Source organism: Nyctibius grandis, chromosome Z, assembly GCF_013368605.1.
Source record: "Nyctibius grandis isolate bNycGra1 chromosome Z, bNycGra1.pri, whole genome shotgun sequence".
Classification (NCBI taxonomy): Eukaryota; Metazoa; Chordata; class Aves; order Nyctibiiformes; family Nyctibiidae; genus Nyctibius; species Nyctibius grandis.
The window spans coordinates 31,316,223-31,387,084 of record NC_090695.1 but is presented as its reverse complement, the minus strand read 5'-3'; the positions used below and the strand labels follow the sequence as shown (position 1 = coordinate 31,387,084).

Genomic DNA, 70,862 nt, shown 5'->3' with positions numbered 1-70,862 from the left:
AAGTTATATCTTGCAGGTGCTGCATTCTTTCTTATTTTTCAGCTTCCCCATATCTTATTTTTCTCATAGCCAAGGTCCTCAACTTCCCCCATATCTTGTTGGTCTCATAGCTAAGGCCCTTGTTCTGTATTACGATTGGCTAGTTCATCACCACCCCATTACCACCCCCTGGACATGCCTGGACATAGCTCGTTCAGTACCTCGTTCCCACCATTGTCCTGTGGGAACCCCACAATACACATCATACAAAATATGGTGTGGAATTTAAATCTGTTTTGGCTTGCAAGAAAGCCCATAAAGGTAGCAGGAATCCCAAATAAGGAATTTATAATAGATAATATATATAAATATATATAATAGATGAAGAAGCCTTTCTTTGTTTTCAGGATCTGAAAATAAAGACCCTGAAAAAATGAAGTTTGAAAATACGAGCAGGCAGGGAGGAGATGTCCCTACATTTCCGTGGGCTGTGCCAAGACACAACAGCAAACTAGGAAGAAAGCTCAGGACAGGGATAAATAAAGACCAATTCACTCTGCCCTTGCTTAAGGGAGAGAGAAGGTGGGCGTGTCTGGCCGTCCCAGGAGCTCTCTTTGCTGAAGGTGCAGCAAAGATCTGCAGAGAGCTCTGCAGGACTGCAAAGTGGCCTTTAGATGAGGGGCTAAAATGTCACGTTTCCCCTTGCTTCCCCACCCACCTTTCAGAAGGTGGTTGATTCATGAGTCTGTGGCTTCCTGACATGACATTCTGGTGACAGAACCTGCTCAAGGTGCTGCTGCTGCCCCCCACATTCTCCCATCCCACACGTATGCCACACGGAGATGCTGCAGTTTCTAAGTGGCCCAGCAAACAGAGACTATTCCTTTACTTTGGGATGGATGAATCATTGCGCCAGGCGGGACTGTTTACTCACAGGGTCTCTACACCTCAGCACTGCCTGTGGGACCCTTCTTGCCCTAAGTGCTGCAGCTCTGTCCTGGCTTTTCATTCCCTCAGTCCTGCCCCTCTGCAGCCCAGCTGGACTGCCAGCACCAGGGAGCCTGCTAGGAAGGTCACGTGTGCGTGTACAGCAGGTTCTCTCATGTTCTTCCTTATATTCCAGAGTGTCCCAGGGTATGGAGGCATTTTAGGGCCAGATGAAGAGGGAAGTGATACAGCCATGAGAAAAGTGAGGGTCTTTGCAGGCCCCGCTTCTCCTTCGAACTGTGATCAACCCTGGGGACGCTTCATAAGACAATTAGAGTTTGTCTGATGCAGCATTAACACCAAAGAGAAGTATTCGCGCTGTCTAATTTTAGACATCTAATGTATGTGCTCTGACTAGTCTTCTGAAGAGCTCTGTCTCTCCCTTCATTAAGTCTGTTGGGAGCTCAGGCATCCAGGCTCCCTTATTCTGCATCATCTCCCACTGTTACAAGCCGAAAGTGGCCCGAAATATTGAGACCACACAGTTGCACAAGCCACAGTTCCACTTTCCTGATCTCAGGTGCCAGAAGCTGCTAGCTGGTGCATGACGAAGAACACCCTCAGCATTTCTCCTCCTGATGCACCAGCCCCTGCTGTGCACAGGGAAGGACCAGGGCTGAGGAGGTCTCCCCATCAGTGAGCACTGCTGAGCGTTTGCGCCCACATGTTCTCTGTGGTGCTCACCTGGATAGACCCCTTCCCCATGAACAGCCACACCTGAGCTTCCTGTGTCTTCCAAGGGAATGGCACAGGGACCTGTGAGGCTAGGACTGCTATAATGAAGGCACACAGAACACAATAAAAAGCGTAGCAAACCCATATTTTTAGTCTTTTCGAAGAATGAGTGATATTTTTGTGAAGTGCTTATCTCCTGCTTCATTCTCGAATAGCACGTATTGCATCCTGTATTGCATCTGCAAAGCGCTTCAAATCTTATCCTTCAGTGATATTGCGTTTTATGAAGCCTGTGAAAATGATGAGACACACCAGAGGCTGAGGACTGTTTGCTTGGTGGAATACAGGAGCAAATTATTAATGCTAACACACAGAGGATCTTTGTGTGATTGATCTCTCCATGTATCTGGTTTAGAAGATGGCAAAGAAGATGAAAAAGGAGTCTACGTTACAGACAGCCATGGGGGAATGAAAAGAAAGGAAAAATGTCTTCATAGTCTGTGAGTTGGTTTTTTATTAGTGCATTAAAGAAGTTTTAGGAGTATGCTATTTGCTAGTCACAATAAAAATGTTAACAGTAACCAACAGGTAGTTCAAGTCCAAATTTTACTGCTCCCAAGACCAATAAAATAAAGGTTTACAAAACCTAAAGATAACTGAATGTGTTACCAAAAGATAATTTTTACCTTGGATTTTGTAAAAATCAATACATGATACCAAACCTGATTTATAAGAATGATATATCTGATTCATCTTATTTTTTCTGAACTGAATAAAGACAAACACTGAGCAAACATGAGAAATAAGGAAAAATATATGAACTTGAAAAAATACTACTGAAATTCAAGAATCAAATTCTAGATCTGCCAATGCAAAAATGGTTAACTGAATTTGCTATGAAAATATCTGTCTGTCACTTGCTGGGGACCGGGGATCCTCATTTGTACAGACACGCGGTGGCATTCCTGAGACGCCTGAGCACATGCTACTTTCCACACCTGGCCATGCATGCTAAAGGAGTGGTGCATCCGTTGTACCATGTGGATGCAAGGAATTGGTGTGGTGTGGGCAGCTGTCCGTCAGAGACTACGACCCTTTGTCCACCACCCACCCTGCTCAGCATGGCACAGAGCTTGTCAGTGATTCTAGCCACTGAAAAAAAAAAAATCACCTTCTTTGAGTGTTTTTTTGTTAACCCTGTGCTCAACCACATTCAGTGTACGTTCCTGAAAATGCTATCCTGTGGAAAGAGATCTGAATCTTGTGCTCTTACAAGGACAGTCCCTCTTTCCCCTGCAAAAGCTTGCCTGATCTTAGCTCCCCTCAGCCCTTGCAGAATGACTTGACTTCTATCCGATTTAAAGATCAAATTCTGATATTTTTCTTTAGCTACATTGATCCTGAATATATTAAGATGGTATTATGGAAATTGAATTTTGATCTTGTTCTCCTTCACTCAGATTTAGAGTATGTTCCCTGCTGTTCTAAATTTCTACATGACAATTTTCACCCATGGAGAATGTGTTTCTTAGGTTCCGAACCAGAATCAGACCCATCCTGAGCAATCTTGCCTTTTGTTTCTGTTCTTAGCAGAAACCTCTCACTCCCCTCCTGGGACCTTCCCTCTCCTACACATGGGACATTTAAGGCTCCAGGTTTTTTCCAGCGTGACTGCAGAATTGTTCTGTTTACTTAGAGCGAAGTAAATCAAGACATAAACAGAATCAGGCATTCGGTTTCTGATTTGGTTTCATCCTGAAAGCAGAATTTGAATGGAAATCAGCCATTGCAGTAAATCCAGCTAGCTTTCTCAGCATACTCTCTGCCTAGGCTAGCAGTTGGAAGAGCCAGATGTATTGCTCTGAGTAGTTCCTAGCACACACACGAACTGGAATATACTCAGAATAGCACAGAGCTTTTCAGTGAACTCAATCCCCGTGAAAAGCAGACATCCAGACTGGCCAAGCAGAGATGTATCATAAGCCTGCATGTACATTCCTCTTGCACACAAAATCAAAACACAGGCTGTTGGTTGGGAGTATACATGATTTAGGAGATGAAGCCTGTATAACAACTCTGAAATTTTAGCACTTTATGTTTTAGCAGTTTAAACTTTTGTTCATCTTAGACTTAAAGACAAAAATAATAAAAAGGGATAATTTCATAAGTGATCTAACAATTTTCCATTAGAAAGCAATTAATTCAGGAGCCAAAGAAAACCTGGATTTATTGTTGTTATTTCTGCAGAAGAAAATAGGTTTCTAATATCCATAATTTTTATTCTATTGAAATGTGGAGAAAAACAATGATTACAAGAAAAACAATTGGTGATGGTTTTTGCAATGCTCTAGCAGCACACTAAATCCAAAAATACTCAGTAAATCCAAAATACTTTGGTGGACTTCACAGGATTCATGCTGATGTAAGAGATTAAGATCATCTTCACAGTTATATAAGTCAGGCTGGAATCAGTGTTGCCATGCATTATAAAAATCTTAGTCCACATCATAACTTTACATGTGGAAAATTAACAAAAGCAGTATTGCAGTTGAGCGCGAGAGTTATGTCACTTACTAGCTGCACCCCATTGACAGCTATTTACAGTATTGTCTCGAGAGTGCTGATTCACTCCCACAGTCTGAACTGTGGCGTTAAAGTTAGTAAGAAAAAGAACCGAGAAGAAACCCACTCCTTATGTTATTGCTATTTGTTAACCATCTGATTTGCAGCCACTTGGGCGTGAACTGTGTGGATATAACCTCTGTGGATGAGATGGCTGCCAAGCAGAGAGCGTACAATCTCTCCTCCCCTTTTCATGCTCACTGCCTGGTGAATGTAGGTTGCTGCATTATGCAAGCTAACAACCTTTGCAATGTAGGTGGTTTCAGATAAATTGAAGAAAGGCAAACAGCATGTCTGAGAAGAGAACAACAGGCTTGTCTTATAGCATCCCTGTGCTGAGGGATGACTCAGGAGCTCATTTGGGTTTCTTTTCTCTTTCCCCAGCTTATTAACCTACTCATTGTCAGACACCTTAAGACAAACTGAAAAGGACAATGCTGTAAGTAGACTGACTGTTCAGCTGGCACCTACTGGAGCTCGCTGCAATTTCTGTCCGGGGCATGTGTCTGGTTCACTTTACCGCTGTGTTGTTGGGTTTCACTCCTAAACAGAAAAGCAATACAGGCAGAGTATGCCAGGGCCTGGGGAGCAGCCTGTGCAGCTGAGGGTGGAAGATAGAGAACTTCTGCAGCCGAAGAATTTTATTTTCTCTTGATCTGACACTTAAGTCTTATTGAAAAATACTATCAACCACAAGAAAGGGAATTACAGTCAGACGTTGTTGTTTAGGACTGATAGTGTTTTAGACTAAAAAAGTCTCTCAAAGGGACAGTGCAGTGAGGAGGAAACCATACAGCACTACTAACAATGCTTTAGTGGGCTAATCTGTCCCTGTGAAAAGGGACCAGTTGTGATACACATTAGTGAGAAAGGAAGAACCACTCCAATGAAGTTAGGAGACTTGAAACAGCATAAAGTGATGGGACTTAACAGCAAATTTATGAAGGATTTCTTCTTGGAAGGAGACAGCAAGAGGCAACACACAGTATGCAGATGGTCACTGGGAACAGTGCTTCTAGCTGCAGTCCATTTCCAATGCTCTGCCTCCAACAGCAAGAGAAAATGTCCAGCATTTCAAGTGTGTAGTTGACAGGAGACAAAAAAACCTGCAGAAAATTCAACACACAGTTATGCAAGCCTAACAGCCCAGAGGTAATACCTGTTCTGTAACTGCAGTCTTCAGTTCTGCGTCAGTCACTGAGCGCACACACACACACACACACAGAGACAGCTTCTCCAGAAATATTCAGGAACCATGCAATACTGTTTACTGAGTAATAACTTCTTAGAAGGGATATTCTGGCCTTATGCACATACAGAATGACCACCAGCAGTGTTGTATCAGGGAATGTTTTTGGTATATGAACTGAAGTGAGCAGCCCTGATGAGCAAAAGGGAAAGGTACAGCTGAAGAAATCCCAGTGGCAAGACTTCTAGTGTAGTCTGAGGTTTTTTCCTGTAAATGGGGGCTTTTCCTGTGCTTTAAGTTATAACCAAATGCTTTTCTACAAAATAGCAGTCTAAGCAAAAGTGTTTTGTTAAAATAAAAAAAAACAAGGACCAAAACCAAAACCCGTTTAAACTTTCTGAAGAACAGAGGAAATCTAACATACCTAAGAGCTGTGCTTTTCTTTTCCCCTAATTATTCTTGGCTAGATGTCTTAACACTCAGTTTTTATTTATTGATAATTGCTTTGAACTCCTGTGAGCTCATATGTCAATCCATATGCTCTGTCACATGCAGTCTATTAGTTTACGTTGTCTGACTACTGGCTGTAGCCTTTAATACCTAACACAATTAACTCCAGTTATGGGGAAGTCTTACAGCAGTCAGTAGGAGCATCAAATGAATGAGGACTGCAGGAGTACAGTGTTTGCTCTGTCTTGTATTTCCCAAGTGTCAAGGTACAAAACAACCCCAAAATTACAAGAAAATCCAAACCCAAATCCAAAATAAAGAAACAAACACCCTCAAACCTCAGCCTAAACACAAGTAGAGGAATTCTTTCTCTTTCTCTTTCTCTTTCTCTTTCTCTTTCTCTTTCTCTTTCTCTTTCTCTTTCTCTTTCTCTTTCTCTTTCTCTTTCTCTTTCTCTTTCTCTTTCTCTTTCTCTTTCTCTTTCTCTTTCTCTTTCTCTTTCTCTTTCTCTCTCTTTCTCTTTCTCTTTCTCTTTCTCTTTCTCTTTCTCTTTCTCTTTCTCTTTCTCTTCTCTCTCTTTCTTTTCTTTCTTTCTTTCTTTCTTTCTTTCTTTCTTTCTTTCTTTCTTTCTTTCTTTCTTTCTTTCTCTAAAGCACAGAGAGTTTAAAAGAGCCTTAGAGACACAATTTATCATCATTCACACAGGTGTGGAGTACTGATTTCCCAAGATTTTTCTTGTGTCTACAGCCTAGCAGCTATAAATCAAAGGTGCACTACTTGGTCGCAGCGGTGGTGGGTTTTCCCTATCTTTATTTTGCTCCCAGAAAGGGCCTTTTTTAAATGCCAACAGGACTTGAACTGTAGCACAATTGCTGAATACTTTGGAAAAATATCACAAACTAAAGGACAAAAGTGTATCTCAAAAATCGTTACTACTATTTACTTCATATAAGACAAAGACTACATTAGCTAGGCTAAGTAACTAAAATAATTAAAATGAAAATCACTGCAATTGCATACTGATTACAAAAATTAGATAAATTCATATCCATTTCAAATTTGTCTTGAAATATACTGCCAGGCTTCCAGAAGAAATACTGTCATATTATCAGAGCTAACAAGGTAAGAAACATCACTGCACAGGGAAGAATATGCAAACCTGCCTTTTCCAGATATTTTCTGAAGAGTGACACATTTTACTACATTAGGTGCCCAGCCTAAGCCTGTAAATTCCAAGTGTTACAGTACACTTAGTGGACACTAGAGTACACGAACACTCTTAATCAAGTAATATCACCAAGAAAGACCAGAACAAATGCTGCATTAATTTCCCAGTCTAAGCAGGGTAAAACTACAGCCTTTACTGCTGTCAAATGGCCAGCTTTGAGAAACCACCAAAATACTTGTTGGATACTTTGGCAACTTTCCACATGTTAGAGATCTTCAAATGTGACACCAAATTCAAACATACTGACCAAAGCCAAATTCTTGTCGACCTCTAACCTGAATAGGGCTCACAATCCTGCTCACATAACTTTATGTATGTTAAAAGTTGAAAACACATCCTCTTAATCATACCATCTTATTTTAAAACAGCTTTTGAGGGTGTTGTTTTAATAAAGGTAGTTGTGATGATTACATACAGGGTACAGGAAAAGCCTCTCTTTAAATGACTGCAGCCAGTGTCATCTACCAGAAATTAGTTTGGCCCAGGATGAGTTATAAAGGCCGCTTTAAACTATGATAAGGTGTTTATTGCCACAAAATCTCTTCTTTTTAATACAAATTCCCACTTTTCTCTCCCCAAAACAATTGACAAATGTGGTTGGTCCAACAGTTATAGTCCGCAAATGTTCATAGTTCATTAAAGTGGTGATTAGATATTACCTGACTTAACAGAAAAAAGTATGTTGATGCCAGAGTAGTAAATATAGCTGTACAAGCACATAAGTTGTGGGAATATTCTGATCATACTATGATCATGAAAAACAGGTAGTAGTGTAAAACCTTTGGAATATTTTCTAATATTCTAATATTTTCTAATCTGAGAAACTAAATGAAATACATATAGTATGACTGCAATAATTAAAAAAAACCCCTGGAGATATGTTGTTGTGTAACAATGTATGCAGGCTTAATGCGTAGCAATACAACAAATCACAATACGTAACCGAATATTGGTAACTAGACCCACATTCTCTACGTGCTGCAGCGCGGAAGTGGAGTCCTTTAGACTCAGCTCTGCTTGCCTCTCATCCCATTAGCATTCTGCCAGCTTGTTCCCGACAAGTAAATGTGCAATGCAGAAAATAAACCAGGAAAGCACAGCAGAGAGTGACTTATGGAAAACAATTAGGTGTCCTTCAGTTTTTTTGTTTCTAAGTGAGAAGTGTATTATTTTTACTCCATTAAAATGCCACAGGTATAGTGTAGACCGGAAAGAAGATATTAATCTTATTTTTTCACAGACCATTCAGGTGTATATGGTTATTGTCCTAAAGCAATCAAGGAAACCAGTAAATGTCTCTGTTTTGCCTCTGGTCTCATTTTCTCAGGATGAAGTGGAATACTATTGCTGCTGCAGTTACCTCTGTGCTCTCTCCTTATCTATCTGTGCTGGATGGAGGCTCAAATTATTTTTAGCACACTGAACTTGTCTATTTCATTCCTATTTTGAACACATAGGAAAGCATCCCTGCTGTCATTGGAAAGAGCCTGTGAAATGCAACTTATTCCCTACTGGAGTTCAAAAAAAAAAGAAAAAAAAAGGAATCAAGGCCTTAACATTACATATGTCAATCTGGTTGAAGATCTAGTCTGATCATACAGACTGGTACCAGAGGAATCTTTTGGGTCCTCAGTGCTTACCCTAACCATTACCACAAGAATGTTTTTTTCCTGGCCGTTCCTTACAACAGACTGTGTACTGGACCTGGGAAGCACTTACACTTGAAGCTGTTCACTTATCTGCATTAAGGTTGGCACTGTACCTTTCTGAATTTGTACCAGTGGCTTCATTTTGGTAACAGCACAGTAAGAAAAGGCAAAAAAAAAAAAAAAAAGGCTAACTTTTCTTCCATAATGTTCTGAAAAACAGATGAACTTGTCACATAAAACTTGGGTAAATATCATAGATAGTGTCATCTGTTGTAACTTAGTTTACATGACTCTATATACCAATGATTTCAGCCATGCTTTTATTTCTCCACAGTTAGTAATTGCACAGGCAATGATCTTGCAAGGTATTTTTCTGGCATGAAAATCACAGTTTCAGTGCCTCTTCCTCCTCGGGTTGTGATTTTCTGGCAGCAGTTGGGAGAAATTGGCAGAAGAGCAAGTCAAGTACTACAGCGGCTGCACACCGGGAAGCACCTCAACCTGGCCTTGGATGGGGCAACTAAGTAAGTCCTGAGCACTTGGGTGGTGGAAAGGCTGCTGACAATGGGACCTGAGGTAGGATCAGCAAAGACCTTACATCTCCTGCTTTCCTTGCTGAAGCAGGGGGCTCTCACAGTCTCCTTCAATTAGAATAGCAAAGTCTTATAACCTGGTGAAGATGCCACATGGATGTTTGTGGCCAGCTTCTTAGCTTTGCAGTACTCAAGAAAGGGAAACCTGCTATTTGAAGAAGTACGGGACATCTGTGACAATTAAGTCCTTCGTAGAGGACTACACAGATTATCACGTACTCTCAGCGACTTGCATAAGAACGACCCTAACTTGGTCAGTATAGTTTTTCAACTAAACTTCTACAATGTATTCCCGATGGAGAGAAACAAAATGATACGTTGATACATAATGGCAGTCTTCAGGGTCTCATTAACCTGGCACGCCTGTAAAATAAATAGATAAAACAAACTTTAAGAGCCTGGAAGCTGCTACCATCTTTAAGATCTTGAAAAGGGATTTCAAAACAAAATCAATTTTTTGAGCTATTAGACTGACCCCACAGGACAATACATTAATCGGGTGGCTTCCCGTGCCTCTTTGCTTTCCTTGTGCTTGGTATGCACTAGAGGTCTGTTTGATTAGGGCCTTCATTCGCAAGGAAGTACCAAGGAATTCATTTACAGTATATACCCTAAGTACATTGCATTCTTTTGCTTTTAAAATTCACCCTCCTATTAAGTGTTCGCCCATTCCAGGAAACACTGGTGGTGGTGTAAGTTCAGAGATCACTCGTGGCACCTGCACTGCTCTGTAAGCTACTGATGTCCATTATCAAAGCTTTCAGTTTCTGAATATTAAAATAAAAGCTTCTCCAGCCAAATCATTGCTAGATGTCTTCTGGAAATAGCACCAGGAACTGCATGAAGGAATACAGGTGCCAAAGACCTATTCATATGTTGGCTTGTAGCTTATCAATTCTCATTATTGTACAATGAAAGAAATAATTATCATTATGAGATAGTGTACCAACTTGTCCTCCCATTATCGCTGGATTTACAGAAATAACTCAATTTACTTCAACAGCATTCCTCTAGCTATTGCTTTCAGAGCAAAGTCTGGATACACTGTTTATAGGAGAGGGCATTTGAAATGTTTTTTTGTTTTATGTCTTCCATAGAACTCAACCCCGAATTGCTAGTCGATGAGCAGCCCCAACTTTGGTACCACATTACAAGGCTAACTGAAAATGCAGCCCCAGTGACAGTGTGAAGGTGTTTACTGGCATGAATATTAGAATGAAAAAAAAATAGTGGAAAAAAAAAGAGCATCTAATCACTATAAGTGGACTTCAGATGATAGATAATGTTGGGGGAAAACATACAAGCAAACAAAAACACAGTGGAGCACAATGGACTAAACTTATCCCAAGTGCAACTTCAGCCAGCTGGCCAGTATCTGGTTGTCAAAATATGTTTAATGGGGAAAGAAAGAAACAAAATAAAGTATAAAAGCTGTCCTCGAACATAGCACATTGGTTTTGTTTGGATAAATCAGGACGCTTTCTATAATGCAATTCTTTAAGATAAATTACTTGTTACTGCAACTCCAGTATCAAACTATGATCCTTACCTTTCATCTCCTTTTTTATTTCACAGCTTTCTATAAATATCTAATGTGCTATATTCTTGTGATCACAGTAGAGAGGGGTTTTAGGAATTTTTGTATCTGTATCACCATGGAAACAAGATACGTGTATACATCTGTGATTGCTCCTTCTCTACAGTAAAAGCTTGCATTATCTCTGCGAGCTTATGGCTAATTGTTCTGTGTAAGATATGGGTGTCTTATTCCTACCCACTACTTCTGAAATTAATTTGTTTTAATGTAGTTGCACATAGCAAGCTGTAAAGTAGGTTTTATGAAGCCAATAATGCAGATATAATACTTGAGGAATTCCTTTTGGTTTGGATATATTTGTTTTTCCAAACGTTTTGTTTGAGAGAAAATGAGATTGCTATCTGCTGTTTCCTTATTTTTTTGCAGGAAAGCAAAGGGTTGTTGACTTCCTCTCCCCTCCCTTCCTTCCTTCTTTCTGAAGGTACTGTACTCATCTGAAAAAAAGAGAACAAAATGATTGTTCCTGTTCTCTTTCTTAAGTCATTTGAAACACTGTCCCTGATAGTTTTCTAAGTTTACTGCAACCTCTGCACAGGGAGAGGGAGAGAGAGGGAGGGGAGAGACAGTGATTACCAACATGAGTGCAGGTAGAGAGTTTAGGGCAAGACACCTTCCAGCTTCAACAACTGGTAAGTTAAGTAAAAATGCTTTTATGGTTAACTCTTTAGAAGTGCAATATATATGCTTTTGTATTAAGAAAAAGCATTAATTAGACACATATTTAACTGATAAACAGGTAATAACTATATGCATTGAGAAGCAGTATATTTAAGCTATAGATACCTATAGTCTGATTTTTAGATACTGGTGATAATAGCATACGGTTTAACCTATGCAGACAAGAAAATGTTTTCCAGTGAGGCTGATAATATTCATAACATAATCTGCTGTGAATTTTGCCTATATGGTTTCTGCTACCAGAATCTTGTTACAGGCTTCACTAACTTTATCCTGAATGTTTCAGCAAGATTCACTGGGCCATTGCTGAAATAAAGCGAGAAACTGTGTCATATGCAAATTGATGTATTTCGTATATCATCTGCCACTACTGAAGTTTGCTCCAATCCACCAACCTGTGCTATAGTGGGAGAAGAATAGATAGGGCCTTTTTTTTCCTTCAAACCATATTGTGTTTATGACTACACACGTTTATCTCTACTCATCTGTGTATATGATTAGTCTAGGAACAGTGACATTTAAGACATGGTAAGACAGTTCCAAGTTCTGACTTGAAAAAAAAAGGAAAAAGTTCACGTTGTGTAACAACACCGAGGCTGATCACCAGCACCAGTAATACGGTGGAGTCAAATGTTTATTTGTTGTTTGTATTGTGGTAGATATCAAAAATATTTTTCATGTTGGGCATCAATGTATCAGAACGATCAGAACTGGTGTGTAAAATGAGTGATTGAATGCAAGAGTATGTTTCAAATATTGGAAGAGAAAAATCCTCCCCCATGCTTTTATAAAAGCAGAATGCAGGGATGGGGGCAAGAATTAGGACAGGTGTCCATTTCTCTGCAGAAGGAGAGCTTGGTCTTCTTCTGATTCAGTATTTCTTCAAGCTGCAGCTCTCTGAAGTGCAGGGTCCTCTGTAGGATGCCCAGAGCCTGAACAGAGCACCTCCAAATGGCGGTCAGGCATCGCAGAGGGCTGGCAGGCAGCTTGAACTGCCCCGCTCCCGCTCCCACCGAGGCACCTGGGCTGCGCTTCCACCCTAGGACAGCCCTCTGCTCCCACCCCTTGCTGAACCAGCTAGTGGAAAGGATTTTCTTCCCCCTCTATCTGGAGTCTTTCTGCAAGTTTTTCCACAGGAAGCAGTGATCTACCTCAAATTCAGCCCGACTTCAGGGTAAGTTGTAGATTCCCTTCGCTTTAGGAGCAGCAGATGGGTTCTGCCAAAGGAGGTGGAAATAACTTGCTTACATCTCTAACTCTGTAGCTTAATGTTGCGGCTTGGTCTAGTTTGGTACCAATTAGGTTTTTTTGGGTTATACTTAAGCCACAAAGAATCCTCTGCTAAAAGCAAGTAAATGCCAGATGTTGCCATGAAAACCACATGCCACATCTTTCGCTCAGGATACCTGGGCTTATGTTTTCTGTGACTAAATACTGATTCAAAATAAATAGATTATTTGGACAGCTATTTTGACAGTTACACATCAAATATCTGGAAAACCATTTTTTACTTCAAGTGAGAAGTAGAGGAGTCTCCCAAACATTAATAAAATGCATAAGCTTTGTATTTGTAGTGCTATTTTGCTCAAATTGCAGAGTGTTAGTCTGGATTGCAATCACCTGTAAGTTTTGATCTGGTTAGTTCAGAAGTTCAGTTTACCACGTAGGGGAGAGCCAGTTGCAGCCTTTAGGTACAGATTTTGTTTCTGAAGATACTAAACATTAATAGATTCTTGATTTGGACCATATATATAGTAAATTCTTTCTCTGAGAGATTGAAATACATAAATATGTGTGTTCATAGTCATAGTAGGTGGCCGAAAGCAGTACATGCTACTTTTAAACCAATGATGAGCACACAGAAAGAGCATTTTTAAAGGAATGCTTAATAGTTTGACAGTAAAAAGTAGACCTTGAATTTTGAACTACATTCTTAGATTTCACCTTTGGGGTTTACTTTCCTTCAAATAACACATCTTTGTGATCATTTGGAGTTTATTCGTTTTCACATTGTATAATTTATTGCTGGGATAACTGTAATATGGTTTAGTGTAATGGTAATTTGTAACACAACTAATATCTTTCTCGAGGTGTCAGGAAGAGGAGATTTTTGGCTGATGCATTATCCTTATCCCACATTGCTGAGGTATTTACAAGCAGAGAAGGGTATAGTCTGAGGCTGGATTGAGTACAGCTCTACTACCACCTTATGGCACAAATTAAATGTTTGTGAAATGAATTTTCAGTTATTCACCTCAACATTGTAAAAAAAAATATTGAAGCAATAAACCAAGAATAAGAAGAGAGAAGCTCTGTTTATTTTGCTTAAAGCCGTATTGCTTCTATTGCTAAGAGCCATATTTATGAATATAGCATACAAATCTAAACTGTCAGTCACGGTATGTATTTTCCTAGAGATTTATTTAAAGCCATTATTTCCATTTGATTTGTTCTCAATTATAATGAAACAAAATACAGACAGATTTTGCTTTTGTTTTGAAAAATAGAAACAAAACTACAGCAATGATGGCAAAGATGTTGCAGAGACAAGTTGTAACCCATGGAAAACCCAAGTTAACAGGTCTGATTCCAAAAGCATAGAAACTGATAGAAGACTTTCTTTAAACATCGGTTGCCTTTTTATATTTAGGACCAGTTTCTTTAATTGTGAAAACTGTTGAGAATGTGAGTTTTGGATGCAGAATAGTAGCACTGTTACATTCCTAGTAACATTTTGGCATCTCTAATATAGATTTTTGAAGAGGAGATAATTTGAATCTTTGAATTTTAAGGAGTATTTTATTGTTTTCACAATCTTTCAAACAAGCACATCAAGAGCCTTGCCTTAGGACTATCTGGATGTAGAGCAGATACTGGTGGACTGAGGGGCACAACATGCATCTCACAGATGAACATATTGGCATGTCTTTTAGGTGCTGTTTCTAGTAGTGCCTGATAAATACGCAGGATTTAGAATGGGAGAAGCACAGGGGGATGAATCATGGTAGCAACCCAAGACAAGCCTCGTATACAGATGCAGAAGAGTATGGATTACCCTAGACAGCACTTATATTGTTTCCGATCTTTGATATTGCAAAGCCTTGATGATGCAGAAAGACTTCTATGAGAATGGACCACTCCACTCAGCCAGACATGTCAGCAGAATACCACCATGAGAAACAAAAGCAATAAAGGCTTCATAAGGTAATAGGATTTTTCTGTGGCCATGGTTTAAGGACATAAGTCAGGCAAAGGTGTGTAAGAAAAAATAGTTGCTGCTTAGCTGATAAGAAATGATCCAAATCTTCTGAGCACTAATACATGTTCCCCAGTAGTAACTGATCCAATGAAACAAACTGCTCCTTCAAACAGACTTACAAGTGCTGTGTGGATTGCTACAGATAGTTAAAAAATTATTCCTTTGTTTGATGGACTAATTTTATACTGCAACTGATTTTTAAAAATAGACTACCTGTTAAAACAAAATGAGCATTTTCTTCTTAAATGCAGTAATTTTCCCCATTCTGGCTTCCCATCCCAGAAGACCACTAAAAAGGAAGGAATGTCACATTGGAGAAGAAAGAATTATAGAGAGACAAATAATGTGAAGCCTTTAAAAAGACAGAAACAAGTCTGGAAAAAAGATGACTTGGGATTATTCCTCTTTCTGCTGAAAAGCTGATATTCTGCAACTGAGACTGCAGTTCTCCGTTGCTGTTAAAATGCAGTGGAATTTTATGGATGATATTCATATTTTCATCCAATGCAGAGGCCTAAGTTAATACTTCTTATTGGTTATTTAAAACACAAGTTGAACTGCGTGCTGGATGTCTGATTTTTCTTTATATCTATCTGGAAGGGACTAGTCCTTCTTGCCTGGCTTCTCAAATATTAATGATCCAATAAAAAATATTACTTAATATCTGTTTTAGCTCCTTCCAAACTTAATACCTTTGTGACATGCTTTTATAACACAAATGGTTTTATACTAGTGTTACCCTGACCCTGACAAGCAAAACACAGCATTTTCCTTTTGAACCAGCAATAGTGTATTGTAAGGACTTCTAATGTCACTGGAAGTAATTAAGCTAAGTAATCATATACTAAAAGAAACCAATTTTGTGCTCTGAAAGTTATGGGAAGAAATTATATGAATATTTGCTTTTTTTTAAATTTCACTCATTTCTCGCTTTGTATGTTAGAAAGACACATCATTAATTACTTGAATGAAGGATGAAAAAAATATTATTCTTACTTTCTCTTCCCTCCCTCTTCTCCTCTGAAAGCTAAAACACTGACACATTTTCCTTCTACTTTGTGGGTGTGCATGAATTAATGTGATTTAAAAGAAAAAACTTAGGATAAAAAGCATGTTTCCTGAAAACTTATTTCCCCCTTGCCAATATTCATAAAAAGTAAACCTGGAAACATCCAATTTTCCACCTGCTCATTAGCAGCACTAGAATTCAGAGAACACAGGAAAATACAAATGTTCATTGACCCTGAATGTTCATTTGATTACAAAAAGCTACAAGGTAAACTGATTCTCATACATTGATAACATCACTTTTCATTAATGAATTAGAGAAAGATACCACTAACGCGAAATTGAAGCAAGGCTATGAGAAGGGTCATATATTTTTACTTGTTATTCTTAGATGATGCTGTACTACAAGGAATACTAATGCACAGCAAGCAGGCATCACCCACACAGTCCTCCATATGGAGGCCTGATGGAGAATAGAAACCACCTAATTTCTCCCTAGATAAAGAATTTTGCAGGGTGGTGTTCCCAGGGTGGAGGAGCAGGTGTGGTGGCTCTAGGATGGGAGCATGTGGCTTTGCCTTTTCTTGGAGAGCAGCTTATTCTGACACCAGGCCCTCTGATAAGCCACAAGTGTGTTGGCTAGGTTGGACAAGATGACTTCCAGTCTTCCTCTTCACTGGTTTGTTGCTACTCCTGAATGTGCAAAAGCCACTTATGCTTTAGTCTTCTCTGGTTAGGGTTGCAATGTACCTGTGAGACTCTTTTTGCAGTGATGAAAGACCTTTTGTTCTGTGGAGGGCTCTATGCTGGATCTGCTACTAGACTTTGTAAATGGAAAGAGTATGTGCTCTTAGCAACACCTAATACACTAGATTTAAAGCAAATTAAATGTACCTACTCTAAAGATATCCACAGAATCACAGAATGGTTAGGGTTGGAATGGACCTCAAGAATATCCAGGAAGAACACATTGGAACATAGTTAGTATTTCAGGTTTAGTCTTCTCTGAGGTGCTCTCTAAAGCAAGTAGTGTTTCAGCTTGGTGTTTCAGCTCAAGGTAAAAATTATTTGAAAGTATTATTTAAAAAGGGGATGTCTTTCATACAGTACTTCCAGGTAGCATGATATTTTTATACCTGTCTACTTTTTCTTAAAAGTATTTAGAATACATGTGTAATGAAAACAATATCAGGACATGAAAAGGAAAGGGATGACCTGTTTTTAGACCATCTGTCAGATTCTAAGGAACAGCAGAACTTGTTTGAACCATCTGGTAGGCACCAGCCCGTGCAGGTTTGGTTCCCTAGTGCTGGTTTCTGAAGCCATAAAGAATGTCCCATATTTGTCCAAAACTATTGTCCTGTGATAGGAATTCCAGAAAACCTTAGAGGACCTCCTGGAAGAGCAAGTTGACAATACTGTGCTCGTAGGTTTACCAGAAACTAAACCCATCCATTTATAAAGCTGCAGGAAAATAATATTTTTACTGCAGCACCACAGCAAGGAATCACACCAGCATGAATGTTATGTCAAACAGTTCTTCTGCATAATGCTGCACTCACAGTATGAAGTCATCAGCGTTTCCAGAATAATTTTAGACATCTGTATGTAGCATTTTGTCAGGATGCTATGGAAGCAGTCACATGCATCCGAGAAATGTCACTGACCAACTCCTCCTTTGTATCTCCTCTGACAGAAAAATTAAAATACTTATTAAAGCCTTTTGATCCCAAGCATACTAGGGTCATACATTTTTACTTGTATTTCTTTTTTCATGTCCCACAAAAAGGGAACCCTCCCTAAGCTGAAGCCACAGGTAAAGAAATGCAATTGAACAATGTCACTGGATTCTGTAGGCAAATGATCAGGACCCCAGATTCCCTCTAATGACAGCAGAGAGGATTTTCGCTAGCTCATTCACTACTAGACACAGAAAAAATGCATGATCAGGCACCCAGTGGGAGGCACTGTAAGTGGTTAGGACAGTAAGACAGAACAGATTTCACACAACTCTTTATCCTCTGGGTCATGTCCCCCTGCCCATACCACAGCCTTGACTGCTATTCCTCCCAAAACACAGTAATAATTTCTATCAAATCTTCCATGTTTTTGTACATGGCACTTGGCGTTTTTCCAGGGAAAGAGGCCTGAACAGAATTGGGGGGGGGGACGGGGGGGGGGGGGGGGGCAGGGGAGGGGAGTGCAGGCTGTGAGAGAAAGAATTATATTAATATATAAGGTGCTTTTTTACAAAACTTCATTTTATATTGCTGGTTGGCCATTCTTAGTCATGAGGTAGAGGCAGAGTGGTTTTACGAGTGGGTTTTTTCTTTCCTTTTTCTTGTGATGAAAATCTGAACTGAGTTAGTCTCCAGAACAAGCCTTTGGCGTCATTAACGGTGAAGGATTAGTACTAGAGTGGTTTGGGAAATGTTCAGTATTTCAGATTTCAAACTATGTTGAGTTTCTTCTCTTTTTTTTTTTCCTTTGGCAAAAAGTAATTTCTTATTTGTTTGTAGCTCTAGTTTCTGTTCCAGTATCTGCTGATGACATTTTGCTAAGTCTGAGCTGCCCATTCCCACTCCATATGCTAGTTTACTGAATTCAGTAAAACTGGCATTTTGAATCTGTTCCAGTTTAAAATAATTAACCTCAAGAATTTTTCTGTGTTAGTTGATTTACATAGAGATTTGTTTTCCAATTGATCAAAATCACAGAAGCAGTATAAAATTTGTTTTAAAGTTTAGATTTTGTTTACTTGTGTCAACAAACTAATGCTTATTTTTAAAACTTTCTAGAAGTTAACAAAATAATTAAAAGCAATATCCAGGATGCATTTTGGGGATCACAAAGGGAAAGCATTTGCTTTTTGCTATTCAGTCAAAGAGAAGGTTCAAGTTTGGCATTACAGGTGCAGGGCAAAGCCAGAAGGGAAGTTATCCTAAATTACTTCCTTGCAGGCACTGCATATGATCAGTCAAAAATACCATTTTATGCTGTAGCTGAAGAACTAAGCACATTTCTCTTTAAACAAAATAAACTGTTTTAAAAAAATGAACCCTCATTTGAATGCCATTGTGAAATGTATGTGAAGGTCATAATTTTCCTGAGCAATAGATACGTATTCAGCCCAGTTTCAATGCGTTAACACAGATTTTATGCTCTGTCAGTGTGGAAAGCAGAGCTCCCTAATCACAGTGCAGATATATCACAAGTAGTTTCCTCCAATGCCCCAGTAATTTGCCTTAAGAGCCATTTTTAACTCTGTCTCATTGCTAATTATTCTTAGTTTTTTCTGTTTTGGTATCAACGAAATAAACACAGTGGTGTCCTAGGAATGTCACTGACATCCCTAATTCCTTTGCTGTGTTTCCTATTGAACTTATTTTCAGAGGGAAATGTCTAAGTCACTACTGAGCCAGCTTAATTGCAAGTGAGTAACAGTGGTTAATAGGGATTAATCAGTCTTTTCAGCCAAGCACCTTTTCCAGCAAGAAGTCTGCTCAAACTTCAGCTGAAATAAAATTTATTCATCTTTCCTAAATGATTAGGAAAGCATCATCTGGTAATTACTTTTAATGAACTGGACACCAAGAGAAGTGTTCAGTAGCTGATATATTTTTCCTAATTCTGTCAGTTTCTGGATGAAATCTTTTTTTTGCAGTTCTTGTAAGATATAGCATGTCTTACCGGAACACACAATACCTACCACTTTAGCAACCTTAAGTTTCGCTCTGAGTTTTGAATTGTGTGAAACAAAGAATTGAATGCAAAATAAATACAAAAAGCAATGGTCCTGTTGAAGACTAATAATACTCCCCCATCTTTGAGTGGGACTGGGCTTTCATTTGGAGAGTCCTTGGCCCTTCTCCAAGCATACGTGCACATTTTACCTGGTACTTTCTTTTTTGAGGTACCTGCCGCTTTATACATGCAATGCCCAGAAGGTGCCCAGATGGTGTAGGAGGGTGCCAGTGGGCTGGCTTGAAGAACTAAGGCTGGAAGTGGCCCTTAGCTACCCTTTAAGATAACAAAGAGGTGGGAGGAGACCAGACCATCTCTCTGGCCTCCATAGAGGTGATAACGACACTGGGCCTGGAGGAGGAAGGAAAGCTCAATCTACTTCTTTTTAAAGGTCGTGAATACCAGTGAAAAGTTTACTTTCAAAACCACAGCCCAGGCAGGACAGTATGAGGGTTATGGAAGGGCATGCTTTTTTGATCATTCTAATTTTGGGCGTTCTGCATAGCACTGTTATTTGTTTTAAAATAGTACTACTGTACAGCTCAAAAACCCTCTGTCTCCCCTTCACTCCATAGTGTTTAATGATTGTGATTTGTAGGTGGAAAGATTATGTCCAAAGCGTTCTTTCAAGGATTTAACACTCTATTCCATATTACTATTTTACTACCGGATCCTTCCTTATATTTATATTATTTATTTGTTCTTCTGTTCACTTTGTCTCTTATAATGTCTGTATGGTGAGAAAAAAAATCCTAAAACTGCATTAGTGTTATTTGATAACTTTCCAAAGGAAAAACTATTTAATACATAGGATTCCTGTGGTGCCAAAAATGTACTGTTTCAATTTGCAGTGGCAGATATGGAAGCAGACAGGAAACAGGGATGGAGTGATAGGACTTCTATAAACAGTGATTAAAGTGACTCCACATACTTTATAAAGGCAGGGGCAGATCCATGGTTCCAGCCTTTGGAATGAGAGCTCCTTATCCACTCAAGAAAAGGAAGAAATTTGTCTTATTGACATCACCTTGTAACAGCCAAAGCCCAAATCTTGTTCTCAGCTACACCCCAGATTTTCCATAATTATTTCAGTACAACGTGGATGATGCCAGGGAGAGAATTAGGACAGTTACTTAGGATGAATTACTGCCATTGTTTAATTGAGTAATTAACTGAGCTGGCCAACCCATTGTTAATTCTAGTAACCAGTGAGGGCAGGATCAAATTGCATTTCCATCTGGTCTGCTGGCACAAATTAACCTTTGCACATTTAAAGTTCTGCTACTGTATGTGCTCCTGATGTCACCATCATGGCCCACCTGGTCTTTCCAGCCCTGAACTCTGGGCAGGGTCTGGAAACTCAGTATACCTATGCTAAAATGCTTTTGGGGACCCAGTCCTGTAAGAATATTTTTATGAAACCGAATATACATCAAATTCAGTGCCAAATATAACAGCCACAAGGTGGGAGACTTTGATCAATTTCCCTCCTCACCCCTGAGGATTTTGGACCCACATCTCTAGCTTCTTAAGGGAGTGCCCTAACTAGAGCCTGTGAGGGTAACCCTGCTCTCCTTTGGCAGGACCTGGGCCAGTATGCAGGCAAAAATGCAAGTGCCAAGGGGCAGGGAGCAGAGAGAAGTCAGACAGGGTAGTCAGGGGCGGCAGACTCCATCCCTCTAGACATAGGCCTGGGCTCCCCTCCGGATGTCGCTTCTCTAAGTTTATTGAAAGTTAAAGGCACTTCACTCTCCTGAGAGACTGCATTTATGGCTTGACTACCATGCCAGGCTCCTTTCAGTTCTTTCTGCCTCGTAACCCCTTCTCTGCAGTGCCAAAGCTTCAGAAGAAGGGACTGAGGGTCCAGCATGGGTGAGTGCAATTTGTTGAGGTACATACTCAGCTTAAACTCAGACCTGTACTCATTTCCTGGACAACAGCTCTCAGTACTCAGCCTTGTGTTTTTGTTTTGTTTTCAAAACAGCTGAAACTACACTGGGCTACCTAAGACAATTTCTTCTTGACATGAACACAGGAGCACCTTCAAAAGCCACCCAGTGCCACACACTAGTTAGCCTGCTTGAGGCAATAGCTCATCCCCATGTATCATCCAAACTTCTATTCAGAATATGAATATATTGGTGAAATATCACCCGTTTTGATGGAAAAAAAAAGAAAAAAAAGACAAAAAAAAAGAAAAAAAGAGGGGCATTGTACATTTAAAAATCCCTGACTAATAAAGACTATGCAGTTAAAGTGCTATCAGCAAAAATGATCCAGATTTGCAGTGGCAAAATAATGGTTTCTAAAGATGGGGGAAATTGAAGCAGGACAAGGTCAGCTGTTCAGGGAGCTGATGGGGAGATGGAAAGTGGGGCATGTGTGAAATAACCTACAGTACATATGGGTTTCAGGGGACTTTAAGGAGAAGAAATAGAAGTGTTTCAGGGAGAGGTAAATTGAGAAGAGCACAGGTGGGCAACTCTTCTCCTGCACAGTGTGGCTCTCACTGGCCTGGCTGCTCTCTGAATCTCTGGAGGTACAAGACTCTCCATCAAAGCACTCAGAGATATCTCACTTCCCCAGGACACAGTACCTATCTCTCACCTACCTCAGCCCACAAGACACAGTTGTCTTTGAATTTTTATATTAATTAACTTTTATCTTCATCCATCCTTCATGGAATAAGAAAAAAATCAGAATGCAACATCTTCGGATCAGGAAAGCTCTGAGACACAGACAGCTAGAGGCCTGAAGACAATGCTGGAAATTTGTCATGATACTCTCTCTCCTGTTTCTTATGTTCTTCACAAGACCAGTATCTTGGGTTAGCCACACTACTAGCCTGAGCTTATATGGCTGGTTTTACATCCTCCTGTACCTCACCAGTAGCTCTGTTTGAGGCTACACTTAGCAGATTTCTGTGGAGGGAAAGAGAAAGGCAAAAGGCTGAGCCAGAGCCCACCTTGCTGTGGGTAGACATGGGGCAGGACTGCACTGTGGACCCAGAGGTAGAGAACTGCCAGCAAACAGCTATTCCTTCTCCCCTTCCTCCCCACCCCAAAGTAGCCTCAAACTCCCTGTTGGTACCGCTAACACTTCAGAGCCCACGGACTTAACATCCACTTCATTATCCAGGTTATCTGTATGGCTGACCATTTTAGCAGACAGAATAAAGAAGCAGAGAGGGACTGTACCACAGATGGAATAGAGAAGTGAAGAGGGAAGGAAACATAAGAGAAGAACTAAGAAAACTCACAAAGAGGAAGAAGAAAGAAAAAAAAGGAGAAAGGAGGACAAGAAAAAGAGAAATAAAGACCCAAAACAGCAGCAAGCCTAAACTGTATGCAAAGAGCATTTTGTATGTACATTGAAATGACAAAAGATGGTCCATGAGGCTTAAGTACTGCTAGGGGCATTACCAGTAAGGCCCTAGTGCAGATGTTCATGATTAACCCACTGTGACTTCCATCCACTGTCTTGTTAAGCAACAGAAAAGTAGTGAGAATGATAGCAAAGGTTTTGCTAAACTAAGGCCAGAGTATACATAAAAAAACAGAATTTCAGTGTAGGAAATCTCAGAATCTAGTTTAACACTTTCAATTATTATCAAAATAAAAATAATCTGTAAGTTATGGAAAAGTGAATGTGCATGCATTTGGACACTATTTTAAGCATTTTCTCTATTACAAGACATACCAAAGTAACTATACTCCTGTAAAAGTGCTCGTAGTGTCTTGCTCCCTGAAAATCGACTACAAAACCAAGTTACACATATATCCAAGATGATTCCAAAAGCCACTATAGGCAGTGCAGGCAAATGGTCATGTTTCCTAAACTTCTGTATTTCCCACCTAAAATAAAACAAAAATGACATAAGTTAAAATGTTAAAATTTGGGAATAACAAAGATGATGCAGGAAGGGTATTTCTATTGCACAGTTTTCTGAGAGAACATGCATTTCTTTGCATTGGTGTAATCTCCCTGACAATATTAATGCAGCTATACTGCATATGAAGCCCTTAGATCAGAATGTAAGATGATCAAACTTCAAACATGAAGCAAGGAAGACATGCCAAAACAGAGTCAATGAAGAAAAAAAATTATTATTTAATATAAAAGATACCTGTGAAAGTTCATTGCTTGTTGTATCTGTTTACTGTGTCATGTTAAGCTGTTTAAACATGACAGATTTTTTAATTAATTAAGTTTCTTAGGTGTGTGATTGTATGATTTCCATTAAGTTTGTCTGCAAAGTTACTATCTGTTAACATATTGTCTCAGGATATAAGTTATTTTTTCCATATGTATACAATACATTTGCCAAAAGTATCAAATTTTGGTCATGGCATAGGTGGATTCATATATCATTGGACAACATAACCCATAACAAATAACAAGGAAAATTGTAAAGGATTAGTTTCAGAGTTCATTGGAAGTCTTTCCATAAGCCTTAGCGAGCTCTGATTATGCCCTAGGAAGAGTTACCAAGGTTATCAGTTTTCCTTTACCAAGCATTTGCTGAGAAAAAAAAACACATTTGTTGATGGAAAGAAGAAGTTTTATCCTGAAGCCTGATACCAGCATATGAATGTAATTTCCCAGGGAGAAGTGGAAAGACACCGAGATCCTCAGTACTATCATACTAGCATAGGAAGATAAAACCTGATCTGGTCCACTTCTCATTTTCAGTCATTCCAGATCATTTTCATGAACAATTGTTTACTTGTTTCCAGTTCCAGTTTTAATGATATTAATGATGGTAATCCAAAAGAGAAAGAGAAATATTTATGGCAATATCTTTATCTTCATAGTGTTCTCCATTTAAGCAGACATCTTTGTCTCATAAAAGGCATGCGACAAGAAGCCTTATCTCAGAAAACAATTAAACTGATGGTGAAATCATGGACTTCATTTGACACTACATCTACATGCATATAAGAGACAGAAAACAAGTGTTTGTAGAAGTGGTATTGGAAAATATTTGACTAACTCTACAATGGCTATTTTTCCCAGCTCAGGCTTGTTTTTTTAAGGCTTCCCCAACATTTGTGTGCCCCTAATCAGTATCTGCACGCATTGATTTTGGACACTTTCCCTAAATCCATGTCTATTTTTGCAAAGTAGTCCAAATTTCTGTCTTCTCCCGGCTCTGCATTGTGGCAGAAAAAGTGCTCTCTTCATTTAAAAAGTAAATAATCTTTTAGGTTAGCTTCAAATAATGCAGCATAAGGACTTCAAGGCTGATTTGGGTCTATTAATATATACTCAGTTCATATATAACACGTACTCAGTTTATATACTCAGCTTGAGTATATTAACATACACTCAGTATATGTTAATGGAGTCCATTTTTCAGATTTGTGTGCTTGAAATGTGGATATTTATGGCTGGAGAACATGGATGGAAAGCACATCTTGCATGCGCTGTGTTCAGTTCTGGGCCCCGCACTTCAAGAAAGATGTTGAGGTGTTGGAGCGAGTCCAGAGGAGGGCGACCAAGCTGGTGAAGGGTCTGGAGGGTCTGTCCTACGAGGAACGGCTGAGGGAGCTGGGGTTGTTTAGCCTGGAGAAGAGGAGGCTCCGAGGTGACCTTATTGCAGTCTACAACTACCTGAAGGGAGGTTGTAGTGAAGTGGGAGTTGGCCTCTTCTCCCGGGCAACTAGCAATAGGACAAGAGGACACAGCCTCAAGCTTTGCCAGGGGAGGTTCAGGTTGGACATCAGGAAGAATTTCTTTACAGAAAGGGTTATTAGACATTGGAATGGGCTGCCCAGAGAGGTGGTGGAGTCACCATCTCTGGATGTGTTTAAGAAAAGACTGGACATGGCACTTAGTGCCATGGTCTAGTTGACATGGTGGTGTCAGGGCAACGGTTGGACTCGATGATCCCAGAGGTCTCTTCCAACCTGGTTGATTCTGTGATTCTGTGACTTCTTCAAAGAACAAGACACTAGGGTGGACCCTGATTTTAGAGAAGTTCTGGTATGGGTTTGAACATAGTCTTTTACGTACTTTACTATAGTCATTCAAGTCTGGACTAAATAAAATACCTTAATTTGAAAAAAACTATAAAAATATTCCATTATTGAATAACAATGTCAGTTTGAGCCAATATCTAGTGAACCTGGTATTGAAATAACTCTACATCTTTTGAGCACATTTAGAACTTCTGCATCATTCAGTAAGGCAGCACCTACAAACAAATACCTGACTGTGCAAATGACAAGCAGGTGCATGGATTTTACAGATATGGAACATTATTATCATCTAGTCTGACTTCTTACTAAAGACAGGCCATAAAAGCAGCAAAAGAAAAGACATGGCAACCCAAACGGACCTGCCGCGGAAGCATGCGGAGGTGAAGGTGGCAGGCTGCAGGGAGTGCCATAGCCTGGCCCTGGCACTTGAGGGTAACGGAGACCTCACCTGTGTGAGGTGCGAACAGGTCGACGACCTGATCTCCTTGGTGGCCCATCTCAAGGAGGAGGTGGAAAGGTTAAGGAGTGCAAGAGCATCCCAGGAAGAGGATGGCGGGCAGTGCTGTTCCCTGCCTGTCCTGGGGAAAACGGACGGGCCTAATGCTCCCCAGGTAGTGGAGGATCCTCTTCCTCCTCCACAAGGAGCAGGAGGAGACCTAGGGAATGGGGGGGAATGGAGGCAGGTCCCTGCTCGGGGTGGCAGGCGAATCCCATCCTGACCTTCCTCCCCTCCCCACATTCCCCTGCAGAACAGGTATGAAGTGCTGGAGCCTGAGCGTTTTTCTGAGTGTCAGGAAGATAAAAATCTAGGTGAAAGATCCTCTACGGGGCTACGTAAACAGAAGCAACCGAGCAAGAGGGTTGCAACCAGCTCCAAAAAGGAGAAAAGAAAAGTAATTGTTATAGGCGACTCCCTGATAAGGGGAACGGAGGGCCCCATATGCAGGCCAGACCCGACTCACAGGGAAGTCTGCTGCCTCCCTGGGGCACGGGTAAGGGATGTTGCCAGGAGGATTCCTCAACTGGTGAGGCTCTCTGACTACTACCCACTATTAGTATTCCAGGTGGGTAGGGATGAGATTGAAGAGAGAAGTCCCAGGGCAATCAAAAGGGACTTCAGGGCCCTGGGGCATTTGGTAAAGGGGGTAGGTGCGCAGGTGATATACTCTTCAATTCCTTTGGTATTTGGTGAAAATAGGGAAAAGACTATGAAAGTACAACAGATTAATATGTGGCTAAGAGACTGGTGCTGTAGATGGGATTTTGGGTTTGTTGACCACAGGGTGGCTTTCATGACACCGGGCCTGCTTATGCCGGATGGGGAACAGCTGAATCAGAAGGGGAAAAGGGTTATGGCCCAGAAGTTGGCAGGGCTGATCAAGAGGTCTTTAAACTAGGTTCGATGGGGGAGGGGGATAAGACCAGGGCAGCCACAAATGAACCTAGGGGTGACAGGCCTGTGTCGGGGGCAAGGCCGCTAGCCCAGCTGAAGTGCGTTTACACCAATGCACACAGTATGGGCAACAAACAGGAAGAGCTAGAGGCCACTGTACAGCAGGAAGGTTATGATGTGGTTGCCATCACAGAAACGTGGTGGGATGACTCTCATGACTGGAGTGCAACTCTGGATGGTTATAAGCTCTTTAAGAGGGACAGGCGAAGCAGGAGAGGCAGTGAGGTAGTGCTATATGTTAGGGAGTGCTTGGACTGTGTTGAAATTGAGCAAGATGGTGAGGATGACAAGGTTGAATGTTTATGGGTAAAGATCAGGGGGAAGGTCGGCAGGGCAGACATTACGGTGGGAGTCTGTTATAGACCACCCAACCAGGATGAGCAGGCGGATGAGGCGTTTTACAAGCGGCTGTCAGAAGCCACCCGGTCGCCGGCCCTTGTACTCGTGGGCGACTTCAACTTGCCGGATGTCTGCTGGAAATACAACATGGCAGAGAGGAAGCAATCTAGGACGTTCCTCGAATGTGTGGAGGACAAGTTCCTAATGCAAGTGGTAAATGAGCCCACTAGAGGAGGGGCCCTGCTTGACCTGTTGTTTGTGAACAGAGAAGGACTAGTGGGAGATGTGAGGGTCGGTGGCCATCTTGGGAGTAGCGACCATAGAATGTTAGAGTTTTTGATAGTGGGGGAAGTAAGGAGGGGCAAGAGTAGAACTTCTGCCTTAGATTTCCGGCGGGCTGACTTTAGCCTGTTTAAGAGGCTGGTGGACCGAGTCCCTTGGGAATCGGTCCTGAAGGGCAAAGGAGTCCAGGAAGGCTGGACATGCTTCAAAAGGGAATTGTTAAATATTCAGGAGCAGGCTGTCCCAGTCTATAGGAAGGCAAGCCGTCGGGGAAAAAGACTGGCCTAGTTAAACAGGGAACTTAGGCTAGATCTTAAGGAAAAAAAGAGAGCCTACTTGCTCTGGAAGAAGGGTCGGGTAACTTGGGAGGTCTATAGGGACATGGCCAGGTCGTGTAGGGAGAAGATTAGAAGGGCCAAAGCTCAATTAGAGCTCGATTTGGCTGCTACAGTCAAAGACAACAAAAAAAGCTTTTACAAATACATCAACAGCAAAAGGAGGGTCAAGGAGAGCCTCCACCACTTGCTGAATGAGGAGGGTAGTGTAGTGTCAGGGGACGAGGAAAAGGCAGAGGTGCTCAGCGCCTTTTTTGGCTCGGTCTTTAATGTCAAGACCGGTTGTCCTCAGGAGACTCGGCCCCCAGAGCCTGAATTTAGGGACGGGGGGCTGTGTGAACCTCCCAGGATCCAGGAGGAGACGGTTAGTGACCTCCTGTGCCAGTTGGACACCCACAAGGCTATGGGCCCGGATGGGATTCACCCCAGAGTAATGAAGGAAATGGCAAATGAACTTGCCAAACCACTCTCGATTATCTACCAGCAGTCCTGGTTAACTGGAGAAGTTCCAGCTGACTGGAAATTAGCAAATGTAATGCCCATCTACAAGAAGGGTCGGAAGGATGATCCAGGGAACTATAGGCCTGTCAGCCTGACCTCGGTGCCAGGCTAGGTGATGAAACAGATCATCCTGAGTGCCATTACACGGCACATGCAGGACAATTGGGGCATCGGGGCCAGCCAACATGGATTCATGAAATGCAGGTCCTGCTCGACCAACCTGATCTCCTTCTATGACAAAGTGACCCGCTTAGTAGATGAGGGCAGGGCTGTGGATGTAGTCTATCTAGACTTCAGTAAGGCATTCGACACTGTCTCCCACAGCATCCTCCTGGACAAACTGGCTGCCCGGGGCTTGGATGGGTGGACTCTTCAATGGGTTAAAAACTGGCTGGATGGCCGAGCCCAGAGAGTGGTGGTGAATGGAGCAAAGTGCAACTGGCGGCTGGTCACTAGCGGTGTTCCCCAGGGCTCAGTTCTGGGGCCGGTGCTGTTCAATATCTTTATAGATGATCTAGACGTAGGGATTGAGTGCACCCTCAGTAAATTTGCAGATGACACCAAGCTGGGTGGGAGTGTCGATCTGCTGGAGGGTAGCAAGGCCCTACAGAGGGATCTGGACAGGTTAGATAGATGGGCCGAGACCAACGGCATGAGGTTCAACAAGAACAAGTGCTGGGTCTTACACTTCAGCCACAACAACCCCATGCAGCGCTACAGGCTGGGGAAAGAGTGGTTAGAGAGCGGTCCAGTGGAAAGAGACTTGGGGGTCCTGATCGACAGCCAGCTAAACATGAGCCAGCAGTGTGCCCAGGTGGCCAAGAAGGCCAATGGCATCCTGGCCTCTATTAGGAATAGTGTAGCCAGCCGGTCTAGGGAAGTGATCGTCCCTCTGTACTCGGCACTGGTGAGGCTGCATCTTGAGTGCGCTGTGTTCAGTTCTGGGCCCCGCACTTCAAGAAAGATGTTGAGGTGTTGGAGCGAGTCCAGAGGAGGGCGACCAAGCTGGTGAAGGGTCTGGAGGGTCTGTCCTACGAGGAACGGCTGAGGGAGCTGGGGTTGTTTAGCCTGGAGAAGAGGAGGCTCCGAGGTGACCTTATTGCAGTCTACAACTACCTGAAGGGAGGTTGTAGTGAAGTGGGAGTTGGCCTCTTCTCCCGGGCAACTAGCAATAGGACAAGAGGACACAGCCTCAAGCTTTGCCAGGGGAGGTTCAGGTTGGACATCAGGAAGAATTTCTTTACAGAAAGGGTTATTAGACATTGGAATGGGCTGCCCAGAGAGGTGGTGGAGTCACCATCTCTGGATGTGTTTAAGAAAAGACTGGACATGGCACTTAGTGCCATGGTCTAGTTGACATGGTGGTGTCAGGGCAACGGTTGGACTCGATGATCCCAGAGGTCTCTTCCAACCTGGTTGATTCTGTGATTCTGTGATTCTGTGAAAACAGACAAGATAGACTTGAAAATTACACATTAAAAACATCCATGTGATTGTTTTCCAACTCTCTGAAATTAAGAAATTCCCAATAGAAGTGGAAATGAGGAATGGCAACACTATTGCAGGACTTCACTCATACACTGGAGGCAGCAGAAAAGAAGTGGAAGAGAAAGAAAAAAGAGGCTTATGGAGGGTTCATGCTGCCATTGACGAAAATTAGCAGGGAAAATCATAAGCAGGGATCAGATGTGTACCACCTGAAAATACTTGGTTACCAGTAATGGATACATTCATGTTTGTGCAGGTATTCCTGCCATTTTCAAAGTCTGACAAATAGCTCAAAGCAGTGTAGATTTGGTAGGGAACACTGCTTCACTGTTAAAATGAGAGGAATTCATCATAGTAAAACCCTTTTGATCAGATCCCGAGACACATGCGAGTTTTGCACAAATAGCAAATGAGTGAAAACTGCATAAAGAATTTGGTGCTTGGTTCTACAGCTGTATGACTGAATACATTTAAAACCAAAACCTATTTGGAAGTGTGAACTGAATGAAGGAGATCCCATTAAACCTATTAAGATAACCATAACTAGCTCAATAACAATTTACAAAAGTCAACGACTGAAAAAAAACCAGTTGGTGGTTCAATAAAGCTGAAGCTCTTCAACTGCTCAACTTTAGCTCAAGAAATGTAATAGTTTGTCATTTGTCACTGATCCTCACCACATCCAATACAGAAACAGCTGTTAGATTTCATTCTTTCCTTATAGACGCCAGTATTTCATGGCTCAAATGGAGAGCAGACATGCACTCTTACAGGGCACGGTTTCTAGTGTCATACATGTTCAATTAAACATGGAATTTCTCTTCCAGCTAAGAGAAGCTGTTCAGCCTATTCAGCCACCTTTAGACTTCCTACACTTTCTTCTGTTTCTTCTTCTTCTGAAAGAGCAAACACAAGTGCAAACCTCCTAATAAAATAGCCTGTTTCCCTTTGTCAGAGGGTACGTATCACTCTCAGTCTCCTTGGTCTCATTTCTGGTTTTATCATTGTGTTACTCAAGAGCAAAATCAGAACAGTAGTAGCCAGTGTTTAAGCTTGAGAAAATTCATAACCTCACATTTTTATGGCTGGGCTTATTATTAGTCTATAGACAGAAGGCGCTTTCATACAGGAAGCAGGATCTTGGTTCTGCAGTCTAAAGAAAATTCGGTGTTGATTTCAGTAGCGAATATTAACTGGAAACTGTAACAATGCATATGCTTGTAGAGTGAATAGCATGATTTACATACCTTTAAAAATTCTTTGTAGAAATACGATGAGTGGAAATGTGAAAGTAAATGGTGATTCATATTCTGTATTAAACTCTCTTCCTCCTTCGTAGGAATTAACTCAACAATACTATTAGCTGCTGCATATTTTGGAAACACCTCAACAACTATCTGAACTTGCTGTAGTTTTCCTTTTCTTTTCTTGAAAGGGCAGATAGAGAGTTTATTTGTGGTTCTATTTTTCAAAATAGGATATTTCCAAATACACTTATTTACATAAAGAAAGAAACCTTGAGGATGCTTGCCTGTTCTAAAGAAATTAACTTTTTAATAAGCTGTGGAGTGCTAGGTTTAGGGGGGATTTTTTTATGTTTAAGTGCCAATACAGCATGGAACCTCTGTCTCAGTGAGCTTTCCAGACTAAGTTTTCAAAACTGATGAGCTGAAATACTACTGATAAAAGCCAGAATTTTTAATGTCTGTCCAGGTTTAAACTAATCTCAATGTTTAGAATCACACACTGTTGTGCTACATAGCATTATATTTTAAATACTAAGTGCTGAAGAAAGAAGTTCTAAAGTGCTTATACAGGAAACAAAAAAGGTCCCTAGGAGATATTTAAAACAAAAATTTTTCAATTCACCCCCCTCCCCTTATTTATTGTTGAGTATTAAAATGAGATCAGCTACTCCAGAGTCGGATAGAACAAAACTATTGAGGAACTGTGCTATTAAAATCTTAAAAGTTCTCTACTGAAGTTATTTAAAGAAAAAGGGACTGCTGCTTAACTATTTCTTGCGTGGTGGTCAAATCTATACTGTCTTCTATGGTTTCCTCAGGACTCACATTTTTATGCAGTTAAGTTCTTGTCAAGGTGAAGATCATGCCTGCATTCAAACTGGCAAGGGTTTGTCACCAACATGAAAGAAGATAAGAGAGGCTACATTTAATCTTTCCTCAATTAATTTCTACATCATGGGGTTTGGCAGATTGAAGGGGGAATATGTAGACTGCAAATATGTAGACTGCAAATCTGTACCTTCCCTCCCCTTTTAGGTGCTCTTTTTTTGGATTATATAGGACCTCTCTGACTGTGCTCGTCACTGACTGTTTAAACACTTTCCCTCGTAGGCTTGGTCCCGTGATCTGTGTAGCTGTGGACAGTGGAATAAACCTATAACCTCAGTGAAAGCAGCCAAAGGTTAGTAGTGCAAGGAAATGTTTTCTTTCTAGTAATTTCAAGCAGTTCTACAGCTTCTGCCATAACTCCATGTTCCAGAAAGATTAAAATTTTGCACAAAACAGGCTGTGGAAGAAGGGAGTAGGGAGTAACTGGCAGACAAGAGACAAAAGTGCAATTAGACACAACTTACTGTCACTTCTGTGTAGCTTTGGCAGCATTTCAATAATCTAACAAAAGCAATAAATAACACAGCTGGGTTCTCAATTGTTATAGGCTTTCTGAAGCATTTTATATGCATATTGCTGGGAAGGAATCAGGCACACAATATGAAAGATATTTGAGGGATGGGCCCATACGTTGAAGGGAAGATTTTGGTCTACAGGCCTATTTAATGTTCAAATTGTGTGAGTTTAACTTTGCTTAAAATGAATTTTGAAAAAAGCCTTCTTTTGGAAAGAAGTGGAATCTTTTTTGGTATTCAGAGGATTCCCTTCCACTTCTCCCTTTTTAATAAGTCAAGCTTTTGTACCCAAAAAGTCTTCAAGATCTAACTGTTCCTTATTTTGCCCAGGGAGTGAAGGTGACAAAGAAACAGCAGAATGCAGACTCCTTAACAATCCTCTCTGATGGAACATACACGCTCATATGCATTACATATATACGCATACACACACACACAAATATAGTATATATATATAGTGTGTATATATATGTACACTCTTTCCAATCAGTGAGCTAGGGGCTGAAAGTCACATCCTGATATAATTATTAGAAACTTGTCCCAGTTGTAAGCAAATTTTTTTTTCCTTTTCCACTATCACAGGTGTTTTTTGAATCACCAGTTTAGACATCCTACAATTTTTGCCTCAATTACTACTTTTTCTTTGTGCATTGATTGATCCCTTTGTCTAAATTTTGCATCTTCTAGTTTTGTCACTGAGCCTTTGGCTTCGCACAGTATCTCAAAGATAATTCCACAGTCTACCCTGTTAGAAGGAAGTAATCTGTTTGCAGGCAGGTTTTTAAGATGCCTTCTCTTGTCCACAGCCTAACTAGGTCATGGAGATGTGCTTTTATCTATCTTTAGAAGCAGGTTTGTCTAGCACGGAGCTTCCCGAAAAAGAAACAAGAGTGTCTTTAGTGCTTGAACCACCTTCATGCTCTCCACCCGGCATTTCCAAGAACGGTGTTATAAATAGTATCAACATGTCAGAGGCACAGAGGGAAAATACATCTAGTTTTCCAACTTAGCCTCTGCCTGGTTGGATAGATGCACGTACACAAACACACGCATTCAGATAAGTGCATCCCTCAGGAGGACTACAAGGATGTCACAAGGTTATACAGAGAGAAAATCAGAAGGGCCAAAAACCCAGCTAGAACTTAATCTGGCTACTGCCCTGAAAGGCAATAAAAATGTTTCTATAAATACATTAGCAACAAAAGGAGGACTAAGGAGAATCTTCATCCTTTACTGGATGCAGGGGGGGAAACACAGTGACCAAGGATGAGGAAAAGGTTGAGGTACTTAATGCCTTCTTTGCCTCAGTCTTCAGTGGTAAGAATAGTTGTTCTCTGGGTGCTCAGCCCCTGGGCTGAAAGACAGGGATGGGGACCAGAATTAAGCCCTCATAATCCAAGGGGAATTGGTTAGCGACCTGCTACACCACTTAGACACACACAAGTCTGTGATGCCAGATGGTATCCATCCAAAAGGGTACTGAGAGAGCTGGTGGAAGTGTTCACCAAGCCACTTTCCATCATTTATCAGCAGTCCTGTCTGACTGGGGAGGTCCCAGTTGACTGGACATTACCAGACATGATGCCTATCTACAAGCAGGGTCAGAAAGAGGATCTGGGGAACTACAGGCCTGTCAGTCTGACCTTGGTGCTGGGGAAGATATGGAGCAGATCATCTTGAGTGCCATCATGGGGCACGTTCAGGACAACCAGGCAACGAGGCCCAGACAGCATGGGTTTATGAAAGGCAGGTCCTGCTTGACTAACCTGATCTCCTTCTATGGCAAGGTGACCCACTTAGTGGTTGAGGGAAAGACTGTGGATGTCTTCCTAGACTTTAGTAAAGCCTTTGACACCGTTTCCCACAGCATTCTCCTGGGGGAACTGGCTGCTCACGGCTTGGACAGGCATACTCTTTTCTGGGTAAAAAACTGGCTGGATGGCCAGGCCCAAAGAGTTGTGATGAATGGAGTTAAACCCAGCTGGCAGCCAGTCACAAGTGGTGTTCCCCAGGGCTCAGTATCGGGGCCAGTTCTCTTTAATATCTTTATCAATGATCTGGATGAGGGTATCGAGTGCACCCTCAGTAAGTTCACAGACACCCAGTTGGGTGGGAGTGTTGATCTGCATGAGGGTAGAAAGGCTCTATAGAGGGATCTGGACAGGCTGGATTGATGGCGAAGGCCAGTTGTATGAGATTCAGCAAGGCTGAGTGTTGGATCCTGCACTTGGGTCACAACGCCATGCAACGCTGCAGGCTTGGGGAAGATTGGCTGGAAAGCTGCCTGGTGGTAAAGGACCTGAAAGGAGGTTGTAGTGAGGTGGATTTCGGTCTCTTTTCCCAGATAACAAGTGATAGGATGAGAGGAAACGTCCTCAAGTTGTGCCAGGGGAGATTTAGATTGGATATTAGGAAAAAATTCTCACTGAAAGGGTTATTAAGAATTGGAACAGGCTGCCCAGGGAAGGGATTGAGTCACCATCCCTGGAGGTATTTAAAAGATGTGTAGATGTGGCGTTTAGGGACATGGTTTAGTGGTGGACTTGGCAGTGCTAGGTTAATGGTTGGACTTCATGATCTTAAAGGTCTTTTCCAACCTAAATGATTTTATGATTCTAGAGAGCCAAGGCAAAAGGTAGCAGCCTTATTTTAGATGAACCAAAATTCATAACAAATATTTTAGATGAACCCTAAATTCAGGAGAAACTCCCTGTATGATCAGTGGAACAAAAAATTTTGCAGGAAGAAAACTATTAATCTGCCTTGTCACACTGTACCACTAGAAAGGCTCAGAGCGTTCTTAGGTGTCAATTACTCTGGAAAACTGGAGGGTTGTTGACATGAATTCTGTATTTAGTTTTATAGTGGAGATATTGCCCACCTATATAGAAACAAAAAAACCCTAGATTAAGTCTATAAAACTGAATGTAATTTGGAGAGTCTTCAAAGGTCTTTCCTTCCCCAAATCTGCCAGGTAAATATCTTCGGGATTAAAACAAAGAAAATAAATTAATCTCCACCTTCTTATTACAATACAAAGTGAGAGAAGCCAGGAAACATGGCGCAAAACCTGATGGTACACAGTGTCCTTAGATCACTTGGCCATTGTTTTCTCTCACAGCAGCACATGTTAATGATACAAAGAAGTTTAACATTTTTTGGCTTTGGCTTTTCATGTCACAGCCATAATAAATGTGCACATTATTGTTTGTATTGCCATATCCTTTAGATGCATCGCCAATTTCTAGAGCCTGTGCATACACAGCCAAGGACAGGATTTTGCCCACAAATAGCCTGGCTGAATTAATTTAAGCAGAAACATTGCCATAAAGATTCAGCTGCAAAGTAGTGTGTCATGGTACACCATGTTTATGTTGCAAAGATGCTGTACGGGTCAAAATTCATTTAAACCACCAGTTCTACCACAGGAAGACCAAAGCTTCTTTGTTCTTCACTAATTTAATTCTGCTTTAAAAGGCCTTTGTCTTACATGGGCCTAAGACATCCTTAGTTGCACTTAGTTAAAAAAAAACAATGACCTCCAAAACGATAAAATAGACAGTAAACTGTTAAGCCCCAGTGAACAGGAAGAAATAAAGAGATTTAGTTTTTTGTTTGTTTTAAGGAATTTGGGCAACACAGAAAAAATCAAATATGATGAAGAATGAAGAAATTACTTCTAATGTGGACAGTACCCGAGCGTCTCCCTTTTCCCGCTGCTTGCAGCCACTGAGCCCTGTTACAAAGCCACACAGAACAACTCCATTTGGTGAAGAATTCAGACCACACCTTTCACATTTCCGCTATGGCCCTCCTCCTCTTGGAGACATGGAAACATTCCAGGGGTCCTTGGAAGGAGGGTCTCGGAAACGCAAGAGCATGCCAACAAAAATGCCTTCTTTGATTACCCTCGAGGGTTCCTCATCACCACCAGACAGACCTGAAGATCACAACGACGTAGGCTCTTCCAGTCTCCCATTGGTGTTCCAACAGCCAGCACAGCCCAAGTACAGTTCCCAGATGATCGACCTCTGCAACTTTGGTTTTCAGTTCTACAGAACTCTGGAGCACTTTGGAGCCAAGACCATTAAGCAAGAACCAGTGAAGCCAAACATGATATGGCCCAGTAGCTCAGCATTCATGCAGGCTCCTTACCCTTATTATCCTAAAGTCCACCCTGGTTTAATGTTTCCTTTTATTGTGCCACCAAATTTTCATTTCAGGAACCCCTTTCAAATGACAAGACCTCCAGAGCCACCCTTCAGGAGGGCTGAAGTAAAAGAAAGTGGTGAAAATAAACAGAAAGTGGAAAGAGTAGATGTCAACCTTCAGATAGATGACAGTTACTGTGTTGATGTGGGGGGTGAACAGAAACGCTGGCAATGTCCCATGTGTGAGAAGTCCTATACATCCAAGTACAATTTGGTCACCCATATCTTGGGGCACAGTGGCATTAAGCCACATGCTTGCACCCGATGTGGCAAGCTTTTCAAGCAGCTGAGCCACTTGCACACGCATATGTTGACACACCAGGGCACTCGGCCACATAAGTGCCAGGTGTGCCACAAGGCTTTCACTCAAACCAGTCATCTTAAGAGACACATGATGCAACACAGCGACATCAAGCCTTACAACTGCAGGATCTGTGGCAGAGGTTTTGCCTACCCCAGTGAGCTGAAAGCACATAAGTCTAAGCACGAGAGTGGCCGAGAGAACATTTGTGTGGAGTGTGGTCTGGATTTCCCAACCCTGGCCCAGCTGAAGAGACACTTAACAACCCACCGTGGCCCTATACAGTACAATTGCACTGAATGTGATAAGACCTTCCAGTACCCGAGTCAGCTGCAAAACCACATGATGAAGCACAAAGACATCCGCCCGTACATCTGCACTGAATGCGGCATGGAGTTTGTGCAGCCCCACCATCTCAAACAACACTCCCTAACTCACAAGGTAAGCCAGCACGGGTTGCACTCTCACCTTGCATCAGAAGGTAGCACAAGGATTACAGGCTACTAAAGACAGACGTATGCACCTCCTCAGAAAGAAGGTAATCAGTCTATAGAGCCTCGTGCTGGCCCTTTGCCAGCTGGAGAGTTTTATGCAAAGCAAAAGCCCCAGCAGCGCTGGCAACAGAAGCTGGATGTCTCTGTCAGTCTTAAGAAAGTACACACAAAACCCGCTCTGTTATAAACAGGAGTTCAATTAAACCACCCATATTACTTCCCGAAACTGTGTTCACATCTCTCCATTTCTGGGTTTTATCTTCAGTATTACCTTCTATAACATAACATAATTTTGTAGAGCTGTATAACCCCCCGAAATTTTAACAGAAATTTTCTACTGAAAACCAGTTCTATTGCTTTGCTCCCTTAATTGGTAAGTAGGTGGATTTGCAGTAGACTGTATGTATGCAACAAAAGAAAACATATTATTACTCATCAGATTTTTAAGAATCATTATAATGAGACATTTAGGGGGAAAAAAAAAAAGCAGCCTAAGAAAAATTCCCCTTTGTGCATAAGTTATCCAGAATGCCAGTCAACAGAAGTGGACAAGGAGGACCATAATCCCAGCCAATTTGTATCAAATGGCAGTCTTGCCACTGCGGACAGCAATGACAGCAGAGTCAGTTTAGGCAAGGAGCTTTGGAACACATCCAGAAAGATCACTCAAAAATAGCAAAAATGTAGTTGTTCCATTCAAGAATGTCTGAGATTGGCTTATCCACCTTTACAAAAATATTAAGACAAGTCAAAACCCCACACATTTTATAAAAACTTGCTTTCCAGCTTTGCGTACTTTTCCTTTAATACTTGAATTTTGGATTTTGTATGAAAAACATTAAAACTACAGAAAGCTATAGCATTTCAGTCTTATAGACACATTTTCTTTTAAAAAACAACAACCTGTACTTCCACATTTGCTTTTTCTTCCCTACTACATGATTATAATGTCTGCTCTTTTTGGAGATTCCCTGGTCTTTGTATTTACCTTGCGAAATTCTATTAATTTAAGACTTGGTAGTTTTTTGTCACATGAAATGCAATGCCCCTGAGCCTTTAGAGAGCTTCTGCTTCTTTGTCCACAGCTGGAGGTGGATTCAGCTGCGAACATAATTAACAGTACTTAGCTGCCCAAATGCAGCCTCACATCAGACAGGCAGACACTTAAAGCCACTTTTGCTGTTCACAGTTTTAGCTTTACAATTAACTGTGAAAACCACTGACTAACATGAAAGAAGAGATTGTTTCCAGTCTTTGTAATGTGGGCCTGCAGGAGGAGTAATTGCTCTCAGTACTTCACTAGTAAATCCTCATCACCTTCAGCAAGTTATACTCAAACCCTTTTAAAGAGTTTAGTGGTAAATTCATTGATTTTCATAGCATCTAAATGACTTTTTGAGGAGCTGGCAGTTAGACCACATGGGTGTGAGTAAGAACATTGAATTATGCATTAGTAAATTGACTGGATGGCATAAAAGGTGCTAGAAATGCTCTGTAAACACCAGATAAAATGAGATCACTCCATTAGGGTTAGTGCAAGTCCCACTAAGAGTTAACAGGTTTTTTTCTTCATTGAATGTAACATGTATGTCCTCATTTGGTGACATTGCTCTACTACTTCTCGGTTACTTCAGATTATTTTCTATAGCTTTCTTCAAAACAAGGCTATGCCTTTTTTAGAAGCCAGTGATGTTCAATTATCAAAGGCAAGCACTACTTTAGACTCTTAACTGGTTAGCTTTTATTCTTGGTCAATAATTGTACACATTTGACCAATACTTTATGTAAGCAGCAGAGAAAGTATCTCATTGATTTGTAAACTTACTGATGGAAAAAAACCTCACTATTTTATTAGCTTACATTTTATTTTTCTTCTCTGCTTCTAAGATTCTTGTAATAATTTGCCAGTAAAAAAAAATACATAAGTATCTGTTACTTGAGCAAATGACGTTAAAAGTGAAATCATTTATTATTTGCTTTGCTAATGCAGAATGAATAATTCATATATTGCAGTACTGAAGATGAAATGATCTAGAAAATTTTCCATCTACAGAATTTTCTGCTTTTCTTTTCTTACAGGGTGTGAAAGAGCACAAATGTGGAATTTGTGGCCGGGAATTTACTCTGCTGGCCAACATGAAGCGACATGTCCTGATCCACACCAATATCAGAGCCTATCAATGCCATTTGTGCTTCAAGAGCTTTGTGCAAAAGCAGACTCTCAAGGCCCACATGATTGTTCACTCTGATGTCAAACCCTTTAAATGCAAGGTAAGTGCATTTGGTGGCAGAGGCATTAACCCCCTGGATATTTCTGTGATATTATCATCTTGCGGTGTGATAGAATTAGAAAAACAATACTTGCTATCACATACTGCAGTTGCATTTAAATTAGCATAAGCCAGCCTGGTTTTCTTTCTTCATCCAGGTTCTGCTGACATAGTACAAAATAATGGAGGTAAATATCTGTGGTTTACTCCCTTCCCCTTCAATATCAGTAACTTTCATCCTCAAATATTTTTTTCTGCTTTGTGAGCATTTAAATGTCACGGTGGTTTGAGGACAATAAACATAGCTGACATTTGCTTAGTACAGCCAATCAAACAGAAGTCTAAGGGCTTAATAACCTGAAACACTGACTAAAAACATAGATCAAGGCATGCACCCTGCAGAGGACCATGGAAAAGCAACAGCCACAACTTCACACAGTGATGCTATGCAACAGTTCAAGGAAGGACTCAAAGAAAGCCACAGCAAAATACAACTGCAGAAGGAATTTGAATGGGCCAAGTGTAAATTCAGGGCAGGACATCAGTATCCTAACAAAACAGCCTCTGAGACCATCTGGCCTTTTTAGGATCCTGTGCGAATTCCAGTTTGCTGCCTCCCTGCAGCACATTGGAGGCTGACATTCCCTTTCCATCCTCTCTTCTCCTCCCTCCCCACAAACCTTTGAGGCTTTGGCTTTCTTGACCATACTTATCTCTAATATCTTCCTTATGAATTATCCATGTTTATCTTCTTACTCAGTGTTGGACACTACATCTGTTCCTTTTGCTGCCTATCATCTTGTTCATTACTGTAATCATACCTTGTGAAGCCAAAGGTTGTAGGTTTTATTCCCACTTTGATCTTCTCTAAGAGGGCTATAAATACAGAGTGCAGCATATTACCCAGTTTATGCCTAGGTAACTGAAGATTGATCTGGAAGCAATTTCTAGAACTCTTTCATCAAACGTCTTTATGGAATTAAATATTTTCTTATAAGGAATATTTCATAGAGAAGCAGAGTTGGACAAAAAATTTTAAATGGAATTATTTTCCCTTAAAAAATATAGAACTTCAAAATGTCATAGGAAAATATGGCATTCAGTGATGATTTTAATAGGAAAATGTCAAAATGAATCTTTTATACTTCCTCATTTTGCTTTGATAGCTTTGAAGCATTTCAGTTTGAAAAAATAATAGTCTTTCAGCTTTAGCATTTTGTTTCATTTTAATTTGTGTCCTATTAAAATGTTAGTTTGTATATTAGGACTTATGTTATTCTATATTGATAAAATAATTTCTGTTACTGAAATGCTTGGGTCGTTCCATGTCAAGACTGCGGGAGACTTTCATCCTTTGAGAACACCTGCAAATGTGTCTTTTTGTTCTCATTTGGTCGAAGTCTCTCTCCGACCCCTCAAATTTCAGAAAAGAAACTCAAATGTTGATCAGCTGTTCTGGGCAGTATCTGGACCCACACTGTTTTTTACGTATGTGACAGATTAGCTGGAAGTTTGTGTTCAGGTAAGGGTTTGATGATGACAGACTGTTCAAACTTGGAGACGGCAATAGTTTGAACCAGGAACTGGAGTACCACCCATATGTTTTCTAGCCAGTAATAAAAGCTCTACTGGAACACCTGTTTTTCTTGGTTTTTTACTTCTCTGTCCCCACCCAATGACCCAATGACCCAGGAGGAAAGAAACAAGTAAGCATGGTGAACTAGTTTCTCCTATGGCTGAAGGGGTATGAATCAACATCAGTGCCCCTGGATGGGGTGGAGATTGTAACAATAAGCAAAGGGAGAATCAGGAATTGCTCTTTGGCATTAGGAACATCCCTTGCCTCTCTGGCAAAGCCCTTTGAAGACTCGAGCAAGTATTTCTGTCTGGTATTCAGAGGGTTAAGGCAACGACCAGATAGCAGCCTTTTGGCACCAAGCTCCTCCTCAGCAGAAGGAAGGATATAGCTGTATGAACAGCCTGCTTAACAATGGCTCACATGTCCCCAGGGAACCGCCTGCAAGTAGATTTCATCTTGCTTTCTCTTGTACTTTTCAAAGCTTCCTGTTTTCTCACGGTCCTTTTGGACAGTTTACAGTCTTTCTCTCTCTCCCTCTCTCTTTGAGGAAAGGAACACCCTTCTTATAAGGAAAAAAAAAAAAAAGAAGAAGAAGAATACAAGGGGGAGAGAGCACAGCAGTAGCCTTTCTACTTCACCACATGCAATGGTTTTCTTTACCTTTTTCTCACAGCAAAAGAAAACATGAGGCTTTCCTATAAGTCTAATCACAGCTAACCACAGACTGTCTGGAGTGAGGGAGCAATAAATAGTTGTCCCTTCTGTTTCCTCATCCAGCTGCAGCCTGGATCTGTGTTAGATTTTTCTCTGAAGAACGAACTTCTCTGTAGTGTTGAAAGGCCTGAGTCCGTGCTGCCTTTTTTATTTCTGTTTAAATAAAAACACTGAAGAGTTCTGAAGGAGTTGCACCAACTGGTACAATACTGTTAATTCTGATTTGTAGAGGAAGCTTCTATGAAATTTACAGTTGCTTTTAGTGCTGAAGTCAGCAATGCTTCAGACCTCCAATAAAGAGTGCAATGAAGTTTTCTCCAGCCCAGCCAAATACACTTTGCAGCAGATGTTTTGAACTCCGCCTTTTCCCCATCTAAAATCATAGGTTTAGATCAGGAGTCAAAACCAAAGAAAATGCGAGAGTTAAGTACTTTGGGAAGAAAAAACCAGACTGACAAATCTAGAAGGGTGATACTTCATGTGGTGGTTTAGGAAGACAAAATCTAGTGTTGAACTAATTCAGCTTTTCTAGCAAACTGTACTGAAGTCCATTTCACCAGCCTGTGCAACAAAGTGCTGAGGTCTTTCTCTTCAGGGCTTGAATTTTATTTTGTTTAAAGTTGACATCCTAACAAAGTGTCCACAAGTAAACCATGCTGTTCCTTCTATCCCAAGATCTCTTGCACGAGCTTTGCATCTCCCTGAGTGCTAAGGCACTCTGGTGAGTTCTGCTGGAGCTCCCTCCCATGCAACTGGCTCAGGGTCATATTTCACACTCTGCTCATCAGTGTTCATATCCCTGCCCTGTCACAGAGGAAGAAAATCTTGTACACCTTCTTAGTTCAGTCTGCAGACTCAGGCTATTCTTTAAGCAGTGAACCCCAGCTAGCTCTGAGTTGCTGTCTTCTAGCATGTGAGCCAAAATCTGCTCCCTTCACCCTCTAGATCATGGACATTCATCTGAAAGTCATCTTGTGCCTTTTGAAAAGGATAGGTTATCCAGAGACCATGCCACACAGAGCCACTGTTCTGAAAAACAATTTTCATATCTGCATTTCTTTCATTTTCCTGCCACACGTCTCCACTCTAGTACCATTTCCTCATGTCCCCAGAGGAGATTTCAGGACAAGAACACATTACACATCCCTAAAAGTGTGTGTGACTTTGGGAAATGGAAAACTATCTCCTTTATTCAGAGACACAAAACTTTTATGCTGTAAGGAACTGTCCTTTATGAAGTCCTCCATCTTTTCATTATGAAGAAAGATAAATAAATGTTGCATTTACGGAAACAAAATAAATGCTCCTACTAGACGCATTTTAATACTCAATACCTTATAAAGATATAGATTTGCATGAAGTACTCTAGCCATTCACCTGTTCAACCTGATTTGCCTTGATTACCAGTTTAGATAGAGAAGTAAAAACCTAGGTATCAGAAAGCAAAAGCTGGTGAGAACACAGGTCAGCCACAATGCAAGCAGATAACCAGAAGCCTTCTGCTAAGAGTATTAGAGAGGTATTATTATTGGCATTTTTGTAGCTGTTCCTCCTTGTGAATTTTCTGTGTTCATCAGTGCTTCTTCTCCTCTTTGTTCCCCCCCAGCACTTTCAGAGTGTTTTTTGGTGCATTAATTTCCCTGAATATAAGTCATCCAGCATATTAGCTTTCTTCGAATGCAAAGAAGAGACAACCCTCTTTCCTAAGTGGATGGATAACCCTTGGAATCAGATATCTTACTTTTATAAATTAATAACTAATTTTCAGTAGCTTTTCTTTTCCCCCACTGTCTTGGTGAATACTTTGCAATAAATTTATTTGCTAGAATGTTCATTCTAGCAAAATCACAGAGAGCAAATCAGAGCAGAGAACCTATGCAGCTGAAGCAAATATTTTTTTAGAAGCAAGTGAATATTTCCAGACTCTTTCTTTTTGCAGCATTGACTCAGCTCTAGTTTTTATTTAAAAACAATACCCTTGCAAAATTTTGTATGAATGAGCTGCTTCCATTTTCCCTCAAGAGATGGTTTAAAATGCAAAGGATGCAGTACTATTTCACCAAGGATCATTCACTATCTACATTTAATCTAGATGTTCTAAGTGATGGCTTTGTGAATTTGAATCAAAAAGTACTGTAGCAGACTTTCCTTCTCTACTACCAAAATAAATTAAATCAGAAGTCAGATTAGACCAAAAATTTGTTGGAATGTCAGTAACTGCTTTTTAGTAATTTTCTCCCAGATGATTATGTAGCTTGATGGAAGTTTCAGTTACTCAGTAACGGTGATTCTGGCTCATATGGTAATAAAGATCATTAAAAAAAAAATGATAGTAAAAGTATTTGTCTAAAATCATTCCAAAAAAAAAGAAGCTGAAGTAGAAAGCCAACACCGAAGTTTGCAGAGGATGGAAATAGCCACTTGAATGTGAATAAAATTATAAATCCTGATAAGGAAAGACTAGAAGACAAGTAAGACTAGAAGCTAGTAATAGTGATGTCAAACTCTCATGTCTTGAGAATACATTTGATTTATAAGGGACCAGACTACAAAAGGACTCATCTAGATAAACAACAACACTGAAAAAAAAACCTTATTGTTTCATCAAAGGGAAACTTGCACGATCAATGGCTTGAGCTGGCAGGAACATGCTTCAGGGAAAGCTGAGTCATTCTTGCAGCCCCACGACTGTTTAAATTCCAGCTTACTCACCAGAGCCACTGAACCACAGAAGCTGGTAAACTGAAGATAACAGGATCAGAGAAAAATGGAGGAGCAAGAAACAAAGCAAAAAAGGAATTGCTTTTTCTATCTTTAAGCAAAATGTGCAGGCATTTCATTTCCACTTAAGGAGAAGTAATGTTCTGCTTGAGTGTTTCCCAGAAACCCTTCATCGATTTTATTTTCTATCTCCATCTCTACCTGGCGTTGTTCTTGATTAAGGGCTGGATTTATAAACTGCAAATAAAATGGTTCACCAGGGTAGAAAGTTACACTTTGAATTTCATTCAAGTTAAGAGCCTTCCAGGTTATGCACTTAAGCCTCTCCCCTCCTTACAACATTCCCTGCTTTTGGGCAATCCTTGACTGTGTGTCCTAGTCATCAAATTTAAGAAATGGCAGCAGTGCAGAAGGCCCTAGATAGATCAGACTCCACCACATATTCTTGTCTGTAGGATTTTTGCCTGTATCTTTGAAGAACAAGTTGTAACCAGAAGCTGCCAGAGCTCAAGTTGAGAAGAGTAGGTCCTATTTCCTTTTAAAATGTTCTCTTTGGAAGTACCCCTTCGAACTAATCATTTTCATTTTTACTGTTTTTACAGATGTGTGGAAAGGAATTTAACAGAATGCACAATTTAATGGGACACATGCACTTGCACTCGGACAGTAAGCCTTTCAAGTGCCTTTACTGTCCCAGCAAATTCACCTTGAAGGGGAACCTAACCAGGCACATGAAAGTCAAACATGGGGTCATGGAAAGAGGATTTAATTCTCAAGGTAATATTTTTCAGCAAGGTTGTTCTCTGAGAGATTTGAAGATGCATATCAATAAACCCAAATGGGCTTTTTACCACAGATCCATGATCTTGTACCATAGATCCAATGCTGTTGGAAGGGATTGAATCCCATAAGTCTGGGAGGTTGTTATTAACTATCTATGTTACTCCAGTGCTACAGATCAGAGACCCCCAAGATAGTGACTCTTGTCTCAGAGACCTTTCAGACTAGGTATCTGATGACGCAGAGGTACAGACCAAGGAGGAGGAGTAGATGGAGACAAAATGAGACACTTTTAATGAGCACAAAGGCAATAATTTTAGATCACTAAGTTGCTGTCATCAGATGTTAGGGAGAACACCATCAGTAGTGTGACAGCAGAGGATTTATTGAGCCATACCAATCATTCTTGTACTTAAGCCCAAAGCTCTGCATCCACCACTGTGAGAAGGTGCAATATCCATAGCACCACAGAGGTTCTCCCAGCATATGGGTACCACAAGACACAAATGGGAATGAGCTGATGGAGACTCAGCCTTAGTGAGGCTGTGGCATATGAAGTTGGCCAGGGGAATGATGGGATTACATGGTCTTCTTTGTTCAAGATCTGCTGGAGGGTAAGAAGGCCCTACAGAGGGATCTGGACAGGTTAGATAGATGGGCCGAGACCAACGGCATGAGGTTCAACAAGAACAAGTGCTGGGTCTTACACTTCGGCCACAACAACCCCATGCAGCGCTACAGGCTGGGGAAAGAGTGGTTAGAGAGCGGTCCAGTGGAAAGAGACTTGGGGGTCCTGATCGACAGCCAGCTAAACATGAGCCAGCAGTGTGCCCAGGTGGCCAAGAAGGCCAATGGCATCCTGGCCTCTATTAGGAATAGTGTAGCCAGCTGGTCTAGGGAAGTGATCGTCCCTCTGTACTCGGCACTGGTGAGGCTGCATCTTGAGTACTGTGTCCAGTTCTGGGCCCCGCACTTCAAGAAAGATGTTGAGGTGTTGGAGCGAGTCCAGAGGAGGGCGACCAAGCTGGTGAAGGGTCTGGAGGGTCTGTCCTACGAGGAACGGCTGAGGGAGCTGGGGTTATTATCCTCTAGCCTGGAGAAGAGGAGGCTCCGAGGTGACCTTATTGCAGTCTACAACTACCTGAAGGGAGGTTGTAGTGAAGTGGGAGTTGGCCTCTTCTCCCGGGCAACTAGCGATAGGACAAGAGGACACAGCCTCAAGCTTCACCAGGGGAGGTTCAGGTTGGACATTTGGAAGAATTTCTTCTCAGAGAGGGTTATTAGGCATTGGAACAGGCTGCCCAGGGAGGTGGTGGAGTCGCCATCTCTGGGTGTTTTTAAGAAAAGACTGGACATGGCACTTAGTGCCATGGTCTAGTTGATATGGTGGTGTCAGGGCATAGGTTGGACTCTATGATCCCAGAGGTCTCTTCCAACCTGGTTGATTCTGTGATTCTGTGATTCTTGACTGAAGGTGTAGTTCCATTAGTTTTGAATAAATATTACAGTTTCAAGGGGCTTGATTCCCAGAGGCTGACAGACCACAGCCTGGCAGCCATGGACATGCAGACGTTTTTTCCCCAGACACATCTGGTTAGGAGTTGTAGTTTTTCTTTCATGTTTGAGCTACATCTTAAATCATAAATTCATTCAAAGCTGACAGAAGCAAAAAATCTAGAAGATTTCACGGATCTTGCTCACTGTTTATTGGATTCCAGTCTGGAATGGGAATGTAAGCCTGAATGGCTCTACGTCCAGGAGCCTTGGTTATTCTGTAGTATGTTGACATAGCTGATGTTAGGCAAAGGCCATAGGCTCAAGACCCAGTTTACAAAGAAGCATGTGAATGAGAGGAGACACTCCTCCCCCATCTCAAATATATGGATTTTTGACTACCCAGGGTATCCTGCAAAACATTTCCTATCTCCCACCTACCACATACACTTCCTAAAGTCAGCCTCATGTGTGCGCACATGCCAATGTTATCTAAAGAAGAGGGGGAATGAGGAAGGATTGTTTTGAGAGTCTGACTATCAAGATATTTTGTTTGTTAAGACTTTCCGGATGAATAATTCTTTTATGGGTAAGGTTTCTTGGTGTTCCTCAAATTCAAGATTTAGAATGTAAAACACATACTCTAATGACATTTGGCATAAAATTTACAAACATCCTAATAGGTAATGAAATAAATGGCTCTTTTTTTTCCCTGTAAATCTTCAACAGCGCTGTGCTAGTTACACAATTACTTGTAGTTGAAGACAGCCTAAAAGCTTTTCAGTGTACAGAGATTCTTCAGCCCTTGAGGCTTTTCAGACACATGACAATTTGTAAGGGCTGTCACCTGCTCCTGAACCATTTTAATAAATACAACTTGTTGCAAAGTAGCAGCTGTATCTAGTGAGGTTGCATAGATTTTCCTGCAGAAACTGGATTCAATTACTGATGGAAAAAGCTAAATGAAACCAAAGTAAACCAAAACAAAGCAAGTAAAATAGTGGCTTTTGTAGATATTTGCTGTTGGGTGAAATCCTCACCCCAGTACTGTCACTATTCTTTTAATAAAGATGGACTATGCCTGCAGTGTCTGAATCTTCTTCAGTGCATCCCGATGCTCAGGGCATATTTGAGTCCACAGATGCCTCCTCGGTAACATCTGGATTTCCAGCAAGAGAGCAGACACTGACAAATATTAAGACAAACCAGATCCAAGACTATACTCAGACTTATACTACACCGCTCAAAATCATAATTTGCTTATAATTATTTCCTCAACCTGGAGCACTATCTACCTAGTGCACAGAGCTTTTCAGTGGCATGAGTGGCTTCTCAGTGGATGAAAGAGAAAAAATTAAGGAGAGTAGAGGTCATAGACTGCTGAAACTTGATTGTCTTTTCATTTTTGAAGTATTAACTTTGAACCAGAGTGTCCATAGAACAAGCACATTAACATGTTTTTAATCTCTTCCACTCCTCTGGAAAAAAATGTACAAAACCTGGGACTTTGATTATGGTCTGTAATGATTTAGATCAAAGTTTTCATTTAAAAAATAGGAAGGAGGAAGTGTGGAGGTTCACTGGCAAAAATAGTTTACAAGAGGCCAGGCCACTTCCCATTTATTCCTCATCAAGTGTCTGGCATGTACAGCACAATGTTTTGTGTGTCCTGATCTGGCTGTGAAGTGTATAGAATAGTACTTCTTTAACAGCATCTCAAAGGAGATGACATGAGATGTAAACAGTAAAGTACTTTTACACTGGGTGGAGATAGCTGGGTGGAAGACAAAGGTAAAGTATGAAATAGAAGGAAGCCTCATGTTTTGTTTTTTAAACATGTATCACATAGTAAAGTTTCCTTTATGTAAATTGTTCCTTTTCTCCTCCCCCTCAAACCACTACAAGGTTTTGGAAGAGGAAGAATTGCTCTGTCCCAGACAAATGTCTTGAGAAGCTTGGAACAGGATGAGCCCTTTGATCTTTCCCAGAAAAGCCCAGGGAAGGGAATCTCATTTCATTTGGATGGTGAGGGTGCCAAGGGAAGCTCATGCCAGGAAGAAGAGGAAGACAACTGCTATGAGGCAGAGCGGTACAGCCCTGCCATGTACCACCATGATGACAACAAGCTGTACGTGGCTCAAGATCTGTCTGGCAAACCTGAGTGCATGATGAAGGACTTCAGAGAGTCCTACTGCAATGAAAAGGAAGAAGTGCTAAGTGAGGGAGGACTGGAGAAGAGAATAGGAAATTCAGACAAACAGGAGAGCCAAGGAAAGAGAGACCTTGCAAACAACAAAGAACACCTCAGCTTTGGATCATTTGAAGAGGTCAGACTTGGCCACTCTCTCTCCGATTACTTGTATTTCAAGCACAGGAACAAGAGTTTGAAAGAATTGCTGGAAAGAAAAACGGAAAAACAAACAATGCTTATAGGCATTTAAAATGGATATTTTAAAACAGCTGGAGAATGAGAACCAGATAGCTTTTAACATGAACTGTAATTTACCAAAGCCTGGAAGTTTGTAGTAGTCTTTAGAAATAAACAAGCCAAATTAATAAAAATAATTTAAGGTAAAACACGTACATTAGAAGAATAAAGCAGTTCAAGGTCACCAAGAAATGCAATAGATATTGAACAATAACATTTTTATACTTATCCATTTGATGTATAAGGAGACAATGGAGTGGGTGCAGAAGTTTATTTTCTTTTAGCTGGGCTAGTGGAGACCTATGTGCAATTTTCTAGTTATCAAAAAGCAACATACTTTAGCATTTGATTATCTGACTAAATGTATATGAACACTTCTCACCATATGTCTCAAAAAAAATCTGAAAATACTATTTTACAGTATAAGCAACAGTACTTTTAAACATGGTGTGCACAAAAGTGCTTCACTCTCAGAACTAACACAGTTCAAATATTTTCATTTAGTGAAGTGACTGTTAGTTTAACCGCTTACGATGAGAAATGGGAACCAAAGAAGAAATACTGATGTCTTGTGAGATAGCAAAGGGCACCTCTGTAAGGCTTTGAAAGGACTGGAATTTATTATTGTCACAGAAGGTTTTCCTCTGGCACAAGTGATGTTCATGCTTTGCAATGTTTCAGTCAGTATGAGAGTATGCAGCAATTCTCCAAGTGAAATATCATGGACTGTGTTGACATTTTGTTCTACTGCCTGCTCAGACTAATATATCTAATGAGCAGCAGCAGCGTGTATCATTTGCAAGTCGCCATAATTACACATAAAGCAATATGAGTAATTTCATTATGAAAATGATGCAAATTTGCTGTTTATCTCTTCAGTTTATCTTGGCTAGCAAGGATGATTTTGAAATACACAGGTCTGATCAGATTTTATTTTAGAAGATATGCCAAAAAAGAGCCCTTATAGGGCAAGCAGTACCTCACAGAGGAAAACAGTTTTTGGATTTCATCTTATCAGAGTCAGAAATTTTTCCCTTATCCACATGGCTTGACCAGTAAGCTCCAGGCTTTTCAGAAGAATTCCACTCATGCTGTTTTTACTGAGTCATTCCCAGCTTTTCATCCTCTGATTCTCATACAATTATATGTTCATAACAAAGATGCTAAAAGCACATTCCATTAATTCCATTAATTGCATGAACAGTTTGACCACACTGTTTGACAAACAGCCCCACACCATCCTATTGCTTATGAGGAAATAAAGATTTAATGAGTCATTTAATTAGTCCTATGTCATTATGACATCTCAGCTCAAAAGTTTAAAATCCATATATATGGTAGATCTTTTCCAAATGTTACTACCTTCTTCACCTACCTGCCAATACCTTGCTATCATGCTCAATATATAGCAAGTTACAATTAAATATAGTAATAGACTGATGGCTTGCTCAGGCTAGAGTCTGCATCTCTCTGCCAGTGTAAGAAACCACTCACCTTACAGAACTAATGATTCTCACACCTACCAGTTAATCAGCATTCACAGGGCAGCAGACCTTATTCATCATACAAAACTGGGTTTGTGCAGTCTGCGGTTGCAGAAGGTGGTTTCATTTTTCAGGGCTCAAACACAGCATAATAAATATTTTGAATGAAGAGCAGAAAAAGCTGTTGATAAAGTATGTTGTAACATATGGGTGACTCTTCTAAATGTAATTAACTCTACAGGTGATGTACACACTTTTTTAAAATAAAAAGGGTATACCAAATTGAAGTGGAATGTAGGTCACTTTAGGCCTAGAATTAATGATGTTTTTCAAAACAAGGTGTATTTCAGAGGTACATAGATGTGGTTTTTTTCAGTGATGAACTTTTTTATCTTATACATTCAACCTCAGTGCTTCCACTGCAAGATAACGCCTCTTGAAAAAGGAACCATCTTTTTTTCAAGAAAGACACTGTGGTCAAGCAGAAGAATCAGAAAATGCAATGTGTCTAACTGCATTCTTTCTTAGGCTAGAGGAGATATGATCATGCAGAAATCCAGCATGGTCTAGGAGATTACCTCTTAGGAATGGCAACAAGTCCTTTGGTTACCTTCTTGGCAGTATCTTGTCTCCGCCAGGCAAAAGCTCCTATTTGAGAATGTATACAGCCAAGAGCTGGATTGATTCCATCTTTGCAGCTATATTAGTTCCTATGATAAGAGGAATAAGTAAGGAATCAGGAACCTGGTTGCAATTTCTAGAATGGTGATCACGCAGATGAATTGAACTTCGCAAGTCCCTTCACTTCTGTGGTAGGTAATGCAGAAATGCATTCAGCCCTTCCATTGCAAAGCCCTGTTCCAAAACACATTGGAGAGTGTTATGGGACAGCCGGTCAATCCTTATCAAGAAACAGACAAATGATTACATATCAACAGCACTCCAGGCAAATGGAGCAAAGGAGACATTTTCAGCAGAGCTCAGCTCCCAGTAGATAACATCATAACCACAAAATTGTCTACTGGAAGTATGCAGTCCAGAGTTCCCTTACAGACTTCATAAGGGAAAGTGCCAGATGTGTCCTTAGGAAAGAACTGCGAATAGTTCTGGGTTGTCTGAATGGTTAACCCAAACACTTTCAACTACACCATCACTGCAGCCAATTTATCTACTTTTACATTGGAGCAAAAGAATCTGCCAACCACATACAGCCAGGTGGAAAGGAATAGAGGTCCTCGGAATGGCAATGCTGTTTGGGAATAATTCGTAATGTGAATCTCTTTTCTTGCATTCTTCCTAGAAAGCAGAGAATATTCCATTACAATGAGGCCTTGAGACTGTGCCCAGTCACATAGTCACCCTAAGCTAATTCACAAACACCCAAGGCTAATTAGTGTTAGACTAGTAAAGAACTCATCTAAAACCATAAGTCACCAGTCAGAGGAACTGCAAACAAAACGATTACTGAGATAAGGACACAGTGCCAAGTGACCTAAGCAAAGAGATTAGGAGATGATAGTTCTCGCTACTGCAGAACATAATGCAGCTGGGTCTAAGACACTTGTTACAAAGAGGCCCCAAGGGACAAATTAAAAGTGAAATAACAGCCTTCATTGTGAAGCACCTTGCTTTTCAAATATAAGTTATTTTCATATTATTTACATTGGCACTGTTTTGGGAACAGACAGTAACAGCCTTTGCTCTTTAACAGCTTTGAAAATGCTTTATAGACATTTACTCTCATGATGAAGTTATTTCCCATTTTCAAGGGATTAGCGTCCTTGTTTTGTGTTGAATAGAGGCTCAGAAGTCCTGTAGCGACATTGGCTGTGTTCTGGACATGGGGGAACACATTTTCTTTTTTCTCTCCTTCTTAATCTGAGTCTATCTACCTTCTTCTTGCTAAGTTGTGGGGAAAAAATGTATTTATGTGGCTCTTCTCTGCTATTTGGCTTTTCAGCTTGTGGTAACACATGAAATTAAAGCCCAGTCTCCACGACCTCTGTATTAAATCACATCCATATTATTTCCCTGCATTATTATATGAAGCCTAACTTCATCCTCTTGGAGAGCATCAGAGCAAATAATAGTGGCCACAAACTTATACAACTGAGATGCTTTCCAAATTCATAAAAATTGAGATGCTTCAAGAAGCCATGCTGAGGAAAGATAAATCGGTCACACCATAATGAGTGTGGGCAAGTGAAGCATGAGGTTTGTTAAATTAGAGGCTTTTCTGCTGTTAAGCGCAGCAGGGATAACTCTGCAAGACACTGTATAGAACAGAGTAAGTTAATGAAAAGTCAAAAGTTGGGTTAGTAAAATTTGAGAGTAAAGAAATACAACATATTTACTGAGAATGTGAAGTTCTAGGTAACCCTCGAACAAGCTGTTTTGAGTCAGGCCACCAGGACTAATCCATCACCTTGTGAACCTGAGTTCTTCTGGCTGCCGGGCAGCCTCCAGTATGTGAAGGCAAAGACAGGTGCTCTGTATTCAGCAGCTCAAAGCATTAAACACTTTATGACAATAATATAATAGAAGTTTATCCTGTGCTGTGTCCTATAAAATACGTTACTGGAAAGACCAAGTAATGCTACTGCACCCACCTTTTTACAACTCTGTATTGGTTTACTAGCTATTCTCCGATTTCTCTCTTCGTGTGGTGCTGCTGGACTCTGCTGTTATGAGCGTACAGTTAAGAGGTAATATAAGTACTATATTTATTATTCCAAGAAGTTTTTATTAATTATTAACAGTTTTGAAAATAAATCATGTCTGCTTAGCTGAACAAGGTGTAACGAGCTAACATTTTGTACTCCTAACAGATTTTGCAAATTATGTGGTGTATATTTATTTCACATAGAACACTGGGTTCCTATTTAAAGCCCCAACTCAAAAAACAGACCAACTATCTGCGAATATTTAGTTTCTGGCTTTCAATCGCAATAGTAAGAGCATGTATGATGTATTGTATTAATTTAAGCAAATAAACACGTACTGGAGAAGCTGCTGTACTTTGTATTGAAATGGATCAGGAGTTCTTAGCACTTTAGCTATTTTATACAGTAAATGTGTGGGGCTGGTCTGACATACTTCACTCAGCATCACTGAAGAGTGGTCCTTATAAAGGGAAGCTTAAATCAATGATGGAGGACTAGTTAGAAGACAAGGGCAGAAGAGCTGCCGGGTCCTCAGAGGTAGAGAGATCACTTTGTTATTACAGACTGCAGGGAGGACATAAAGAGTGCTCTGGAATTATTATGGTGTTTGTTAACTTGGCCTCAGACAATCTAAAAAAGAAAGGTGAAATCCTTGTCTTAAAGATGTTTCAAAGACCTGAATCATGTAAAAAGTGAGGAAAACCCAACCAGATGTGTTATAAGATTGAAGTTAAGAAAGTAGGAATACCTTCATAACTCTAGGAATAAGCAGAAGACTGAACTCAGAGGCTCAGTTTCTTTTTTTCTAATGGAAAGCATCACTTTTAAGTAATGAGTAAACTCTTGGATTTGTTTGTTTTAATGAGATCCTGGTGGAATTTGCATCATCAGACCTCAAAGAGAACATTTTAAGTTGTTTTTGAGCACAGAGAGAAAGCAACTGGAATGTTGGCTGTAAAATAACTCAAGTAATAAAGAAAATAGAGATATTCCGTGTCTAATTCTCATCAGTATATACCTTAAAAAAGTGCAAGGCTTCTATAAACACTAAAAATACATGTAAGAGGCTAAATGAAACAGAACAAAGCATTTTTTGCTTTCCTGTTTTCTTGTTTTCTTTTTTTCCCCTCTGTTTTGATTGCAGGTAACAACCACTATGAAGATTATAAGCTACCTTTACACGAGGAGGATATGTTGGGGAGTGACCTAGTTCATTCTCATGTGACTCAGTATTAGTGAATCTCAAAGTTTCCCCTTTGCCAGTCACAAAATATAATTTAGAATAACGTATGTTTGGTCCTTTTCACTAATTTCCTTTTCATTTTTGTTGAAAACTGAGCTATGCTCACTTATGTGTTCAAACAAGTAGAAATGAATTAGAAGAGAAAGAGAGCCTCTCAGATGTTTCCAGGGGACTTTTCTGTGCTTGTGCTGAAATGGCGAAAGGCCCAGTGTATCTAAAGTATTTTAATGGAGACAGACAAATTAATATCAGTGATACAACAAAAAGCGGTAAATCATTAAAAGGAAAAAAAACCTTAGTTACATACAAATGATATGGGATATCTCTGAGAAGAGCAAGTCACTGTCAAGTTGCAGTGTGTTAGACGTTCAACAGATTAAAATCCTAGTTTAAGTAACAAGGCTGCATACACAACCTCTTGCCAAATTTATCCCATTAATACAGTCTGTGGCTGGTGTACTGTGATACAGCTAAATGTGTTTGCCCACTAGTTCATGATGCAAAAATGTGATCTAAAAACACATACAGGGTGTTGGTTATTTCAGCACTTGTAAATGATGAAACACAAAATAGGGATCACTGCTAATGCTATTCCCAGATATGATATGATGACAGCTGAATAGAGAACAGCCACTTTGTGAATAAGCCTGTTAGTGTCCTATCATTCTGTTTACCCTGACTGAAAAAAATGCTGTATATCCAGTCCAATTGTATAAATGACTTAATTTAGATGGAGCCGGACACTATTCCCTTTCAGTGAATTACTTCTTGGACCAAAAAACCTCTTGCAGTGTGAGCATTTTTTTTCAACAGACCTCTGTCAATTTACATTAGTGGAGAATGCTGGCTTCTGTTTTTGGAGCTGGGATTTCCTGCTTGTACTGCACTTTTTTCAGTACTTAAGTAACCTTACAGTTCTGAATGGAAAATTGTTAAAGAATAAATTATGATCGGGACACTAATTAGCCAGCTAAAAGACAGGGTGCAGTAAAATGAGAATCATAGAGTCATAGAATGGTTTGGGTTGGAAGGGACCTTAAAGATCATCTAGTTCCAACACTCCTGCCATGAGCAGGGACACGTTTCTACTAGACCAGGTTGCTCAAAGCCCCATCCAACCTGTCCTTAAACACTGCCAGGGAGGGGCAGCCACAGCTTCTCTGGGCAGCCTGATCCAGTGTCTCACTATCTGCACAGTAAAGAATTGCTTCCTAATATCTAATCTAAATCTACCCTCTTTCCATTTAAAACCATTCCCCCTCGTCCTATCACTACATGCCTTTGTAAAAAGTCCCTCTCCAGCTTTCCTGTAGGCCCCCTACAGGTACTGGAAGGCTGCTATAAGGTCTCCCTGGAGCCTTCTCTTCTCCAGGCTGAACAGCCCCAACTCTCTCACCCTGTCTTCATAGGAGAGGTGCTCCAGCTCTCTGATCATCTTCATGGCCCTCCTCTGAACTCGCTCCATCATGTTCGTGTCCTTTTTATGTTGGAGGCCCCAGACCTGAACACAGTACTCCATGTGGGGTCCCACGAGAGCAGAGTAGAGGGGCAGAATCACCTCCCTCAACCTTCTGGCCACACTGCTTTTGATGCAGCCCAGGACACGGCTGGCTTTCTGGGATGCAAGAGCACATTGCTGGCTCATGTTGAGCTTCTCATCAACCATCGCCCCCAAGTCCTTCTCCTCAGCGCTGCTCTCAATCCATTCTCTGCCCAGCCTGTATTTGTGCATGCAGGACCTTGCACTTGGCCTTGTTGAACTTCATGTGGTTCACACAGGCCCAGCTCTCAAGCCTCTGGATGGCATCCCTTCCCTCCAGTGTGTCGACCGCACCGCAGAGCTTGGTGTCATCAGCAAACTTGCTGAGGGCGCACTCAATCCCACTGTCCATGTGGCCAACAAAGATGTTAAACAAGACTGGTCCCAATACCAACCCCTGAGGAACGCCACTCGTCACTGGGGTCCACTCAGACATCAAGCCATTGACCGCAACTCTTTGAGTGTGACCATCCAGCCAATTAGAATAATGGACTTGTGTGAAAACAAGAAATGTAATTCTACCCTATGGAGAACTATTATAAAATAACGGAGATGGGAACAGTATAAAGATGACGGACAAGGTGTTACAGAAATGTGTCTAAAAGAAATATAGTTCAGCAAAATAAGGGGCAGACATAAAGCCAGAAAAAAAACCTATAAATGCAGAATGATATCTTGCCAGGGAATTCTGCAAGTTGCTTAGTTCTTTACAGACCTTGCCATTTTCTACTACAGGCTATAGGACTTTTCTAGAAACACTAACTTTTGATCTTTTTTGTTTGTTTCATAAGTCAAGATGATTTCTTAAAATCAGTATATAAAACATTTGTACAAGAGAGAGAATCAACTCTCCAGCCAGCCACATAAATATAATTAAAATGGACAACAATGGTGAAGTCTTGCTGTAAAGAAAGTTACACTAAAATTGAAATAGGATTGTGCCTAGTACAATCTATCTTGGAAGTCTATGAGAGCAGCACCAAGACCAGACAGGTCCAAGATGATACAGGTCTGATAAATGCACATGCAAACACTACCTGGAAGCTCAGAAAGAAATGTGATCTTGCTTAAGAGAAAAATATTGAAAGCTGTCCCCTAATGAGAGATTTTATTAAACTGGGATTAACTACACCGCAAGTTCTAAAAGGATTGTATGACGCAGACTTCACATGAGCAATCAGTTGAGACTAGACACCAGCAAAACTAATGCCACCCTGAAATACTTCCTACAGAAATGGCTGGGGTTGTTTACAATAACAGTAGCTCATACGTGCTTGTTACTATCACTCTGTGAGAGGCAACCACCCCACAGCCAACCAGCAGGATGGATCATGAGAGAGGATTGGGCAAACGTCACCCACTCCAGTGCAGTTAGTCCATTTTAATTATATCGTCCCTGGGTTAAGCAAACCTGCCTAATTGCGCTATGAAGGGGATGAGGCGTGCTCATGCAGCCTGTTCCACTCACTCTTCTGTAACATGCAGCTGTGGGACAAATACATTTTAAATAGCTGCATCCATTTTAATAATAAACATCTGATGAAGGTATCCACTAATACGCCTGATTTCCACAGTGAGGTCAGTGGTCCTTCTACCTGAATTGTGTTAGCAGATCCATCCTGGCCAGTATGAAACCAGCCAACTACTCAAACCCTGTTGAATAATGCAGGGCTTTTTCATTTCCATTGCCCTGGTAGTCTCATTGCGGGAGTCTAACAACCTTGCAGGTGGTTTGACCTGCTTCCTCATTTTCTTATAATCATATATTTCCAGGTTTATTTTTCCAAGGTTTTAGTTCTGCATTTTTAGGCTTCCATGTAGAACCAACTTTTGTGTAGATCTTATCATGCATACTGAGGAGAGTAAGTGCAAGTGATTACTTGCATGCATTTTTGACAGATGGTGGCAGACTGGCAAATTATATTTTCTTCTGCTTCTGCTTTCTAATTTTGTATTTTAAGAAAATGTTTCCTTTTTTTCTGTTTTACTTTTTCTGATTAACTCTTCAGGACCCTAGTGCATAGACCACTGATCTTGTTCCTACATGGGACCCTAAGTGTTCAGGTTGATCTACTCTGAGATGACTGCTGCACAGCAATTTCCATCCTTTTCTTATGAAGTGCTTGAAATAAAAAAGAATGCCCCAGTGTGATAAACAAACAGACAGAATGACAGACCCAGGTGCACTTGGTATCTTTTCCAAGAGCCAGCACCATGAGTATGGCACATTAGTCTTTGTTTTTAAGCAAGATGCAGATTTAAACATTTTCAGATTAATTCTAAAAAACTATTTCAGTGTTTCGTGGTTTGCACTTTTCAGATTATGGCCTGAATACGTGAGTAATAGCAGGCCGTGGGAACATACAGATTCACTCACGGTGGACAAAGATTGTTGATCTCCCTTTTATCATTATATCCCACGAATTAGCAGTCTAGTCAGCTAGAGTATATTTATAATGCAACTATTTCCATATGTAAGTTCTTTCAAAGACACGTTAAAAAAATCCCTTTGGCCTGACAGCAACAACCATAAAATCCTGTCAATCAGGGTATGAAGGGTGGTCTGATCCCCTTCATATCATCCCAAAACAAGATCTTCACAAAGCAGCACAGTCAGCAAACCTAGACTTGCTCTTGCTGTGCAAAGGCAGGTTTGTAAATGCACAGTTAAAGATCCCTTTGCCAAAAATAATCTGCCACCTGGTCTTTTCTGCAGCTCAGGCACCTCAATTACAGTGTTGTCAAAAGGAGAGGAGCATTTGCTTGTATATCAGAAGATTTTCCTCATTTTAATATTTTGTTTTAAACTGTCTTCAACTTTTGACCTTAAAATCTCAACCTGAATTGCCATGAGTCATTCAAAAAAATGTTAGGGGAGCAGGGAAAGACAGTATAATCATTTTGGAGATCTAGGTTGACAAAAAAAATAGGTAATCTTACCAATATTAAATGCATTCCAACCTGCGTATTAAACATCCCTAAAATTTCTTTCATTTTAGAGCTTCTTTATGATGTTAACATGAAGACAAAGCCTAGTTGCCCAGCAAGTAGAAAGCTACCCTACACTGTTCAAACCTAAAAACCCTCCAAAAACATTTAATTAAATGTAGCTTTTCAAGCCTTTCTCTGCAGCTTTTTTGTTATGTTGTACTTTCACATTACTGACCCTCCTGCTGCTTTCTGAACCAGTTACACAGGAGCATGCCCAGAGGCAAGGCCATCAGAGCAGCCACACCTCCCTTGCCCTGCAGCCCTCTCCTCTCCAGCCAAGGCATCTCCTCGCCTAGTATCTCCTGACCACTGCATTTTACAAACTGGTTACTGAGCAAAAGCTTTCCAGTTTGGTCTTGTGGGGTGCAAGCCATTGCAATTGGTTTTACAGGAGAGATGTGATGCTTTTTCCCACCATGTTACAGGGTGATAAGCTTCAAAAGGACCCAACAGCTCCCAGGGCTGAAGTGGATGCACCACAGCTGCAAGGATTGCCCAGTGGCCCACAGCGAGGTTGGGGCACTGGGGTCAGCCTCCCACTGGTGGAAGAAAGGGATGCGCAAGTTGTACAAAAAGAGACTACACTACCCCTGTGCATCACCACTACCATGAGTAACCACTTACAATTTCTCCCATAAATCTTAATCTGAGTGGGTGCAAGAGACAGGGTCTCATTTTGACCTGCTCTGTGCACTGGCAGGAGTTATTTTAAGAAATATACCTTTCAAGAGAGCATGAATACTCCCAGGAGCAGCCAGGTCTGTTGAAAACCAGCCCCAGAGCTCATCAGGGGAGAAATATGCAGTCTTAACTGAGACACAGTTGTGTATTTCACTTCTTCTAGCTTCTCCCTGCACTTAGCCCTACCTCCATTTTCTGAGGTCCTACACCACTGCAGGGTACAAGCCCTTCTCATGACACCTCCAGTAACCATATGACAAGGACAGCCAGTCCTTACGCTCCTCTTCTCATTTTTCGTTACATGTTTCAACATGTTTAAAGCAAAGTTACATATCAAATTACATAGGAATTTCCTTCACTGTGTGGGTGAGCTCACTTGGTTTCCGCACTGATGTAAGTGCTTGAACCCATTCCTCTCCTGGTCAGAACCCTCCTTCTCACACCTCTATTTTGTTTTCTGCTAACCTTTGGGTGTTTGACTTTACAACATGAATAATGTTCTGCTAGGGTATTTTTTTATTTGTTATTATGGAGCTCTCTGTTGTGAGAGGAGGAATAGCATCACTGGCCTCAAATGCCATCAGACTACTCCTTTTCTAGCAATCTTTTTTTCCCTTCTGCTCTTTCTTCTTTTGCCTGTTTTTTATTCCTTCATCTAGGCAGATGAAACTGGCACATCCTGTCTTCAGGTGGGAAGCAGTAGGTGGTTGTGTTAGGCAAAGTATAAGACCAAATGAAAATATAAACCAAAACTGCATGCTGCCCTAACTGTGCAGCTGAAGCACATGTTAAAGAAGTGCGCTGTGCAAGAAAGTAATAGTAGCTTTGTATTTATGGTGGATGCAATTGCACTCTCCACCTTTAAATGAAAGTTTCAATTCTCTTGTCTTTAGCCATCTCAGGGATGTTGTTTTTAAAAGGGTAAATTTTAAAACCATGATCCACAGGAAAGTTGAATTGACTTTCAGAACTGACTTTCACTTTACCACAAACCAAATGTAACACATATGAGAGTAAAGAGGACTTCATGGAGCCAGTTCAGCACATGTGAACAGCATCCCAGGTCTGTTCCTCGTCTTTGATGAGCAGCAGATTGGGCCTGACAGCCAGTACAGCAGTTGTCTCATCCACCGGTGATGACAATATCAACCTGAGCTGTGTGCCCATAGGCAGGGCATACATGCAGAACTTGCAGATCAATGTAGTCCACCACACAGCTGAAATGGAAAATGGCTTCAGCTGTCAATTGAGGCTGCTACCTGATGCTTACGCTTTCAGCCCATTAACTGAGGAAGGGATGTACCTAAAACAGGTGCCACTAGACCTTTCAACTTTGAATGCCTGACCAGCTGCCAGTTGGCTATTTAAAACAAGGTTTCTGACAGCCAAATTTCCTTTTCTCTCTCTTCCTCCTCCGACGTCTGAGCAGACTCTGATCTGAAAATACTCCTGTGCTGGTGTCTAACTAGACAGCATTACCCTGGTAAAGTGTAAACCTGACCCAGTTTGACTTGGCTATTCAATTTTGAATGGCACACAGCCAACTCGCTACCAGTTGGGTTATTCACACTGCAATAGGAAGCAATCTTCCTGACATGCAAACTTCCTTCTTCTTCTGCCTGAGAAGCAGTGCAGGCAGTCAAAGATGCTGAGCTAGATAAAGAACAATTTGACCCTGTAAAGATATGGATCTTGACCCAAGGCTGTACTTCAGCTTCATTGTGCTAGTCAGCAGTAAAAAACATCATTACTCATGGCAAATCCTGTAAAGACAGAAAGGAGTTCTTGCAACAGAGAATTGCTGTTACAGCTCCTACAGAAGCACTTAGACCATATTCAGATGCAAATGTGTGATCTGGAAATCCTTGGTAAATAAAATGGGCCTTGGGAAGTGGTAATCTGAATCGAAATTCAAGGTGCCACTGCAGAGTTTGATTACATTCATTTTGCTGTCAAGAATGCTAACCTATTAGAAAGTACTTCATCATCTGTGGGTTAAACAGGTTATATGAGATCACTTTCTTCCTCTCCCTTTCTGTCCTCATGGAAACTCTTAATCCTATTTTAAAAAAGGCTACATCAGCCTGCAATGGGTTTCATTAATCTGGTCATCTGAGCTGATGCACAATATTCTTCCTAGAGGACAGCAAGTTAGAAGAACTATCTGTCCTATCTAAGAACACCAAGGCACCAATACAAGCCTTGTGTTTGTATAAGGCTCTCTTTAGCTCTTTATATGAAGAGGAAGTAGAGGCTTGGAATAGCAGGAGGGAAGAAATGGGAAGCCTACATTTTAGTTTCCAACTGAAACAAAGATGTTCTCTTACCGCTCTTACTCTCACACTCTTAATTTTACTCAGTCTCACTGTTTGTTACACCATCGTATCATGGGTGACAGGTGTGGCACTGGTTTACACTCTAACCCTGAAAGCAGGGTGGTAGATGTTGGAGAGCTACCATACTGTTCAGTTGAATAACTGGAAATCCAAGTCCGTGATAAGAAACCAGTTAGGGAAATTAAAATCATTGGGAGTTCGTTAATACCCAATTGTAGACTCCATGGTGTACAGTATATTTGTCTAAGCCAGAGACATAAGAAATCCACAGCAGGAATAAAGTAAGAGTATTCATAGAAGAATATAATGCATCAGGCAGAATAACTTCCCCTCCAACCTGCTTCATCACTGTGACCATGGTGTTTTTGAACCAGGTGCCCATGAGCACCTTTCAGCCCTTGCTGATCATTTCCACTAGTTTCCCAGAAGACTGGGAGGTGAGCTCAGGCAAGGGGTGTTCTTACAAAGCTGCTGCACTGCAGAGGAGGATGTAGGTTCACATTGGTTGAAAACAGCCCAGGCCAGCACCCAGGAAGCTTCCTCCAGGAATGAGGACCTTGTGCTACCGAACCCCTTAGTAAGTTTTCAGATAACACCAAGTTGGGTGGGTGTGTTGATCTGCTTGAGGGTAGGAAGGCTCTGCAACAGGGCCTGGACAGGCTGGATTGATGGGCCGAGGCCAATTGTATGAGGTTCCCTGCATTTGTGTCACAACAACCTCTTGCAACACTTGGGGAAGAGTGGCTGGAAAGCTGCCTGGCAGAAAAGGACCTAGGGGTGTTGGTTGACAGCCAGCTGAATATGAGCCAGCAGTGTGCCCAGGTGGCCAAGAATGCTGATGGCATCCTGGCTTGTATCAAGAGTGGTGTGGCCAGCAGGAAAAGGGAAGTGATCATCCCCCTGTACTCGGCACTGGTGAGGCCCCACCTTGAATACTGTGTTCAGTTTTGTGGTCCTCACTACAAGAGGTGCTGGAGCGAGTCCAAAGAAGGACAACAAAGCTGGTGAAGGGTCTGGAGCACAAGTCTGATGAGGAGCGACTGAGGGAACTGGGATTGTTTAGTCTGGAGAAAGGAAGGCTGAGGGGAGACCTTATCGCTCTCTACAACTACCTGAAAGGAGGTTGTAGCAAGGTGGGTGTTGTTCTCTTCTCCCAGGTAACAAGTGATAGTACAAGAGCAAACGTCCTTAAGTTGCACCAGGGAAAGTTTAGATTGGATATGAGGAAAAATTTCTTCACTGAAAGGGTTATCAAACATTGGAACAGGCTGCCCAGGGAAGTGATTGAGTCTGCATCCCTGGAGGTATTTAAAAGACGTGTAGATGTGGTGCTAAGGGACATGGTTTAGTGGTGGACTTGGCAGTGCTAGGTTTATGGTTGTGATACCGGACGGTTCAAGTTAGCAACAGTTTAGCAAGAGTAGGCCTCAGAGTTAGCAACAGTTTAGCAAGAGTAGGCCTCAGAGTAGGCTTTAAAGGCATGCTCTGTGTTACCTTTATACAGAACAAACTTTCCTGTCAATAATCTTCCTTTTAGCTAAGAATAATATAGAATAATAATAATAGGTTCTGAAGTATCTACATGTTTTGTAGATAGAGTTTGTTTATGGGATTGATAACAAGGTTCTAGTAAACAAAGATTCATGCTGTTTACGCTTACTCTTATATAAACAAAGGTCTCTGCTAATTATATAAGGCCAAAAGACAAAACAAAACTGTAAAGAATAACTTTGTGATGTCTAAATTAATTTGATTCATAAACTCTTGTGTCAGAGGAGAGATAAGTCCAAAACGATATCTTCTTCTCGGGAACACATGTACTTGTAAACAAGAAGGCCTCAACCACGCTTGCGCACAAGCATGATTTAAGGGGGATTGGGACCACCAGCGACCCCCAGAGACCACCAAAGACCCCTTCCCCAATTTAGTACGCATGTGTAAAGACATTACGTAATGCATTACATAATGTGTTATGTATAAGTTGTTTTTTAATTGGGTGGGTTTTTCCCTTGGAATTGTATATAAGGAGCAAGCTTTTGTTCTTAGGTGTGCATGCTAGGAGGAGGTATCCCCCATGCACCCAGCGCTGCAATAAACCAATATCGGCTTTCTAAACTATCATTTGGTTTGGAGAGTTTTCTTGGTTACTATTTTCCAGTAACAGTTGGACTCAGTCTTAAAGGTCTTTTCCAACCCAAATGATTCTATGATTCTATGCCTTTCTGGAGGGGTGCTCTGCATCACCAGGGAGCAGTGCAGGGAGAGAAAGGTATGGTGACTTGTTCTGCTATTTACATCAATGCACAAATGCAAGGAGAAAAAATAAGGAGTGTTTAGATTCTTGAACTGACCATTTTTTCTGCCAAAGTTAAATACCCACTTGTAGCTGTGCAAAAGAAGCTGAGGAATGGAGTTAAAAAAGGCAGCAGATTTCAGAAAAACGGTAGCAATGAACCAAATATCAAGCAACCCAGGCATATAATTCTGCTTTCAGCCAAGACTCTTGATGTAAAACAAGTTAAATCTGGAGAGTTTGAGATTTGGGGTGTGTGTTGCTCTCTATTTACAAAGAAAGTACACAGAATTCTGTCTCTGAATACAGTAGGGACAAAAAACAGGAGGTAGTTTCTTTGTTCAGAAAATCAAATCTGTTTTAAGTCAGCATTCTGTCCAAAATTAGAACTTTCTCTCCCTCTTTGGAATTCTTCCAGGGCCATGCTGCTGGTACTTCCTTGGCTGGCCCTGGCTCTTTTTCAACTGCATTTTTGTTAGGTTCACTTCACACTCACACATATGCATCTTTATGATCAAGTCCGAACCCATTGTCTGCGTTTGCAAAATGTCCCAGAGAAAGTTTTTTGACTGGTACAGTCCAGGCTTTCCTTAGCACCTTGGTGGTCTGTGGCTTGGGTAGTAGTTTCTACTGTCTCATTTGTTGCTAAGCAGAAGGATATTTAATTATGTTCTCAGTGAGGTTACATGAGAGTCTACTAGCCAGCTATATTGAGATTTGAGATCACTAATATGTCAAAATTATGAACCCTGACAGCTACCAGCATCTACCAGACTAGAAGTGTTGTGTTTATTAAAAGAAAACAAGTTCGAATATGCAGTAATTCAGTTGGCAGGCTGACAACATGATCAGAATTGAGAAGATGAATCTGATTTATATAAAGGTGTGCATTTAAAGTGGAGCTTTCTTACAGCTTTAGATTGTTAGCTGCTAAGGTGTCGTCAATTTGACTTGATCGAATTCCCTTTGTATTTGAATTAAGCTACATAAAAATTTAATTCTTAAAAACAGTATACAAAAAGGTACTAAATGCAATTTACCTTATCTAGTTTTAAAATTATTTTGGTTTCACACCCCTGATGGTCACCGTGTATGTCTAAAACACAAATATTATCTCCCTGACTCCTTTCGTGGCATCCATGAAAATGAAATATGGCTGGTCAGTGTAATATTAATATATACTGACATGCTTGAAGCAGTATGTAATAGGCACTCAGCATTGTTCTAAAACATAACTCCAGCTGATGATATACAAAACAGAAGGGTATAACAATGCAATCCCTCTGTGAAATTCGCCCTTAGCAGCAGTGGTTGTTAGATATGACTCACGAACACTGTGATTTAGTAAATGTTTTGCTGCTTGGGAGCATGGCATATCCCTAGCTAGTCCAGTTTAGGAATCAAACAGGAGAGTTGATTTAATTCATCAGTGGGAAAGGGGCATGAGCAAGCTGCCTGGTTGGTCCTAAAGCTGCTTGAAATCTACTTTAATGAGAGTGGCAGTTTGGTGTTTGTTTTATTGTTTGTGCCACTGAAAAGTAATTTGACACATTGCCTTAGAAAAATGCTTTCTGAGTTCCAGCTTTTGTAGGATCCCCTTTCAGCAAATGGAGGGCAGTAACTGTCTCAGACTCCAAATCTTCTCTCCCTGTTATTGTGAATCACCGTCACAGTGATATTGTGAATCACACTTACATCTCTTTCTCTGCTGGCTATGTAAGGAGACTGGCTTCCTAGTGAGCAGCCAGCTTATCTGGATAAAGGTAAGTAGCATATATAACAACAACTTATCCTCGAAATGTTTCAGTGTAAATCAAATCTAAGTCACGTTACACTAGACAAATGAAGTGCTAGTGATGGCGAGAAACATAAGCTAGCATGTTCCCAGAAATGTTTACAAGCACAACTTATGTTACTTATGTAATATCATCTGACAACATCAAATAACACTTTTTTTCCAGAACAGATTCCAAAATTCAACCTGAATCTTTTCTGAAGTAAAACCTTTTCTGACTGCAGAAATTTTCACTGAAATCAATACATCTTTGCAGGAGAGAAATAGGTTGATTTGAAACAGCTTTTTCTGGCAGAGGTTACTCAGAAATTGTTTCTTTCCTGAGCTTATAAAAACTTCAACTGTTCTCTCAAAACTTGAAAGCTGTGATGGTTACACGTGCAGTACTGTGTTCCTTTGACTTTTCCCCTTCCTTTAAAATGCAAACCCATGACAGATCCATCTATTTGTTTATCTTTCACAGTACAGAGCCATGCACTTTTCTTGTCCTATACAAATTATTAATAATGTCATGACTTTTTAGCCACTGACTATGAAGAAACACTTTAGTTCTTACCCTCTGCTTCATAATTTGAAGTCTCCCACCCCCATCCATGACACACAGGCCTGTCATTCTCTTTCACTGTCATTTCCTTCTATTTTATCTAACTGTTTCAGAGTTTTCCCCAGGAAATTCTTTTCTATTCATTTTTAGTGTTTTTAAGGGAGCAAACAAGATGAAAGCTTAAGGAAAAAACTGTTGTCTTTCTTGACAATGTAAATATAGCTGATGTTTCCCTTTCTGTAGTTATGCAGGATGCAATCTGAAAACTATTGAGGTAAATAGCAGTTAGCGAAGCCTTTATTTTACAGCACAGCAGACACTGCTGAAACTGAGTATCTTTCTAAATCAGTTAAAAAGCAGTACAAACTCAGAGCAATGGAATAAGAGATTTCAGTAGGTATCTAAAGCCTAATTGCTCCTCTCCACAGCAAGACATGTTAAACATTTAACTATTTGTTGGTTCCTATTAGTGGTTTTAAACCCAGGAGCACAACTTGATTGTCTTCTTATGGCGAACTTGGTTGCCTTCTTACGGTGTAAACCAGGAATAACTCATTTGAAGTCGCGTTGTTCTCTTGTGTGAGGTTGCTCATCAGACTCTGGTAAAGCAGATGAAAGTAGTTCCCTTTCCTCTAGCTACTTTTGTGCAATAAGCAACATGCAGAAGATGAAATGTCTCTCCACATGTTTTACTGTCATCAAGAGCCACTATGCAGACAATATGCTGAACGTTGTCTTCCAAAACCCCCATCTGGTAGAGTAACTGAATAGTACATCATAATGAAAAAAAAGATAATCCTGTAGTAATCAGGAATTCCTGCACCTTCAGTTAGGACTTCTTAAAATATGGTAATTAATCTAACAAGTAGGAAAAATTGAGAATTAATTTTATTCTTTCAAAAAAATTTTATTCTTCTTCATGGAAGACCAAAAACCTTTGGGGGAAAATTTCATCAAAAATTTTGTTTTCTGCCAGAGAGCAGTTTAGCTAGAAAATATTTCCAATCTGTCAGCTAAGGCTAGGTATGGTGAGTCACTGGAACCTAACTGAAAATTAAGTCCTGTCATTTAAAAGTAAAGATAGAACTAATGACACTTATATACACTTTGTAAAAGGCCCCATGTCACTCTAATAATAAAACACCTGCTTTCAAGCTGCTATTAAATCTTTTGTTGAAATTATTCAAATGAACATTTCAAGTATATGTTTGAATATCCAATATAAATTATTACTATCACAAAACAATAGTATGGATAGTCCATTTTTTTCCTTACAACATTCCGATAATGAATGAGAGCCACACAGATTTACAAATGTTAACAAGAGTCGCGTGATGTTAGGGGCACCATGTAAAATAATTGCCGCAAATCTCTGATTCAGCAGACCTCAGAGCTATTTGCATTGTCTCCAATATCCATGTGACCTTGCAAATGCCTGATGTGCTATTTTGCATAGCTGCTTATTTTCAGTGCATCCACCTTCCCTCCAATCACATACTCCAGAGGAATAATTTTAAGAGGACAACTTTCAAAAACTTTATGTTCAAAGTATTGATTGAAAGTGGTTGGAATGGTTTACCTTTTTGTTGTGGAGTCTAAAGCATCTCTCGTCACCACTGTAGAAAATGCATGGGAGGACACAAGTACCTGTCTAGACAAGCTGCAGATTCCACACACCACCACTCTTCATGGTTGAGCATCTTAAATATATTGGAAAAATAATGTTTTCACACCATGATGTAAGATCGCAGAGAGAGTGTAAGGAGCATCATTCTTTCAATGATGAAAATTTTGCAATTACAGTGACATATGAAGGTCTATTTTCAGTCCTGCTGCAGAGACAAGGTTCAAGAACAGGTAACTGACTTTCTGATTTTGCATTTAGTGAAGTTAAGTTTCAGTTGTGTTCACTGTAATGTGTTGGTGCAGCATGTGGGCATTTTTCAGACATTTCAGGAGGTTTTCTAAATATAGTGTTGTTCAGTTAATGCTAGACTTCCTGCTACTGAGAGTAACAGATACCAAACTTGGCGTACCAATGCAAAAAATATTCACAATAGAAAAGTCCATTGTGTTTAGTAAGTATGATGGGATATTTGTTTTTAATTTATCAGTTTGGTAATATGTGTACTGTGAGTCAAGAGTAAAAAATATTTTTAACCACAGAATTCTTCTAATTGTTATTTTACGTATAGAGGTGGACAGATGAAGGTCACTATGACCTCCAGGTCTTCTTTAAAACCATGCATAAATAACTTTAGCTTTATTCTGTATTTCCATTAGTCTTTTAAACCATTCCAAAGATGCAATCACTTTGATAGAATTATAGTTTGTGAAGTTCTTCAGAGTTAGCATCTCATGCTGAAAATGATAGAGGGCATATTTTTATTGAATCATTGTCACAGTAAGACAAATTTTAATCCTGTGAACAAAACCTTTTACACAACAAAGTGTTTCCTCAGATAGCTGAAACTAAGGTTGTAGTCAAATGAAGTTGCAAAAACAGTGGTGGAGTTGAAGCAGAGCATCTTTTAAGTACATGCAAGTTCAGTGTAGCCGGTAGATGCCTGTTCTATGTAAGAATACCAGCTAGTACCGTACAGAATTTAGCAAGTATGCAATATGAATCAAAAGATATATTTACTTGCAAAGAACCCATAAGAGAAATTCTGTCTTGCAGATGTTGAACACAGAACAGAACTATGTTGAAAATACCTAAAATATGGCAAGTAATTGGCCTTAGGTAAACAGTGCTTATGGGATCAACGACAAACTTGCAGTTGTCCTCCTAATACATCAGAAACATTAACTCTACTTCATTACATCCACACTATGTAAGGAATTTATTTTATTTATGTGTCACACACAATGAACTCAGTATATTTTAAGTAACTATTGCCTAGGTGAAACATCATCCTCTAGTAATAAATTAATTTTTTCTACAGTATATTAATAGATTTTGTTTTGTAGGTTAGCCAGCATAACTAGCACTTGCTATCTAGATCTCCAGCTGCAGAAGGTTTCTCCTTTGTACATAGAGTTTGCTTGAACTTGTTGCTCTATATTTGACGTATGGGTTTTTGAGATACAGCTGTTTTGCAGTGCTTGAATAGTTCTTGCTTTATCTTGCCTTCATTTGCCTTCTGCTGTTGCTGATTCAGCTTGATGATATATGTACTACCAGGTCTGATTCCTGCCATAAATGCTTCGTAATACTGTGAGCTGATCTGACATTATTTCATCTACCATGCGTCAAAGTGCACGTGCAACTATCTGGTCCCATGAAATGGCAAAATACTGTTCTGTGTATTTGCCCAGTTTCTGTCCATGCTGCTGAAATTTATAGCCAACAACTACAATACATAGTTTACGCACACAAAAAGTGTGAAGATGCCAGAAGGGCAGTGTCAAATTTACCATTATCGAGAGTAATTGCACAAAGCACCAGCTGGCTTTCAATGGGGAATGCAAGCAGAACGTTTTCTTTTCTCAGAAAGCCCTTTGGCTTTTCTAGTTTACAAGCATTTGAATCCATTGGTAAAAATAATTGCAGTCTCTAGCTTCACAAACACAACATAGGTGGGTCCAGATTTAGCAAGATATCTTTGCCACC

General features: G+C 40.6%; 1 protein-coding gene across 4 annotated transcripts; it reads left to right on the top strand.

The window, feature by feature from the left end:
- The first annotated feature begins 11,509 nt into the window (after positions 1 to 11,509).
- On the top strand, positions 11,510 to 54,602 carry ZNF366 (zinc finger protein 366). 4 transcript variants are annotated; one of them, XM_068423825.1, is made up of 6 exons: positions 11,510 to 11,598; positions 32,395 to 32,464; positions 36,313 to 37,640; positions 39,773 to 39,964; positions 45,580 to 45,754; positions 49,157 to 54,602. In XM_068423825.1, exons 3-6 carry the CDS (start codon positions 36,342 to 36,344, stop codon positions 49,690 to 49,692), a joined length of 2,202 nt encoding a protein of 733 aa, XP_068279926.1. In that variant the 5' UTR covers positions 11,510 to 11,598; positions 32,395 to 32,464; positions 36,313 to 36,341; the 3' UTR covers positions 49,693 to 54,602. The 4 variants fall into 4 exon arrangements, with proteins under 4 accessions (XP_068279926.1, XP_068279927.1, XP_068279929.1 ...); XM_068423826.1 differs by having other exon boundaries at positions 36,295 to 37,640; XM_068423828.1 differs by lacking the exon at positions 11,510 to 11,598 and adding an exon at positions 12,778 to 12,821.
- The last annotated feature ends 16,260 nt before the right edge of the window (positions 54,603 to 70,862 follow it).

What these genes read in the sequence shown, in the direction of transcription:
- ZNF366 (XM_068423825.1), top strand. Translation starts at nt 36,342, where the DNA reads ATGATGAAGAATGAAGAAATTACTTCTAATGTGGACAGTACCCGAGCG. An exon ending in TCAAACCCTTTAAATGCAAG is followed by an intron (nt 39,965 to 45,579) that starts GTAAGTGCATTT and finishes CTGTTTTTACAG; the next exon opens with ATGTGTGGAAAGGAATTTAA. An exon ending in AAGAGGATTTAATTCTCAAG is followed by an intron (nt 45,755 to 49,156) that starts GTAATATTTTTC and finishes AACCACTACAAG; the next exon opens with GTTTTGGAAGAGGAAGAATT.